Source organism: Chiloscyllium punctatum, chromosome 48 (assembly GCF_047496795.1).
Source record: "Chiloscyllium punctatum isolate Juve2018m chromosome 48, sChiPun1.3, whole genome shotgun sequence".
Classification (NCBI taxonomy): Eukaryota; Metazoa; Chordata; class Chondrichthyes; order Orectolobiformes; family Hemiscylliidae; genus Chiloscyllium; species Chiloscyllium punctatum.
In genome coordinates this window covers 30,796,647-30,857,594 of record NC_092786.1, presented here as the reverse complement: position 1 = coordinate 30,857,594, position 60,948 = coordinate 30,796,647, and the positions used below count along the sequence as shown (strand labels likewise).

At 46.5% G+C, this 60,948-nt stretch overlaps 2 protein-coding genes and 1 pseudogene across 2 annotated transcripts; 2 read left to right on the top strand and 1 right to left on the bottom strand.

Moving 5' to 3' along the window:
• Window positions 1-889: 889 nt before the first annotated feature.
• LOC140468813 (zona pellucida sperm-binding protein 3-like) lies at window positions 890-47,644 on the bottom strand (annotated as a pseudogene).
• Window positions 15,569-17,516, top strand: LOC140468790 (zona pellucida sperm-binding protein 3-like). The gene is made up of 4 exons (XM_072564812.1): window positions 15,569-15,793; window positions 16,837-16,952; window positions 17,042-17,145; window positions 17,237-17,516. The coding sequence occupies exons 1-4, from the start codon at window positions 15,569-15,571 to the stop codon at window positions 17,416-17,418; spliced, it is 627 nt and encodes a 208-aa protein (XP_072420913.1). The 3' UTR covers window positions 17,419-17,516.
• LOC140468789 (zona pellucida sperm-binding protein 3-like) lies at window positions 30,771-39,627 on the top strand. Its single transcript, XM_072564811.1, has 10 exons — window positions 30,771-30,995; window positions 32,045-32,160; window positions 32,250-32,353; window positions 32,445-32,622; window positions 32,706-32,832; window positions 32,914-33,002; window positions 33,087-33,208; window positions 33,293-33,421; window positions 39,294-39,428; window positions 39,506-39,627. The coding sequence occupies exons 1-10, from the start codon at window positions 30,771-30,773 to the stop codon at window positions 39,625-39,627; spliced, it is 1,347 nt and encodes a 448-aa protein (XP_072420912.1).
• Window positions 47,645-60,948: the final 13,304 nt, after the last annotated feature.

Genomic DNA, 60,948 nt, shown 5'->3' with positions numbered 1-60,948 from the left:
CAAGTGGGGAGTCCAAGATAATTCTTGAACACGTAATTCCCAGATACGGGATAATGGAATGCATAGATTCAGATCAGGGAATTCATTTTACTTCCTGGGTACTCCAGAGAGTACTGAAGGGTTATGTATCTCCTGGGAGTTCCACACCCCTTGGCACCCACCTTCATCAGGTAAGGTTGAGAGAATGAACCAGACACTGAAGTAGTTATCGAAATTAGTAGTAGAAACCAGACTCTCTTGGACTAAGTGTTTACCTATAGCCCTTTTGCGAGTGCGGACAGCCCCAAGGAAAGATATGGGGCTGTCCCCTTATGGGATATTGCTTGGCCTGTCCTATCTGGGAACGAAAGCGGAACTGCCAACCCTGGAGACTAAACATCTGTTCTTTAAAAACAGTTGGAGTTGCAGGAGACAATGCCTTGAGAGTTTGCCTTTCATCAAGGGGGTATTTATGGGAACTGACTGTTGGACCAGGCAGAGAGGGAGGACTGCAGATGTGGAGATCAGTCAAAATGTGGTGCTGGAAGAGCACAGCTGGTCAGGCAGCATCTGAGGAACAGGAGAGTCAACATTCCAAGCATAAGCTTGGCATCAGGAATGTGGTAGGGGTATCCAAGGGCAAGGGCTTGGACCAGGGTGAACAGTAGCTGGGAATACAGAAGTTGGAGGGGTGGTGTTACTGATACATCCAAGGTGGTCTAATCTGCACACTGGAAGCAGCAAATATCTGCCATAACCCAATTAATCATTCAGGAAACTCAGTTCATGGATTGGAGAGGCTAAACCTAGAGATTGTACCCAGGAATAGTTTAAAGTAAGGAAGGATGCAGAAACAAAACCAGCTCCAGACAGAAGACACCAGGAATCACTGCCTTAATGACTATTCCAATCACCAGTTGATTGGTGTTTGCTCGTGTCTCCTGTACAGGAACAAGGCCAGCAATGAAGCAGAGATCAGACAGACAGCTGCCACAGTCAGGACCACCATCACAACCAGCTCTGACTCCACACCTACAAAACAAGGAGAAACCAATGGTTACTGAGGGAAAACAGAGACAGAAAGGGAAACTAGCAGGCAGCCAACTCACCCCTGGGATACTTCTCCTGCATCCTTCTGTCACCCTCAGTCAGGGGCTGAGTTGCCACGTTGGTCAGCTCAGTATCCAGAATGATCAGGGGGCCAAGTGAGGCCTCCCCCTCCAATCCAGCTTCACTCTCTACAAGATCAAACATCACAGTCAAGGGAGGGGAACAAGATGGGGGTGAGGGGAGATCCCAGCATCTAGAGGGCAATATCCTACCAGCTTCAGGGCCAAGGTCTCTCCTTCCTCTGAAAGGGATCACGATCTCCCTTGTGCTCCCACAATTCCCCACATGGCAACAGGCACAAATGTCACTGTCTGACTCCTCCAATGGGGTCCAACTAAACAAGAGGAACAGCCCATCAACCACATGATGCATCACCTCTCCCAACAACATCCCTGAGGGACAGGGAGAGGGAACTTACATATTCTGCAGCTTCTGGAAAGTACAAGCTTTATTCCTGGGATCTCCCTGATCCACTGCAGCAACTCTCAGGTGACAGGTGATGAACACCTGAGGGACACAGTCAGAACAAGTCAGTGTTTAGTGACTCCCTCCCCATTGTGCAAGAGTACATCAGCAGCTTCCTCTTACCAAGGATCGCTCATCTCCATAGAAACAGAAGGCATCCAGATCAAACCGGAGCTTGTCCGGCTCCCGCCCGTCTATGGGCGACACAAAGGTCGAAAAGGAATCCTCAGCTTTGCTGTCCAGGAGGCAACTGCAGATGGACAAAGGGCCATGAAGTGAATGGAGTGAAGCCACTGAGATGGGAGCAGCTGGAGAAAGCAGAGAGCTCCTTACCCATTGTAGTCAATGATGCTGTATCTCGGGGTGGAGTCCTTGTCTGGGCTCAGTGTAGCTACACAGCGATCAATGTACAGCTTCAGGGGCACATGGTTGGCCAGTGAAACCGATGCCTCAATGTGAATGAGATCTCCCAGGGAGTAGACAGTGGAAGTGCGCTCTGTCAGCCAGTCACCTGAAGTACAGCAAGACAAGGGTTGGAGCCAATGGGTACAACTCCCACAGAGAGACACCAGGAGATCCCTCCCCAGCCACCCATCACATACCATTCATTAGACGCAGGGAGAATGACAGATGCCCTTCTCCAGACCTGGTGGAGCTGAATGGGATCGCTGCTCACATTGCCCTTCCTGGGGAAAGGAGACAGGGCAGCCATTTTAGGACAGTGTTAGACAACAGTAGCAGGGGATCATACTGACAATTGAGTAATGATTCTCACCTCAAATAACGACATTCAATGGGAACAACAGCACCATTGGTTCTCACAATGACAGATCCAGGATAGTTTGGGACGTGGGTCAGGTGGGTGGTGTAGACCAGGAAATCTTCAGTCATCTGAAAGACACCAGATTAAGGAATGGAGAGGCTGATCTGAAATGATAAGGATCTACACAGTGTTTACAATGACACCGTCCCATTGTGACAATTCTTTAGTGAGACCAACAGTCTCAGGGCCAGGAATCTGCTTTCCCACACCCTGAGCTGGAGAGACCAGTATTCAAGGGCAATAGTTCACAGGTCAGGGGTTAGTCATTTAGGATCAATTCAACAATGTAAGGCATCATTCCAAAGATCAGGATCAGAATTCCAAACCAAAACTTGGTTGAAAGGAGGTGGTGTGTTAGGTTCCCAGACTAAATTAGACATAGTATTGAGGGAACAGGGACGTGGTGATTGTTATCACAGGGAAGAGGCTGCAGGGATCTTTTGGCCATCATCTCCTTGTGTAATCATGAAACACAAGGAGTCATGTATTATGAGCAGAATTGGGAGATTAATCAGAAGGTTAGACAATAAAACAGTATTTAGGAGATGGGAAAGAACAGAAACTAATTGGCCATAATGAAATCGAACTAGTTTTACCAACAGGCCAAACGTGGAGCACAAGTACATGAGCAGTTAATTTATTCATAGACCAACACCCCCAGTGGGAGGGAGTCAAGACAATGTGCCTGATGGTGATGGAGTTACTTTCCATCCAACTAAACACAAGTCATGCTGCTAAGCGTTGTGCTCCTGTGACCTCACTATGGAGAAAGTAGTGATAATAGAAATCCACACTATAGTGGATCACTAAACCAAGTCAGGAGAACACTCAGCATCAAAACACCACCCACAAGTCAACACATGATACTTAATTCATACTGAAAACATTCTAACAGAGCAACCCCTGTAATCAGAAGCTTCTAAACCAATAAGAATGGGAGCACAAGGCTAGAGATGGAGAACAGTTCAGGCACACAGTCCAATCCAGGCGAGGAACTTAGTCTGATGATTTGAGAGACTGTAGGAGAGACAGTTCCGACATATTAACATCACATTTAGGGTTCTAGTCAGGAATCATCTACAGCCCAAACTTCCAGCAAGTGTAGACAACCCCCATTACCTGCAATCTGCTGCCACACTCATGCAGCCCATAGTCAAAGAGGACAGTCTGGTTCTCAGGGAAGACCCTGGTTGGCTGACAACCTGCTGTCCCCAGGGTCAGGTCAGCAGCTTTAATCAGGTGCCTGGTTCCAAATAAATCCAGCTGGGCCCTGACCAGTAGGTTGTGCTCTCCACACTGCACCATCACAGTCTGCAGTGGGGACACACTCCCAACATCAGACATTAGGAAACTGGAACCAATGGGATCCCCATGAGGAGGCACTCTCTCAGGAACAGGGCTGGCTCTCACTATTGTCCATGGAAACCTCTGGCTCAGAAACTGTTGCCATGTTTCAGAGCAATAAACAGCACCAACTAACACCAACAAAGGGAACAAACCCCTCACTACAAAATCACCCATGATCACAAACAACTCAACCATCCCCAACCAGCTCCTTTTATACACACAACCTGCTCTCACCTGACACCAATGTGACCAGAAGCAGCAACATTGAACCAATCAACCAGCCCCAATCTCTACAATTTCCACCAATGACTGAACTCATCGAGTTCTTACCAGGAGGGCCTATTTCATTTGGACCAATAGGAGTGGCTGTGAGCTGCTGTGCTGTCACCTGACTGAATTCAGCTCCACAAGGTCTCATGGTGAAGGCCCCATCGATACAATCATCAAACGTAGCTCATTGATCCAGGAGGATGTCTGCTGGGCCCTGTCCATCCTCACCTGAGGAGACTGACAGTGAGACACATGGAGAGATTGTCTGAGGATGAGGTTTGGGTACAACAAAGGGATTGACCTTATCCTACACCTCCCCCTTGAAGTGTTTGATGGAGTCAATATGGAAGAAGCTTTATTCTGTATCTAAACTTGTCATGTCCCTGTCTGGGGAGTGTTTGATCGGGACAATGCAGGGAGAGGTTACTTTCACTTTCCTTTGAATTTATAGACTTGAGGCAGTTTTACTCTGTATTTCACCGTGTGCTGTCTCTGTCCTGGGAGCCTTTGATGGGGACAGCTTTCCTTCCAGTTTTCAGGAAAAGAGGAAGATTTTGTTTCAGTCGGAAAGCGTAGAAATCTTTTACTCTATTTCTAACTTGGGGATGTCCCTGCATTGAAAGTGTTTGATGTCGACAGTGGACATTTAGTTTAAAAGTGTAGAGACAACTTTCTGTTCAGTGAAAATGAGCAGAGGAAGCTCATGTATCGCGTCCCACACTGACCTTGCTCGGGCGGGAGTTTGTTGGGGGTTGGTGTTGAGGGAGAAAGTGAGGAGTGCAGATTCTGGAGATCACAGTCAAAGTGTGTGGCCCTAGAAAAACACAGCAGGTCATGCAGCATCTGAGGAGCAGGAGAGTCGGTTTCGGGTATAAGCCCTTGATCAGGATTGTGGATTGGGAAAGGGGACTTCGAGATAAATTGAAGGTTAGGGGTGGGGACAAGGTAGCTCAGATTGCGAGAGATAGATGCCTTGGAGATGGGGGCAAGGCAGCTGGGTTGGTGAGAGTTAGATGCAGGTGCGTGGTATTCAGAGAATTTTACATTCATTCTAAAAGGGAAGATGGGGCAGCATGGTGGCACATTGGTTAGCACTACACCAGGGACATGGGTTCGATTACAGTCTCGGGCACCTATCTGTGTGGAGTATGCACACTCTCCTTGTGTCTGTGTAGGATTACTCTGGATGCTCTGGTCCGACCACTGCCTAAAGATGTGCGGTTCGGTGGATTGGCCATGCAAACTTTCCTCAGGGATGTGTAAGTTAGATGCATTAGTGAGGGGACATGTCGAGTAATATGGGAGTAGGGGAGGGGAATGAGTCTGGGTGGGTTATCTTTCGGAAGGTCAGTGTGGACTTGTTGGGCCAAATGGCCTGTTTCCATTCTGTAGGGATTGTATGATTCTAGATAAAGGTGGATAAATCCCTAGGAGTTAATCAGGTGTACCCTCGACCTTGGAGAAGCTAGGGAAATGATTGCTGGGCCCCTCACTGAGATATTTCTATCATTGATAGTTGCAGGTGAGGTCCCGGAAAATTGGAGGTTGGCTAACACGTTGTCAAGTTTGAAGAAAGTTGCGAAGGAAAAGCCAGGGAATATACACCAGTGAGCCTGACATCAGTGGTGAGCAAGTTGTTGGAGGGAATCCTGAGGGACAGGATTCACATGTATTTGGTAAGCCAAAGACTGATTCGGGATAGTTAGCACGGCTTTGTGCGCGGGAAATAATGTCTCATGTACTTGATTGAGTTTTTTGAAGAAGTAACAAAGAGGATTGATGAGGGCATGCAGTGGTTAGCATTGCTGCATGATCGCACCAGGGACCTGGGTTCGAATCCAGCATTAGCCAATGATCTGTGTGGGGTTCCTCCCATAATACAACAACTAACAGGAAGGCAGATGAACTCAGGGTGTGGTTCGGAACATGGGACTGGGATACCAAAGCAATTACAGAAGCATGGCTCAGTGATAGACTGGACTGGCAGCTTGAAGTTCCAGAATACGAATGTGACAGGAAGGGAGGCAAGAGAGGAGGGGGAGGGATGTTTTTGACGAGGGATATCATTGCAGCTGTACTGTGGGAGGATATTCTTGGAAATACATCCAGGGAAGTTGTTTGGGTTGAACTGAGAAATAAGAAAAGGATGATCACCTTATTGAGATTGTATTATCGACCCCCCAATAGACAGAGGGAAATTGAGAAACAAACTTGTAAGGAGATCTGAGTTATCTGTGAGAATAATAGGGTAGCTATGGTAGGGGATTTTAACTTGGCAAACATAGACTGAGACTGTCATAGTGTTAAGGGTTTAGATGGAGAGGAATTTGTGAAGTGTGTACAGGAAAATTTGTTGATTTATTATGTCGATGAACCTACTAGAGAAGTTGCAAAACTTGACGACCCTTGGGGAAAAAAGGCAGGGCAGGGGACTGATTAGATTAGATGAGATTACTTAGTGTGGAAACAGGCCCTTCGGCCCAACAAGTCCACACCGCCCCGCCGAAGCGCAACCCACCCATACCCCTACATCTACCCCTTACCTAACACTACGGGCAATTTAGCATGGCCAATTCACCTGACCTGCACATCTTTGGACTGTGGGAGGAAACCGGAGCACCCAGAGCAAACCCACGCAGACACGGGGAGAACGTGCAAACTCCACACAGTCAGTCGCCTGAGGCGGGAACTGAACCCGGGTCTCAGTGGGTGTCAGTGGGGGAGCATTTTGGGGCCAGCGACCATAATTCTATTAATTTTTTAATAGAGATGGAAAAGGATAGACCATATCTAAATGTTGAAGTTCTGAATTGGAGAAAGGCCAATTTTGACAGTATTAGGCAAGAACTGTCGAAAGCCGACTGGTGGCAGATGTTCGCAGGTAAAGGGACGGCTGGAAAATGGGAAGCCTTCAGAAATGAGATAACGAGAATCCAGAGAAAATATATTCCTGTCAGGGTGAAAGGGAAGGCTGGTAGATGTACGGAATGCTGGATGACTAAAGAAATTGAGGGTTTGGTTTAAAAAAATGAAGGAAGCATATGTCAGGAATAGACAGGATAGATCAATGAATCCATAGAAGAGTATTAAGGCAGTAGAAATATACTTAAGAGAGAAATCAGGAGGGCAAAAAGGGGACATGAGCTAGCTTTAGCAAATAGAATTAAGGAGAATCCAAAGGGTTTTTACAGAAAGGACAAAAGGGTAACTAGGGAGAGAACTGGGCCCCTCAAAGTACAGCAAGGCGATCTTTGTGTGGAGCCGCAGGAGATGGAGGAGATACTAAACAAATACTTTGCATCAGTATTTACTACGGAAAAGGACTTGGATGATATAGAATGTAGGGAATTAGATGGTGACATCTTGAAAATTATCCAAATTACAGAGGAAGAAGTGCTGGATGTCTTGAAATGGATAAATCACCAGGACCTGATCAGGTGTTCCCCAGAATTTTGTGGGAAGCTAGGGAAGTGATTGCTGGACACCTTGTAACCTCAATAGTCACAGGTGAGTTGCCAGAAGACTGGAGGTTGGCTAACGTGGTGCCAGTGTTTAAGATGGGTGGTAAGGACAAGCCAAGGAACTATAGAACAGTGAGCCTGACATTGGCCGTGGGCAAGTTGTTGGAGGGAATCCTAAAGGACAGGATGTACATGTATTTGGAAAGGCAAGGACTGATTAGATATAGTCAACATGGCTTTGTGCATGGGAAATCATGTCTCATCAACTTGATTGAGTTTTTTGAAGAAGTAACAAAGAGGATTGATGAGGGCAGAGCAGTAGATGTGATTGAGATGGACTTCAGTGAGGTGTTCGACAAGATTCCCCATGGGAGACTGGTTAGCAAAGTTAGATCTCATGGAATACAGGGAGAACTCGCCATTTGGATACAGAACTGGCTCAAAGATAGAAGACAGAGGGTGGTGGAGTGTTGTTTTTCAGACTGGAGGCCGGTGACCACTGGAGTGCCACAAGGATCAGTGGTGGGTCCTCTACTTTTTGTCATTTATATAAATGATAAAGATGTGAGCATACGAGGTATAGTTAGTAAGTTTGCAGATGACACCAAAATTGGAGGTGTAGTGGACAGCGAAGAAGGTTACCGCAGATTACAACAGGATCTTGATCAGATGGGCCAATGGGCTGAGAAGTGACAGATGGAATTTAATTTAATTTCGATAAACGTGAGGTGATGCATTTTGGCAAAGCAAATTTTAACAGGAATTAGACACTTAATGGTAAGGTCCGAGGGAGTGTTGCTGAACAGAGACCTTGGAGTGCAGGTTCATAGTCGCAGGTAGATAGGATAGTGAAGAAGGTGTTTGGTATGCTTTCCTTTATTGGTCAGAGTATTGAGTACAGGTGTTGGGAGGTCATGTTGCAGCTGTACAGGACATTGGTTAGGCCACTGTTGGAATATTGCGTGCAATTCTGGTCTCCTTCCTATCGCAAAGATGTTGTGAAACTTGAAAGGGTTCAGAAAAGATTTACAAGAACGTTGCCAGGTTTGGTGGATTTGAGTGATACGGAGTGGTTGAACCGGCTTGGGCTGTTTTCCCTGGAGCATCAAAGGCTGTGGGGCGACCTTATAGAGGTTTATAAAATCATGAGGGGCATGGATAGGGTAAATACACAAAGTCTTTTCCCTAGGGTGGGGGAATCCAGAACTAGAAGGCATAGGTTTAGGGTGAGATGGGAAAGATACAAAGGAGACCCTAGCGACAACGTTTCCACGCAGAGGGTGGTACATGTATGGAATGAGCAGCCAGAGGAAGTGGTGGAGACTGGTACAATTACAACATTTAAGAGGCATTTGGATGTGTATATGAATAGGAAGGGTTTGAACATAGAACATAGAACATAGAACAATACAGCACAGAACAGGCCCTTCAGCCCACGATGTTGTGCCGAACTTCTAACCTAGATTAAGCACCCATCCATGTACCCATCCAAATGCCGCTTAAAGGTCGCCAATGATGCTGACTCTACCACTCCCACGGGCAGTGCATTCCATGCCCCCACCACTCTCTGGGTAAAGAACCCACCCCTGACATCTCCCCTATACCTTCCACCCTTCACCTTAAATTTATGTCCCCTTGTAACACTCTGTTGTACCCGGGGAAAAAGTTTCTGACTGTCTACTCTATCTATTCCTCTGATCATCTTATAAACCTCTATCAAGTCACCCCTCATCCTTCGCCGTTCCAACGAGAAAAGGCCGAGAACTCTCAACCTATTCTCATACGACCTATTCTCCATTCCAGGCAACATCCTGGTAAACCTTCTCTGCACCCTCTCCAAAGCTTCCACATCTTTCCTAAAGTGAGGCGACCAGAACTGCACACAGTACTCCAACTGTGGCCTAACCAAAGTCCTGTACAGCTGCAACATCACTTCACGACTCTTGAATTCAATCCCTCTGCTAATGAACGATAATACTCCATAGGCCTTCTTACAAACTCTATCCACCTGAGTGGCAACCTTCAAAGATCTATGTACATAGACCCCAAGATCCCTCTGTTCCTCCACCTGACTAAGAACCCTACCATTAACCCTGTATTCCGCATTCTTATTTGTTCTTCCAAAATGGACAACCTCACACTTGGCAGGGTTGAACTCCAACTGCCACTCCTCAGCCCAGCTCTGCAACATATCTAAGTCCCTTTGCAAATGACAAATGCCCTCCTCACTGTCCACAACTCCACCTATCTTCGTATCATCTGCAAATTTACTGACCCACCCTTCGACTCCCTCATCCAAGTCATTAATAAAAATTACAAACAGCAGAGGACCCAGAACTGATCCCTGCGGAACTCCACTTGTAACCGGGCTCCAGGCTGAATATGTACCATCGACCACCACTCTCTGCCTTCGACCGGTTAGCCAGTTTTCTATCCAATTGGCCAAATTTCCCTCTATCCCATGCCTCCTGACTTTCCGCATAAGCCTACCATGGGGAACCTTATCAAATGCCTTCCTAAAATCCATGTACACTACATCCACTGCTCTACCCTCATCCACATGCTTGGTCACCTCCTCAAAGAATTCAATAAGACTTGTAAGGCAAGACCGACCCTTCACAAATCCATGCTGGCTGTCCCTAATCAAGCAGTGTCTTTCCAGATACTCATAAATCCTATCCGTCAGTACCCTTTCCATTACTTTGCCTACCACAGAAGTTAGACTAACTGGCCTGTAATTCCCGGGGTTATCCCTATTCCCTTTTTTGAACAGGGGCACAATATTCGCTACTCTCCAGTCCCCTGGTACCACCCCCGTTGCCAGTGAAGACGAGAAGATCACTCTCGTTCGTAAATACTGAAGCGAAGTACTTGTTCAAGACCTCTCCTATCTCTTCCGACTCAATACACAGTCTCCCACTACTGTCCGTGATCGGACCTACCCTCGTTCTCGTCATTCTCAGGTTTCTCACATACGCATAAAATGCCTTGGGGTTATCCTTGATCCTATCCGCCAAGGATTTTTCATGCCCTCTCTTAGCTCTCCTAATCCCTTTCTTCAGGTCCCTTCTGGCTATCCTGTATCCCTCCACTGCTCTGTCTGAACCCTGTTTCCTCAACCTTATGTAAGCATCCTTCTTCCTCTTTTCTAGACATTCAACCTCCCTCGTCAACCAAGGCTCCCTCACACGACCATTTCTTTCCTGCCTGATAGGTACATACATATCATGGACACGTCGCATCTGCTCCTTGAAGAAGTTCCACATTTCCACCACATCCTTCCCTGACAGCCTATGCTTGGAGGGATATGGCCTAGGTGCTGACAGGTGGGACTAGATTGGGTTGGGATATCTGGTCAGCATGGATGAGTTGGACGGAGTGGTCTGTTTCCATGCTGTACATGTCTATGATTCTATGTGCAGGTTAAGTTAACTGGCTATGCGAAATGGACCATTGTGTTCTGGGATGATTAGATTAGGTGCATTAGTCAGGGGTAAATGTAAAGGAAGGGGATGGGTCTGGGTGGCTTACTTTTCAGAGGGTCAGTATGGACTTGTTGGACTGAACGGCCTGTTTTCACACTGCAGGGATTCTATGTTATTTAAACTCCTGATTCCTTGACACTAATGCCTATCACTGAGCCATCTGTCTTTGGCTCAGGCTTCTGTCTACAGGTGGGTGGAACAAGTGGCATAATGGGAGTGTTACTGAGACAGGAATTCAGTGAGTCGGGTTAATCATCTGAGGCTGGGATCTCAAATCTCATTGTGGTCGCTGATGGATTTTTGTGTTCTATCTTTTTTGCAAATATCTAATCTTAGTAATAGTGACCGTCAGACTAATCTTTTATCGTTCACAATTCCCATTAGGGAAGGGAATCTACCATCTTGACCTGATCTGGCCTAAACGTGACTCCAGACCCACAGCGATGTCGCTGATTCTGAAATAGATGAACAAACCAATCAAATCAAGGGCAATTCGGGACAGGCAACAAATCCCAGCCGAGACACAGAAGCCACAGGATGTTAATAGTGAGGGATTGAGCAATGGGAATGTCATGGAGACTGTCATGGTGTGATAGTGAGATTTTCCCTTGTTGCAGACAGTCCTTGCCTGACAGTTGTGTGTTCTGAATGTGAATGTTGTTCAGGTCTTGCTGCATTTGAACAGGGACTGTTTCAGTATCTGTGACATTGTTAATGGGGCTGAACATTGGGCAATCATGAGCAAATATCCCCACTTCTGACATTCTGATGGAGGGAAGGTCTTTGATGGAGCAGTTGACATGGTTGTGTCTAAGAGTATCTTGAGGAACACTGGCAGAGATGTCCTGGGAATGTGGTGATTGAACATTGGTGACTGAAACCATCTTTCTTTGTGCTGGACATGACTCTAACCAGCAAAGAGGTTTTTCTAATCCCATTGAGTCCAATTTTCCTTGGGATTCTTTTGTAAATTGTTCAATCAAATTGTGCCTTGGTCTTAAAGCAGTCATCCTCACTTCCCCTCTTTAAGTTCGGCTCTGTACTTTAAGCTGTACTGAGATCAGGAGCTGAGTAACGCCGACAGAACACAGACTGAGCATCAGTGACCAGGTTAGTGTGGAGGACTTGTTCCTTGATAACAGTTTGCTTGTAATTGAGAGTGGATTGGTGGGGGAGTAATTGGCAAGGCTGGATTTGTCCCACTTTTTCTCAACAGGACACTCCTGGGCAATTTTCTCCATTTCCAGGTAGATGCTGGATTTGTAGCTGTACTGGAACAGAATAGATAGGGACACGACACGTTCAGGATCACAGCTCTTTCACCTTATTCCCACAATGTTAGTCAGGGTGCATTGGCTTCACAGTATCCAATGTCTGCAGCTGTTTCTCGATGTCACGTGGAGTCAATAGGACTGACTGAAGACAGGCATCGGTGATGCAGGGGACTACAATGGATTGTCCCTTTGGAGATTTCTGGCTGCAGGTTGTTGCAAATGCTTCAGCCTTATCTTTTTTTGCTTTAGACTCAAACCTTAACCTGGTGCCCTCTCGTCCCTGATTTCCCATCCCTGGGAAAACAACTGAGTACATTCACCTCATTCATGCCTCTCATGATCTTATACATTTCCATAAGAACCCCATCCCCCAAGACCCTGAGTCCTGGCAGTATCCTTGTCAATTTCTTCTGCATTCTATCCCGTTTAATAGCATCCTTCCTGGAACAAGGTGATGAAAACTGAATACAATACTCCACATACAGTCTCAGCAACATAACCTTCCAACATCTCGACACAATTCCCTGACTGATGAAGGACAGTGTGTCAAAAGCTGCCTTCACTGCCCTGTTTACCTGTAACTCCACGTTCAGAGAACCATCCACCTTAACTCCAAGGTCCCTCTGTTCCACTACACTCCTTAAGGCCCAACCATTCATCATGAAACTCCTACCTTGATGTGAAGTCCCAAACTGTAACACCTCATACTGATCTATATTGAACTCCATTTGCAATTTCTCGGTGCTCGTGCCCAGTTGGGAGACAGTGAGGACTGCGGCTACTGGAGATCAGAGTTGGAAAGTGTGATGCTATAAAAACACAGCCGGGTCAGGCAGCATCAGAGGAAGAAGAGAGATAACATTTCAAATACAAGCTCTTCATCAGGAACGAGAGGGATCCCCCAAGGGGGCTGAGAGATAAATGGGACGTGGATGGGGCTGGGAGGAGAGGAAATCAGGAAACTGGTGAAATCAACATGATCCAATCTCATGGGATCATGGTAACCTCCTTCACTGTCCACTACACCTCCAATTTTGGTGTCATGTGCAAACTTACTAACAATACCTTGTATGTCCACATCCAAATCATTTAAACAAATGACAAAAAGCAGTGGACCCAGCACCGATCCCTATGGCACACCACTGGTCACAGGACTCCACTGTGAAAAGCAATCCTTCACCACTACCTTGTGTCTTCTACCTTCCAGCAAGTTCTGTATCCCTGTATTCCATGAGATCTAACCAGGCCCCCATGAGGAACCTTGTTGAACGCCTTAATGAAGTTCATATAGATCACGTCCACTGCTCTGCCCTCATCAATCCTCTTTGTTACTTCTTCAAAAAACCCAATCAAGTTCATGAGACATGATTTCACATGCACAAAGCCATGTTGACTATCCCTAATCAGTCTTTGGCTTACCAAATTCATGTCAATTCTCACACTCTGGATTCTCTCCAACAACGTACCCACCACCGATGTCAGGCTCACCAGTCTATAGTTCCCTGGCTTTTCCTTACCACCTTTCTTAAACAGTAGCAACACATTCGCCAAACCCCAGTCTTCCAGCACCTCACCTGTGACTGTCGATGATACAAAATATCTCTGCAAGGGCCCAGCAATCACTTCCGGAGCTTCCCACAGAGTTCTCGGGCACACCTGATCAGGTTCGATGGATGTTTCCACCTTTATGTTGAATCATAGAATCCCTGCAGTGTGGAAACCAGCCATTTGGCCCCAAAAAGTCCACACTGACCCGCTGAACGGTAACCCACCCAGACCCATTCCCCTATCCTGTTACTCTACATTCCCTTGAATGATGAACCTAACCTACGCATCTGAGAACACTGTGGGTAAATTCCCATTGCCAGCCCACTGAACCTGCACATCTTTGAACAGTGGGAGGAGACCGGAAAACCCAGAGTAATCCCACACAGACATGGGGAGAATGTGCAAAGTCCACACAAAGAGTTACCTGAGACTGGAATCGAACCCATGTCCCTGTCGCTGTGAGGCAGCAGTGCTAACCACTGTGCCAACGTGCCAGTACATCTTCCCTTTCAAAATGAAATTTCAGTTCCCTCAAAACCCCACACCTACATCTACCTATCGCCATCCCAGCTAACTTGCCCCCACCCCTAACCTCCTGTTTATCTCTCAGCCCCCTTTCCCAATCCACAATCCTGATGAACAGCTCCTACTGGAAAAGTGGCCTCTCATACTCCTCGGATGCTGCATGACCTGTTGTCCTTTTCCACTGCCACACGTTCCGAACTCTGGTCTCCAGCTTCTGCACTCCTCACATTCTTCCACAACACCATCCTCATGAAACTCCACCAGAGCAAGGTCAGTGTGGGACTCGATACATGAGCCTCCTCAGCTCATTGTCACTGAACAGAAAGCGGTCTCTACACTTTTAAACTAATTGTACAACTACACTGTCTACATCAAACACTTTCAATCCAGGGGCATCACTGAGTTAGAAACAGAGTAAAAGATTCTATACTCTGCAACTGAAACCAAAACTTCCCCTCTTAAAAACTGGAAGGATAGCTGTCCCCGTCAAAGGCTCCCAGGACACAGACAGCACCTGGTGAAATACAGAGTAAAACTACCTCTACTCTGTGAATTAAAAATAAACAGAAAGTTGAACTCTCCCTGCATTGTCCTGATCAAACACTCCCCAGACAGGGACATGACAAGTTTAGGTACAGAATAAAGCTTCTTCCATATTGACTCCATCAAACACTTCAAGGGCGAGGTGTAGTATAAGGTCAATCCCTTTGTTGTACCCAAACCTCATCCTCAGACAATCTGTCCATGTGTCTCACCGTCAGTCTCCTCAGGTGAGGGTGGGCAGGACGCAGCAGACACCTTCCTGGATCAATGAGCTACGTTTGATGATTGTATTCATGGGGCCTTCACCATGAGACCTTGTGGAGCTGAATTCAGTCAGGTGACAGCACAGCAGCTCACAGCCACTCCTATTGGTCCAAATGAAATAGGCCCTCCTGGTAAGAACTCGATGAGTTCAGTCATTGGTGGAAATTGTAGAGATTGGGGCTGGTTGATTGGTTCAATGTTGCTGCTTCTGGTCACATTGGTGTCAGGTGAGAGCAGCTTGTGTGTATAAAAGGAGCTGGTTGGGGGTGTGTGGGGATGGTTGAGTTGTTTGTGATCATGGGTGATTTTGTAGTGAGGGGTTTGTTCCCTTTGTTGGTGTTAGTTGGTGCTGTTTATTGCTCTGAAACATGGCAACAGTTTCTGAGCCAGAGGTTTCCATGGACAATAGTGAGAGCCAGCCCTGTTCCTGAGAGAGTGCCTCCTCATGGGGATCCCATTGGTTCCAGTTTCCGAATGTCTGATGTTGGGAGTGTGTCCCCACTACAGACTGTGATGGTGCAGTGTGGAGAGCACAACTTGCTGGTCAGGGCCCAGCTGGATTTATTTGGAACCAGGCACCTGATTAAAGCTGCTGACCTGACCCTGGGGACAGCAGGTTGTCAGCCAACCAGGGTCTTCCCTGAGAACCAGACTGTGCTCTTTGACTATGGGCTGCATGAGTGTGGCAGCAGATTGCAGGTAATGGGGGTTGTCTACATTTGCTGGAAGTTTGGGCTGTAGATGATTCCTGACTAGAACCCTAAATGTGATGTTAATATGTCGGAACTGTCTCTCCTACAGTCTCTCAAATCATCAGACTAAGTTCCTCGCCTGGATTGGACTGTGTGCCTGAACTGTTCTCCATCTCTAGCCTTGTGCTCCCATTCTTATTGGTTTAGAAGCTTCTGATTACAGGGGTTGCTCTGTTAGAATGTTTTCAGTATGAATTAAGTATCATGTGTTGACTTGTGGGTGGTGTTTTGATGCTGAGTGTTCTCCTGACTTGGTTTAGTGATCCACTATAGTGTGGATTTCTATTATCACTACTTTCTCCATAGTGAGGTCACAGGAGCACAACGCTTAGCAGCATGACTTGTGTTTAGTTGGATGGAAAGTAGCTCCATCACCATCAGGCACATTGTCTTGACTCCCTCCCACTGGGGGTGTTGGTCTATGAATAAATTAACTGCTCATGTACTTGTGCTCCACGTTAGGCCTGTTGGTAAAATTAGTTTGATTTTATTATGGCTAATTAGTTTCTGTTCTTTCCCATCTCCTAAATACTGTTTTATTGCCTAACCTTCTGATTAATCTCCCAATTCTGCTCATAATACGAAGGTTTCATGATTACACAAGGAGATGATGGCCAAAAGATCCCTGCAGCCTCTTCCCTGTGATAACAATCACCACGTCCCTGTTCCCTCAATACTATGTCTAATTTAGTCTGGGAACCTAACACACCACCTCCTTTCGACCAAGTTTTGGTTTGGAATTCCAATCCTGATCTTTGGAATGATGCCTTACATTGTTGAATTGATCCTAAATGACTAACCCCTGACCTGTGAACTATTGCCCTTGAATACTGGTCTCTCCAGCTCAGGGTGTGGGAAAGCAGATTCCTGGCCCTGAGACTGTTGGTCTTACTAAAGAATTGTCACAATGGGACGGTGTCATTGTAAACACTGTGTAGATCCTTATCATTTCAGATCAGCCTCTCCATTCCTTAATCTGGTGTCTTTCAGATGACTGAAGATTTCCTGGTCTACACCACCCACCTGACCCACGTCCCAAACTATCCTGGATCTGTCATTGTGAGAACCAATGGTGCTGTTGTTCCCATTGAATGTCGTTATTTGAGGTGAGAATCATTACTCAATTGTCAGTATGATCCCCTGCTACTGTTGTCTAACACTGTCCTAAAATGGCTGCCCTGTCTCCTTTCCCCAGGAAGGGCAATGTGAGCAGCGATCCCATCAGGCCCACCTGGATCCCATTCAGCTCCACCAGGTCTGGAGAAGGGCATCTGTCATTCTCCCTGCGTCTAATGAATGGTATGTGATGGGTGGCTGGGGAGGGATCTCCTGGTGTCTCTCTGTGGGAGTTGTACCCATTGGCTCCAACCCTTGTCTTGCTGTACTTCAGGTGACTGGCTGACAGAGCGCACTTCCACTGTCTACTCCCTGGGAGATCTCATTCACATTGAGGCATCGGTTTCACTGGCCAACCATGTGCCCCTGAAGCTGTACATTGATCGCTGTGTAGCTACACTGAGCCCAGACAAGGACTCCACCCCGAGATACAGCATCATTGACTACAATGGGTAAGGAGCTCTCTGCTTTCTCCAGCTGCTCCCATCTCAGTGGCTTCACTCCATTCACTTCATGGCCCTTTGTCCATCTGCAGTTGCCTCCTGGACAGCAAAGCTGAGGATTCCTTTTCGACCTTTGTGTCGCCCATAGACGGGCGGGAGCCGGACAAGCTCCTGTTTGACCTGGATGCCTTCCGTTTCTATGGAGATGAGCGATCCTTGGTAAGAGGAAGCTGCTGATGTACTCTTGCACAATGGGGAGGGAGTCACTAAACACTGACTTGTTCTGACTGTGTCCCTCAGATGTTCATCACCTGTCACCTGAGAGTTGCTGCAGTGGATCAGGGAGATTCCAGGAATAAAGCTTGTACTTTCCAGAAGCTGCAGAATATGTAAGTTCCCTCTCCCTGTCCCTCAGGGATGTTGTTGGGAGAGGTGATGCATCATGTGGTTGATGGGCTGTTCCTCTTGTTTAGTTGGACCCCATTGGAGGAGTCAGACAGTGACATTTGTGCCTGTTGCCATGTGGGGAATTGTGGGAGCACAAGGGAGATCGTGATCCCTTTCAGAGGAAGGCGAGACCTTGGCCCTGAAGCTGGTAGGACATTGCCCTCTAGATGCTGGGATCTCCCCTCACCCCCATCTTGTTCCCCTCCCTTGACTGTGATGTTTGATCTTGTAGAGAATGAAGCTGGATTGGAGGGGGAGGCCTCACTTGGCCCCCTGATCATTCTGGATACTGAGCTGACCAACGTGGCAACTCCGCCCCTGACTGAGGGTGACAGAAGGATGCTGGAGAAGTATCCCAGGGGTGAGTTGGCTGCCTGCTAGTTTCCCTTTTCTGTCCCTGTTTTCCCTCGGTAACCATTGGTTTCTCCTTGTTTTGTAGGTGTGGAGTCAGAGCTGGTTGTGATGGTGGTCCTGACTGTGGCAGCTGTCTGTCTGATCTCTGCTTCATTGCTGGCCTTGTTCCTGTACAGGAGACACAAGCAAACACCCATCAACTGGTGATTGGGAGAGTCAATAAAGCAGTGATTCATGGTGTCTTCTGTCTAGACCTGGCTTGTTTCCGCATCCTTTCTTAGTTTAAACTATCCCTGGGTTAAGCTTCTCCAATCTATGAAGTGAGCTTCCTGAATGATTGGGTTATGGAAGATCTTGTTTGCTCCTTCCAGGGAGTACAGGGAATGATGACCACCTTGGAAAGGGGCTTTCCATTCTGATTAAATCACTGTTTGCAGAATGTGCTAGAGGAAAGACACTGCCACAGAGCCAGAGGGAGAAACAGTTGGTGTTTCTAGTCAGTTCAGAGTCTCTGGACAAGTGTCCAGGTGGATTCCTAATGTTACCATCTCCTTGGGCAACTTCTCTACGTGGAGTTCTCCCTGTCTGTGTGGGTTTCCTCCCACAATCCAAATAGGTGGCTAGTCTAAATTGACCATAGTTTTTTGCGATGTGGAGGTTAGATGGGTCGTCAGTGGTCAATGTAGGGTAAAGGTCAGGGTGGCTGACCTTTCAGAGGGTCAGTGTGGCCTTGTTGGGACTGAATGGCCTGTTTCCACACTGTGGAGATTCAATGTGAATTAAACTCAGGATTCTTTGACACTAATGGCTATCACTGAGCCATCTGTCTTTGGCTCAGGCTTCTGTCTACAGGTGGGTGGAACAAGTGGCATAATGGTAGTGTTACTGAGACAGGAATTCAGTGAGTTGGGTTAATCATCTGAGGCTGGGGGCTAAAATGTTATTGTCGTTGCTGATAAAACATGAAAAGCTATCTTCTGTTTGAAAATATCTACTCCTGGTAATTGTGACTGTGAAACTAATCTTTTCTAAGATCCCATGTCATTCATAATTCCCATTAGGGAAGGAAATCTACCATCTTGATCTGGTCTGGCCTAAATGTGACTCCACACCCACAGGAATGTCACTGATTCTGAAATAGCTGAGCAAATCAAGGGCAATTAGGGACAGGCAACAACTCCCAGCCGAGACACAGAAACCACAGGATGTTAATAGTGAGGGATTGAGCAATGGGACTGTCATGGTGTGATAGTGAGATTTTCCCTTGTTGCCGACAGTCATTGCCCTGACAGTTGTGTGTTCTGAATGTGAATGTTGTTCAGGTCTTGCTGCATTTGAACAGGGACTGTTTCCGTATCTGTGACGTTGTCAATGGGGCTGAACATTGGGCAATCATGAGCAAACATCCCCACTTTTCTGACCTTCTGGTGGAGGGAAGGTCTTTGATGGAGCAGTTGACATGGTTGTGTCTAAGAGACTACCTTGTGGAACTCTGGCAGAGATGTCCTGGGAATGTGGTGATTGAACATTGATAACTAGAACTATCTTTCTTTGTGCTGATCATGACACCAACCAGCAAAGAGGTTTTTCTAATCCCAATGAGTCCAACTTTCCTTGGGATTCTTTGGTAAATTGTTCAATAGAATTCTTAGGTCATAGGAAGTTGAACAATACAGCACAGAACAGGCCCTTCAGCCCACGCTGTTGTGCTGAACATTTGTTCTAGCTTGAGCACCTATCAATGTACCTATCCAGTTGCCGCTTAAAGGTTACCATTGATTCTGACTCTGCCACTCCCACCGGCAGCACATTCCATGCCTCCACCACTCACTGGGTAAAGAACCTACCTCTGACATTTATGTCCCCTTGTAACACTCTGTTGAACCTGGGGAAATAGTCTGACTATCTACTCTGTATTCCTCCGATCATCTTATAAACCTCTATCAAGTAACCCCTCATTCTTCGCCGTTCCAATGAGAAAGGGCCTAGCACTCTCAACCTATCCTCGTATGACCTATTCTCTATTCCAGGCAACATCCTGGTAACATTCCTCTGCACCCTCTCCAAAGCTTTCTCATCTTTCCAAAAATGAGGCGACCAGAACTGCACACAGTACTCCATATGTGGCCTAACCAAGGTCCTATAGAGCTGCAACATCACCTCACGACTCTTGAATTCAATCCCTCTGCTAATGAACGCTAATACACCATAGGCCGCCTTACAAGTTCTATCCACCTGAGTGGAAACTTTCAAAGAGCTATGAACATAGACCCCAAGATCCCTCTGCTCCTCCACCTTACTAAGAACCCTACCGTTAACCCTGTATTCCGCATTCTTATTTGTCCTTCCAAAATGGACAACCTCACACTTGACAGGGTTGAACTCCATCTGCCACTGCTCAGCCCAGCTCTGCATCATACCTAAGTCCCTTTGCAGCCGACAACAGCCCTCCTCACGATCCACAACTCCACCAATCTTTGTATCGTCCGCAAATTTACTGATCTATCCTTCAACTCCCCCTTCCAAGTCATTAATAAACACTACAAAACAGCAGAGGATCCAGAACTGATCCCTGTGAAACTCCACTTGTAACTGGGCTCCAGGCGGAATATTTACCATCTACCACCACTCTGACTTTGACCGGTTAGCCAGTTCTCTATCCAACTGGCCAAATTTCCCACTATCCCATGCCTCCTGACTTTCCGCATAAGCCTACCATGGGGAACCTTATCAAATGCCTTTCTAAAATCCATGGACGCTACATCCACTGCTCTACTCATCCACATGCTTGGTCACCTCAAAGAATTCAATAAGACTTGTAAGGCAAGACCTACCCCTCAAATCTGTGCTGGCTGTCCCTAATCAAGCAGTGTCTTTCCAGATACTCAAATCCTATCCCTCAGTACCCTTTCCATTACTTTGCCTACCACCGAAGTAAGTCTAACTGGCCTGTAAACCCTGGGGTTATCCCTATTCCCTTTTTTGAACAGAGGCACAACATTCGCCACTCTCCAGTCCCCTGCTACCACCCCCGTTGACAGTGAAGACGAAAAGATCATTGTTAACGGCTCTGCAATTTCCCCTCTCGCTTCCCACATAATTCTAGGATATATCCAGTGTGGCCCAGGGGACTTGTCTATCCTCAAGGTTCTCAAAATGCCCAACGCATCTTCCTTCCCACAAGTATCTCCTCTAGCTTACCAGTCTGTTTCACACACTCTTCTTCAACAATACGGTTGTCACCCTCATTTGTAAATACTGAAGAAAAGTACTCATTCATGACCTCTCCTATCTCTCCCGACTCAATACAGTCTCCCACTACTGTCCTTGATCAGACCCACCCTCGTTCTCGTCATTCTCAAGTTTCTCACGTACGCGTAAAAGGCCTTGGTTATCCTTGATCCTACCCGCCAAAGATTTTTCATGCCCTCTCTTAGCTCTCCTAATCCCTTTCTTCAGCTCCCTCCTGGCTTTCCTGTATCCCTCCAACGCTCTGACTGAACCTTGTTTCCTCAGCCTTATGTAAGCCACCTCCTTCCTCTTTACAAGACATTCAACCTCCCTCGTCAACCAAGATTCCCTCACATGACCATCTTTTTCCTGCCTGACAGGTACATACATATCAAGGACACGTCGCATCTGTTCCTTGAAAAAGTTCCACATTTCATCAACATCCTTTCCTGACAGCTTATGCTCCTCAGATTTTGTCTTGCAGCATCGTATTTACCCTTTCTCCCCTCCCTACCCCACCGCCCCATTGTAAAACCTACCCTGTTGCACGCACCTATCTCTCTCCATAACCAAGGTGAAAGTCACAGAATTGTGGTTACCATCACCAAAATGCTCACCCACTAACAAGCCCATCACTTGTCCCGGTTCATTACCAAGTACCAAATCCAATATGGCCTCCCCTCTAGTCGGACAATCTACAAACTGCGTTAGAAAAGCTTCCTGGACACACTGCACAAACACCGCCCCGTCCAATCTACTTGATCTAAAGAGCTTCCAATCAATATTTGGGAAGTTGAAATCGCCCATGACTACTACCCTGTGGCTTCTGCACCTTTCCAAAATCTGTTTCCCAATCTGTTTCTCCACATCTCTGCTGCTATTGGGGGGCCTATAGTAAACACCCAACAAGGTGACTGCTCCTTTCCTATTTCTGACTTCAGCCCATACTACCTCTAAAGGCAGATCCCCCTCAAACTGCCTTTCTGCAGCTGTTATACCATTTCTAATTAGCAACGCCACCCCTTCCTTTTTTACCAGCCTCCCTAATCTTACTGAAACATCTGTAACCAGGAACCTCCAACAACCAGCAAGGCAAGGGACAGCCTTGCAGGTGTAAGCTGCAGTGAAGGGGTCTGTGGCTCTGAGACTCAGAAGGGAAAGGGGGAGAGGAGGAGAGCGCTAGTTATAGCGGACTTTCTAGTTAGAGGGACGGACAGGCGGTTCTGTGGACATGGGCGAGACTCTCGGATGGTTTGTTGCCTCCCGGGTGCTAGGGTCCGAGACGTCTCGGACCGTGTCTTCAGAATCCTTAAGGGGGAGGGTGTGCAGCCAGAAGTCATGGTACACATTGGCACCAACGACATAGGGAGGAAGAGGGTTGGGGAGGTCATTCAAGAGCTCAAGGAGTTAGGCTGGAAGCTAAAAGCTAGGACAGACAGAGTCGTCATCTCTGGGTTGTTGCCGGAGCCACGTGACAGTGAGGCAAAGAATAGGGAGAGAGTGCAGTTGAACACGTGGCTGCAAGGATGGTGTAGGAGGGAGTGCTTCAGATATTTGGACAATTGGACTGCATTCTGGGGAAGGTGGGACCTGTACAAACAGGACGGGTTGCACCTGAACCAGAAGGGCACCAATATCCTGGGGGGTAGGTTTGCTAGCACTCTTCGGGGGGGGTTTAAACTAATTTGGCAGGGGGATGGGATCCAGACTTGTAGTCCAGCAAGAAAGCTAGCTGTGTGTCAGGATGCCCAAGACTGTAGGGAGGCTGTGGAGAAGGTAGCACTGACAGGGACTACTTGCGGACACAGAGATAGGCTCAAGTGTGTATACTTCAACGCAAGGAGTATCAGAAATAAGGTGGGTGAACTTAAGGCGTGGATCGGTACCTGGGACTACGATGTTGTGGCCATCACGGAAATATGGATAGATGAGGGACAGGAATGGCTGTTGGAGGTTCCTGGTTACAGATGTTTCAGTAAGATTAGGGAGGCTGGTAAAAAAGGAGGGGGGGTGGCATTGCTAATTAGAAATGGTATAACGGCTGCAGAAAGGAAGTTTGAGGGGGATCTGCCTCTGGAGGTAGTATGGGCTGAAGTCAGAAATAGGAAAGGTGCAGTCACCTTATTGGGTGTTTACTATAGGCCCCCCAGTAGCAGCAGAGATGTGGAGAAACAGATTGGGAAACAGATTTTGGAAAGGTGCAGAAGCCACAGGGTCGTAGTCATGGGCGACTTCAACTTCCCAAATATTGATTGGAAGCTCTTTAGATCAAGTAGATTGGATGGGGCGGTGTTTGTGCAGTGTGTCCAGGAAGCTTTTCTAACGCAGTATGTAGATTGTCCAACCAGAGGGGAGGCCATATTGGATTTGGTACTCGGTAATGAACCGGGACAAGTGGTGGGCTTGTTAGTGGGTGAACATTTTGGTGATGGCGACCACAATTCTGTGACTTTCACCTTGGTTATGGAGAGAGATAGGTGCGCACAACAAGGTAGATTTTATAATTGGGGGAAGGGAAATTACGATGCTGTAAGACAGGATTTGAGGAGCATACGTTGGGAGCATAGGCTGTCAGGGAAGGATGTGGTGGAAATGTGGAACTTTTTCAAAGAGCAGATACGACGTGTCCATGATATGTATGTACCTATCAGGCAGGAAAGAAATGGTCGTGTGAGGGAGCCTTGGTTGACCAGGGAGGTTGAATGTCTAGTAAAGAGGAAGAAGGAGGCTTACATAAGGTTGAGGAAACAGGGTTCAGACAGAGCAGTGAAGGGATACAGGATAGCCAGAAGGGACCTGAAGAAAGGGATTAGGAGAGCTAAGAGAGGGCATGAAAAATCCTTGGCGGATAGGATCAAGGATAACCCCAAGGCATTTTATGCGTATGTGAGAAACCTGAGAATGACGAGAACAAGGGTAGGTCCGATCAAGGACAGTAGTGGGAGACTGTGTATTGAGTCGGAAGAGATAGGAGAGGTCTTGAACAAGTACTTCGCTTCAGTATTTACGAATGAGAGGGACCGTATTGTTGAAGAGGAGAGTGTGAAACGGACTGTTAAGTTCGAAGAGATACCTGTTAGGAAGGAAGATGTGTTGGACGTTTTGAACAACTTGAGGATAGACAAGTCCCCCGGGCCTGACGGGATATATCCTAGGATTATGTGGGAAGCAAGAGAGGAAATTGCAGTACCGTTGGCAGTGATCTTCTCGTCTTCACTGGCAACGGGGGTGGTACCAGGGGACTGGAGAGTAGCGAATATTGTGCCCCTGTTCAAAAAAGGGAATAGGGATAACCCCGGGAATTACAGGCCAGTTAGTCTTACTTCTGTGGTAGGCAAAGTAATGGAAAGGGTACTGAGGGATAGGATTTACGAGTATTTGGAAAGACACTGCTTGATTAGGGACAGCCAGCACGGATTTGTGAAGGCTAGGTCTTGCCTTACAAGTCTTATTGAATTCTTCGAGGAGGTGACCAAGGATGTGGATGAGGGTAGAGCAGTGGATGTAGTGTACATGGATTTTAGGAAGGCATTTGATAAGGTTCCCCACGGTAGGCTTATGCGGAAAGTCAGGAGGCATGGGATAGAGGGAAATTTGGCCAATTGGATAGAAAACTGGCTAACCGGTCGAAGGCAGAGAGTGGTGGTCGATGGTACATATTCAGCCTGGAGCCCGGTTACAAGTGGAGTTCCGCAGGGATCAGTTCTGGGTCCTCTGCTGTTTGTAATTTTTATTAATGACTTAGATGAGGGAGTCGAAGGGTGGGTCAGTAAATTTGCAGATGATACGAAGATAGGTGGAGTTGTGGACAGTGAGGAGGGCTGTTGTTGGCTGCAGAGGGACTTAGATATGATGCAGAGCTGGGCTGAGGAGTGGCAGATGGAGTTCAACCCTGATAAGTGTGAGGTTGTCCATTTTGGAAGAACAAATAAGAATGCGGAATACAGGGTTAATGGTAGGGTTCTTAGTCAGGTGGAGGAACAGAGGGATCTTGGGGTCTATGTACACAGATCTTTGAAGGTTGCCAATCAGGTGGATAGAGTTTGTAAGAAGGCCTATGGAGTATTATCGTTCATTAGCAGAGGGATTGAATTCAAGAGTCATGAAGTGATGTTGCAGCTGTACAGGACTTTGGTTAGGCCATAGTTGGAGTACTGTGTGCAGTTCTGGTCGCCTCACTTTAGGAAAGATGTGGAAGATTTGGAGAGGGTGCAGAGAAGGTTTACCAGGATGTTGCCTGGAATGGAGAGTAGGTCGTACGAGGATAGGTTGAGAGTTCTCGGCCTTTTCTCGTTGGAACGGCGAAGGATGAGGGGTGACTTGATAGAGGTTTATAAGATGATCAGAGGAATAGATAGAGTAGACAGTCAGAAACTTTTTCCCCGGGTACAACAGAGTGTTACAAGGGGACATAAATTTAAGGTGAAGGGTGGAAGGTATAGGGGAGATGTCAGGGGTGGGTTCTTTACCCAGAAAGTGGTGGGGGCATGGAATGCGCTGCCCATGGGAGTGGTAGAGTCAGAATCATTGGCGACCTTTAAGCGGCATTTGGATAGGTACATGGATGGGTGCTTAATCTAGGTTAGAAGTTCGGCACAACATCGTGGGCCGAAGGGCCTGTTCTGTGCTGTATTGTTCTTTGTTCTATGTTCTAACCATTCCTGTCCCTCTTCTGTCCACGTTTCCGTGATGGCCACAACATCGTAGTCCCAAGTACCGATCCACGCCTTAAGTTCACTCACCTTATTTCTGATACTCCTTGCATTGAAGTATACACACTTTGAACCCATCTGTGTCCACAAGTATTCCCAGTCAATGCTACCTTCTCCACAGCCAACCTACGTTCTTGGACATCCTGAAAAACAGCTAACCTACCTGCTGTACTACAAGTCCGGATCCCATCCCCCTGCCAAATTAGTTTAAAACCTCCCGAAGAGTGCTAGCAAACCTACCTCCCAGGATATTGGTGCCCTTCTGGTTCAGGTACAACCCATCCTGCTTCCCCAGATTGCAGTCCAATTGACCAAATACCTGAAGCCCTCCCTCCTACACCATCCTTGCAGCCATGTGTTCAACTGCACTCTCTCCCGATTCCTTGCCTCACTGTCACGTGGCACCGGCAACAACCCAGAGATGACGACTCTGTCCGTCCTAGCTTTTAGCTTCCAGCCTAACTCCCTGAGCTCCTCCCCACCCCTCTTCCTCCCTATGTCGTTGGTGCCAATGTGCACCACGACTTCTGGCTGCACACCCTCCCCCTTAAGGATTCTGAAGGCACAGTCCGAGACGTCTCGGACCCAGGACGCAACAAACCATCTGAGAGTCTCGCCCATGTCCACAGAACCGCCTGTCTGTCCCTGTAACTATAGAGTCTTCTATAACTTAAAGCAGTCACCCTCACTTCCCCTCTTTAAGTTCAGATCTTTTAGTCATACTTGGACCAAGCTGGACTGAGATCAGGAGCTGAGCAATCCTGCTGGAACACAGACTGAGCATCAGTGAACAGGTTAGTGTGGAGGACATGTGCCTTGATAACACTGTTGACAAAACCTTCCATCACTTCACTTGTGATTGAGAGTGGATTGGTGGGGGAGGAATTGGCAAGGTTGGATTTATCCCAGTTTTTAGCAACAGGATGCTACTGGAAAATTATCTCCATTTCCAGGTAGATGCTGCAGTTGTAGCTGTACTGGAACAGAATAGACAGGGACACGGCACGTTCAGGATCACAGCTCTTTCACCTTATTCCCACAGTATTCGTCAGAGTGCATTGGCTTCACAGTATCCAATATCTGCAGCTGTTTCTCTATTTCACTTGTAGTCAATAGTACTGACTGAAGACAGGTATCGGTGATGCTGGGGACTACAATGGATTGTCCCTTTGGATCTTTCTGGCTGCAGGTTGTTGTAAATGCTTCAGCCTTATCCTTTGTGTTGGTTGCCCCATTATTGAGAGTGGGGAAATTTGTGGAGCCGCCTCCTCTTGGCAATTTTTAAATTCAGACTCCTACAGCACACAGAGGCCCTTTAGCCCAAACTGGTCTGGGCTGACCACAATGTCCATCCACACTAACCCCATTTCCCTGTACTGGGCCCACAGCCTTCTAATCCTTTCCTATCCATGTTTTTCTCTGAATGCATTTTTGAACGTTGTTTACGTACCGGCCTTAAACACTTCTGCTGGCTTCTTATTCCATATGCGTACTCCCAAACTGCGTGAAATCATTGCCCCTCCGGTTCCCTTTCATTCTTTTCCCCTCCAACCTTAAACGAATGTTCTCTAGTCCTTGACTCCTCCATACTGGGAAAAAGTCTGAGTACTTTCACCCCATCCATGCCTTTCATGATCTGATAAACTCCCATAAGAATTCACCGCCTCCCCCGCAGAAACAAGTCCGAGCTTGTGCAATCTCTCCCTCCAACTCAGACCCCGAGTCCTGGCAACATCCTTGTAAATTCCTTCTGCACTCTATCCTGTTTAATAACATCTTTCCGAGATCAACGTGACCAAAACTGAACACAATACTCCAAATGCAGGCCTCGTCACCATTCTGTATAACTGCAACATAACTTCCCAACATCTCTACTCAAGGCCCTGACTGATGAAGTCCAGTCTGCCAAAAGCCACCTTCACTGCCCTGTCTACCTGTGACTCCACTTTCAGAGAACCATACACCTGAACTCTAAGGTCCCTCTGTTCCACTACACTCCTTAAGGTCCAACCATTCATCATGAAACTCCTACCTTGATGTGAAGTCCCGAACTGTAACACATCATACAGATCTACATTGAACTCCATTTGCAATTTCTCAGTGCTCGTGCCCAGGTGGGACAAAGTGAGGACTGCAGTTGCTGGAGATCAGAGTCGGAAAGTGTGTTGCTGGAAAAGCACAGCCGCTCAGGCACCATCTGAGGAACAAGAGAGACGACGCTTCAAGCACAAGCTCTTCATCAGGAATGAGGGGATGCCCTCAAGATGCCTCAGTGATAAATGGGATGCGGTGGGGCTGGGAGGAGGGGAAATAAGGAAACTGGTGAAATCGACATGGTCCAATCATATGGAATCATGGTAACCTCCTTCACTGTCCACTTCATCTCCAAGTTAGGTTTCATCTGCAAACTTACTAACAATACCTTGTATGTTCACATCCAAATCATTTATACAAATGACAAAAAACACCGATCTTTATGGCACACCACTCCTCACAGCCCTCCACTCTCAAAAGCAATCCTCTACTACTATCCTATGTCTTCTACCTTCCAGCCAGTTCTGTACCCACATCCCGGTATTCCACGAGACCTAACCTTGCTAACCAGTCACCCATGAGGAACTTTGTTGAATGCCTTGCTGAAGTCCATACAGATCACGTCCACCACATTGCTCTCATCAATCCTCTGTGTTACTTCTTCAACAAATTTAATCAATTTTATGAGAAATGATCTCTCACACACAAAGCTATGCTGACTATCCCTAATCAGTCTTTGGCTTACCAAATACATGTAAATCCTGTCCCTCAGGAATCCCTCCAACAACTTGCCCACCACCGATGCCAAACTCACTAGTCTGGAGTTCCCTGGCTTTTCCTTACCACCTTTCCTAAATAGTGACAACACATTAGCCAAACTCCAGTCTTCTGGTACCTCACCTGCAAATGTTGATGATACAAATTTCTCAGCAAGAGGCCCAGCCATCACTCCCCAAGCTTCCCACAGAGTTCCAGGGTACACCTGATCAGGCTGTAGGGATTTATACACATTTATGTTGAATCATAGAATCCCTACAGTGTGGAAACAGGCCATTTGGCCCAACAAGTCCACATTGACGCTTTGAAGAGTAACCCAGCCAAACCCATTCCCTTACCCTATTACTCTACATGTTCCCTGACTAATGCACCTACCTACACATCCCTGAACACGAACGGTAATTTACCACGGCGCATCCACCTAACCTGCACATCTTTGGATAGTGGGAGGAAACCAGAGCTCCCAGAATAATCCCACACAGACACAAGGAGAACGTGCAAACTCCACACAGAGAGTTGCCCGAGACTGGAATCAAACCCATGTCCCAGGTGCTGTGAGGCAGCAGTGCTAACCACTGTGCCACCATGCTGCCCCATCTTCCCTTTTAGAATGAATGTAAAATTCTCTCAACACCCCACACGTGCATCTACCTATCGCCATCCGAGCTCCCTTGCCCCCATTCCTAATCTCCGATTTATCTCTCAGCCCCCTTTCCCAATCCACAATCCTGATGAAGGGCTTATACCCGAAACCAACTCTCCTGCTCCCCAGATGCTGTGCTTTTCCTCGGCCACACACTTTGACTGTGATCTCCAGAATCTGGACTCCTCACTTTCTCCCTCAACACCATCCCCCAACAAACTCCGCCAGAGCAAGGTCAGTGTGGGACGCGATACATGAGCTTCCTCTGCTCATTTTCACTGAACAGAAAGTTGTCTCTATACTTTTAAACTAAATGTACAGCTACACTGTGTATATCAAACACTTTTAATCCAGGGACCTCACTGAGTTAGAAACAGAATAAAAGATTGTACTCTTTCCAACTGAAACTAGAGCTTCTATTCTTGAAAACTGGAAGGAAAGCTGTCCCCATCAAAGGTTCCCCAGAGACAGAGACAGAGACAGCACGTGGTGAAATACAGAGTAAAACTGCTTCTACTCTATAAATTAAAAATAAACTGAAAATAAAGCTCTCCCTGCATTCCAGAGAGAGGGGCATGATAAGTTTACAAGAATAAAGCTTCTTGCACATTGCCTACATCAAACACTTCCATGGGTCTCACTATCAGTCTCCTCAGGTGAGGGTGGGCAGGACCCAGCAGACACCCTCCTGGATCAATGAGCTACGTTTGATGATTGTATCCATGGGGCCTTCACCATGAGACCTTGTGGAGCTGAATTCAGTCAGGTGACAGCACAGCAGCTCACAGCCGCTCCTATTGGTCCAAATGAAATAGGCCCTCCTGGTATGAACTCGATACGTTCAGTCATTGGTGAAAATTGTAGAGATTGGGGCTGGTTGATTGGTTCAATGTTGCTGCTTCTGGTCACATTGGTGTCAGGTGAGAGCAGGTTGTGTGTATAAAAGGAGCTGGTTGAGAGTGTGTGGGGATGGTTGAGTTGTTTGTGATCATGGGTGGTTTTGTAGTGAGGGGTTTGTTCCCTTTGTTGGTGTTAGTTGGTGCTGTTTATTGCTCTGAAACATGGCAACAGTTTATGAGCCAGAGGTTTCCATGGACAATAGTGAGAGCCAGCCCTGTTCCTGAGAGAGTGCCTCCTCATGGGGATCCGATTGGTTCCAGTTTCCGAATGTCTGATGTTGGGAGTGTGTCCCCACTACAGACTGTGATGGTGCAGTGTGGAGAGCACAACCTGCTGGTCAGGGCCCAGCTGGATTTATTTGGAACCAGGCACCTGATTAAAGCTGCTGACCTGACCCTGGGGACAGCAGGTTGTCAGCCAACCAGGGTCTTCCCTGAGAACCAGACTGTCCTCTTTGACTACGGGCTGCATGAGTGTGGCAGCAGATTGCAGGTAATGGGGGTTGTCTACACTTGATGGAAGTTTGGGCTGTAGGTGATTCCTGACTAGAACCCTAAATGTGATGTTAATATGTAGGAACTGTCTCTCCTACATTCTCAAATCATCAGACTAAGCTCCTCGCCTGGATTGGACTGTGTGCCTGAACTGTTCTCCATCTCTAGCCTTGTGCTCCCATTCTTATTGGTTTAGAAGCTTCTGAATACAGGGGTTGCTCTGTTAGAATGTTTTCAGTATGAATTAAGTATCATGTGTTGACTTGTGGGTGGTGTTTTGATGCTGAGTGTTCTCCTGACTTGGTTTAGTGATCCACTATAGTGTGGATTTCTATTATCACTACTTTCTCCATAGTGAGGTCACAGGAGCACAACTCTTAGCAGCATGACTTGTGTTTAGTTGGATGGAAAGTAGCTCCATCACCATCAGGCACATTGTCTTGACTCCCTCCCACTGGGGGTGTTGGTCTATGAATAAATTAACTGCTCATGTACTTGAGCTCCACGTTTGGCCTGTTGGTAAAACTAGTTCGATTTCATTATGGCCAATTAGTTTCTGTTCTTTCCCATCTCCTAAATACTGTTTTATTGCCTAACCTTCTGATTAATCTCCCAATTCTGCTCATAATACATGACTCCTTGTGTTTCATGATTACACAAGGAGATGATGGCCAAAAGATCCCTGCAGCCTCTTCCCTGTGATAACAATCACCACGTCCCTGTTCCCTCAATACTATGTCTAATTTAGTCTGGGAACCTAACACACAACATCCTTTCGACCAAGTTTTGGTTTGGAATTCCGATCCTGATCTCTGGAATGATGCCTTACGTTGTTGAATTGATCCTAAATGACTAACCCCTGACCTGTGAACTATCGCCCTTGAATACTGGTCTCTCCAGCTCAGGGTGTGGGAAAGCAGATTCCTGGCCCTGAGACTGTTGGTCTCACTAAAGAATTGTCACAATGGGACGGTGTCATTGTAAACACTGTGGAGAACCTTATCATTTCAGATCAGCCTCTCCATTCCTTAATCTGGTGTCTTTCAGATGACTGAAGATTTCCTGGTCTACACCACCCACCTGACCCACGTCCCAAACTATCCTGGATCTGTCATTGTGAGAACCAATGGTGCTGTTGTTCCCATTGAATGTCGTTATTTGAGGTGAGAATCATTACTCAATTGTCAGTATGATCCCCTGCTGCTGTTGTCTAACACTGTCCTAAAATGGCTGCCCTGTCTCCTTTCCCCAGGAAGGGCAATGTGAGCAGCGATCTCATCAGGCCCACCTGGTTCCCATTCAGCTCCACCAGGTCTGGAGAAGGGCATCTGTCATTCTCCCTGCGTCTAATGAATGGTATGTGATGGGTGGCTGGGGAGGGATCTCCTGGTGTCTGTCTGTGGGAGTTGTACCCATTGGCTCCAACCCTTGTCTTGCTGTACTTCAGGTGACTGGCTGACAGAGCGCACTTCCACTGTCTACTCCCTGGGAGATCTCATTCACATTGAGGCATCGGTTTCACTGGCCAACCATGTGCCCCTGAAGCTGTACATTGATCGCTGTGTAGCTACACTGAGCCCAGACAAGGACTCCACCCCGAGATACAGCATCATTGACTACAATGGGTAAGGAGCTCTCTGCTTTCTCCAGCTGCTCCCATCTCAGTGGCTTCACTCCATTCACTTCATGGCCCTTTGTCCATCTGCAGTTGCCTCCTGGACAGCAAAGCTGAGGACTCCTTTTCAACCTTTGTGTCGCCCAGAGACGGGCGGGAGCCGGACAAGCTCCGGTTTGACCTGGATGCCTTCCGTTTCTATGGAGATGAGCGATCCTTGGTAAGAGGAAGCTGCTGATGTACTCTTGCACAATGGGGAGGGAGTCACTAAACACTGACTTGTTCTGCCTGTGTCCCTCAGATGTTCATCACCTGTCACCTGAGAGTTGCTGCAGTGGATCAGGGAGATCCCAGGAATAAAGCTTGTACTTTCCAGAAGCTGCAGAATATGTAAGTTCCCTCTCCCTGTCCCTCAGGGATGTTGTTGGGAGAGGTGATGCATCATGTGGTTGATGGGCTGTTCCTCTTGTTTAGTTGGACCCCATTGGAGGAGTCAGACAGTGACATTTGTGCCTGTTGCCATGTGGAGAATTGTGGGAGCACAAGGGAGATCGTGATCCCTTTCAGAGGAAGGAGAGACCTTGGCCCTGAAGCTGGTAGGACATTGCCCTCTAGATGCTGGGATCTCCCCTCACCCCCATCTTGTTCCCCTCCCTTGACTGTGATGTTTGATCTTGTAGAGAGTGAAGCTGGATTGGAGGGGGAGGCCTCACTTGGCCCCCTGATCATTCTGGATACTGAGCTGACCAACGTGGCAACTCAGCCCCTGACTGAGGGTGACAGAAGGATGCTGGAGAAGTATCCCAGGGGTGAGTTGGCTGCCTGCTAGTTTCCCTTTTCTGTCCCTGTTTTCCCTCGGTAACCATTGGTTTCTCCTTGTTTTGTAGGTGTGGAGTCAGAGCTGGTTGTGATGGTGGTCCTGACTGTGGCAGCTGTCTGTCTGATCTCTGCTTCATTGCTGGCCTTGTTCCTGTACAGGAGACACAAGCAAACACCCATCAACTGGTGATTGGGAGAGTCAATAAAGCAGTGATTCATGGTGTCTTCTGTCGAGACCTGGCTTGTTTCCGCATCCTTTCCTAGTTTAAACTATCCCTGGGTTAAGCTTCTCCAATCCATGAAGTGAGCTTCCTGAATGATTGGGTTATGGAAGATCTTGTTTGCTCCTTCCAGGGAGTACAGGGAATGATGACCACCTTGGAAAGAGGCTTTCCATTCTGATTAAATCACTGTTTGCAGAATGTGCTAGAGGAAAGACACTGCCACAGAGCCAGAGGGAGAAACAGTTGGTGTTTCTAGTCAGTTCAGTCTCTGGACAAGTGTCCAGGTGGATTCCTAATGTTACCATCCCCTTGGGCAACTTCTCTACGTGGAGTTCTCCCTGTCTGTGTGGGTTTCCTCCCACAATCCAAATAGGTGGCTATGCTAAATTGACCATAGTTTTCTGCGATGTGGAGGTTAGATGGGTCGTCAGTGGTCAATGTAGGGTAAAGGTCAGGGTGGCTGACCTTTCAGAGGGTCAGTGTGGCCTTGTTGGGACTGAATGGCCTGTTTCCACACTGCAGAGATTCAATGTGAATTAAACTCAGGATTCTTTGACACTAATGGCTATCACTGAGCCATCTGTCTTTGGCTCAGGCTTCTGTCTACAGGTGGGTGGAACAAGTGGCATAATGGTAGTGTTACTGAGACAGGAATTCAGTGAGTCGGGTTAATCATCTGAGGCTGGGGGCTCAAATGTTATTGTCGTTGCTGATAAAACATGAAAATCTATCTTTTTTGTTTGAAAATATCTACTCCTGGTAATTGTGACTGTGAAACTAATCTTTTCTAAGATCCCATGTCATTCATAATTCCCATTAGGGAAGGAAATCTACCATCTTGGTCTGGCCTAAATGTGACTCCACACCCACAGCAATGTCACTGATTCTGAAATAGCTGAGCAAATCAAGGGCAATTAGGGACAGGCAACAACTCCCAGCCGAGACACAGAAACCACAGGATGTTAATAGTGAGGGATTGAGCATTGGGACTGTCATGGTGTGATAGTGAGATTTTCCCTTGTTGCCGACAGTCATTGCCCTGACAGTTGTGTGTTCTGAATGTGAATGTTGTTCAGGTCTTGCTGCATTTGAACAGGGACTGTTTCTGTATCTGTGACGTTGTCAATGGGGCTGAACACTGGGCAATCATGAGCAAACATCCCCACTTTTCTGACATTCTGGTGGAGGGAAGGTCTTTGATGGAGCAGTTGACATGGTTGTGTCTAAGAGAGTACCTTGTGGAACTCTGGCAGAGATGTCCTGGGAATGTGGTGATTGAACATTGATAACTAGAACTATCTTTCTTTGTACTGGATTAGTGGTGCTGGAAGAGCACAGCAGTTCAGGCAGCATCCAACGAGCAGCGAAATGCCCAAAACGTTGATTTCGCTGCTCGTTGGATGCTGCCTGAACTGCTGTGCTCCTCCAGCACCACTAATCCAGTATTTGATTTTCAGCATCTGCAGTCATAGGTTAAAAACAATCTTTCTTTGTGCTGATCATGACACCAACCAGCAAAGAGGTTTTTCTAATCCCATTGAGTCCAACTTTCCTTGGGATTCTTTGGTAAATTGTTCAATCAAATTGTGCCTTGGTCTTAAAGCAGTCATCCTCACTTCCCCTCTTTAAGTTCGGCTCTTTTAGTCATACTTGGACCAAGCTGTACTGAGATCAGGAGCTGAGTAACCCTGACAGAACAGACTGAGCATCAGTGACCAGGTTAGTGTGGAGGACATGTGCCTTGATAACAGTTTGCTTGTGATTGAGTGGATTGGTGGGGGAGTAATTGGCAAGGCTGGATTTGTCCCACTTTTTCTCAACAGGACACTACTGGGCAATTTTCTCCATTTCCAGGTAGATGCTGGAGTTGTAGCTGGACTGGAACAGAATGGATAGCGACACGACACGTTCAGGATCACAGCTCTTTCACTGTTATTCCCACAATGTTAGTCAGGGTGCATTGGCTTCACAGTATCCAATGTCTGCAGCTGTTTCTCGATGTCACCTGGAGTCAATAGGACTGACTGAAGACAGGCATCGGTGATGCAGGGGACTACAATGGATTGTCCCTTTGCAGCTTTCTGGCTGCAGGTTGTTGCAAATGCTTCAGCCTTATCTTTTTTTTTCTTTACCCTCAAGCCTTAACCTGGTGCCCTCTCATCCCTGATTTCCCAACCCTGGGAAAACAACTGAGTACGTTCACCTTATTCATGCCTCTCATGATCTTATGGAAATGTATAAGAACCCCATTTCCCCCAAGACCCTGAGTTCAGGCAGTATCCTTGTCAATTTCTTCTGCATTCTATCCCATTTAATAGCATCGTTCCTGGTACAAGGTGACCAAAACTGAATACAATACTCCACATACAGTTTCAGCAACATTACTTCCCAATATCTCTACTCAATTCCCTGACTGATGAAGGACAGTGTGTCAAAAGCCACCTTCACTGCCCTGTTTTCCTGTGACTCCACTTTCAGAGAACCATCCACCTGAACTCCAAGGTCCCTCTGTTCCACTACACTCCTTAAGGCCCAACCATTAATCATGAAACTCCTACCTTGATGTGAAGTCCCAAACTGTAACACCTCATACTGATCTACATTGAACTCCATTTGCAATTTCTCGGTGCTCGTGCCCAGTTGGGAGACAGTGAGGACTGCGGATACTGGAGATCAGAGTTGGAAAGTGTGATGCTATAAAAAACACAGCCGGGTCAGGCAGCATCTGGGGAACAAGAGAGAGAACATTTCAAATACAAGCTCTTCATCAGGAACGAGAGGGATCCCCCAAGGGGGCTGAGAGATAAATGGGACGTGGATGGGGCTGGGAGGAGAGGAAATCAGGAAACTGGTGAAATCAACATGGTCCAATCTCATGGGATCATGGTAACCTTCTTCACTGTCCACTACACATCCAATTTTGGTGTCATGTGCAAACTTACTAACAATACCTTGTATGTCCACATCCAAATCATTTAAACAAATGACAAAAAGCAGTGGACCCAGCACTGATCCCTATGGCACACCACTGGTCACAGGCCTCCACTGTGAAAAGCAATCCTTCACCACTACCCTGTGTCTTCTACCTTCCAGCGAGTTCTGTATCCCTGTATTCCATGAGATCTAATCTTGCTAACCAGGCCCCCATGAGGAACCTTGTTGAACGCCTTTATGAAGTTCATATAGATCACGTCCACATCTCTGCCCTCATCAATCCTCTTTGTTACTTCTTCAAAAAACCCAATCAAGTTCATGAGACATGATTTCACATGCACAAAGCCATGATGACTATCCCTAATCAGTCTTTGGCTTACCAAATTCATGTCAATTCTCACACTCTGGATTCTCTCCAACAACGTACCCACCACCGATGTCAGGCTCACCAGTCCATAGTTCCCTGGCTTTTCCTTACCACCTTTCTTAAACAGTAGCAACACATTCGCCAAACCCCAGTCTTCCAGCACCTCACCTGTGACTGTCGATGATACAAAATATCTCTGCAAGGGCCCAGCAATCACTTCCGGAGCTTCCCACAGAGTTCTCGGGTACACCTGATCAGATCCGATGGATGTTTCCACCTTTATGTTGAATCATAGAATCCCTGCAGTGTGGAAACCAGCCATTTGGCCCCAAAATGTCCACACTGACCCGCTGAACGGTAACCCACCCAGACCCATTCCCCTACCCTGTTACTCTACATTCCCTTGAATGATGAACCTAACCTACACATCCTTGAACACTGTGGGTAAATTCCCATTGCCAGCCCACTGAACCTGAAAACCCAGACTCATCCCACACAGACACGGGGAGAATGTGCAAAGTCCACACAAAGAGTTACCTGAGACTGGAATCGAACCCATGTCCCTGGTGCTGTGAGGCAGCAGTGCTAACCACTGTGCCAATGTGCCAGTACATCTTCCCTTTCAAAATGAAATTTCAGTTCCCTCAAAACCCCACACCTGCCTCTACCTATCGCCATATCAGCTAACTTGCCCCCACCCCTAACCTCCTGTTTATCTCTCAGCCCCCTTTCCCAATCCACAATCCAGAGGAACAGCTCCTACTGGAAAAGTGGCCTCTCATACTCCTCGGATGCTGCATGACCTGTTGTGCTTTTCCACTGCCACACGTTCCGAACTCTGGTCTCCAGCTTCTGCACTCCTCACTTTCTTCCACAACACCATCCTCATGAAACTCCACCAGAGCAAGGTCAGTGTGGGACTCGATACATGAGCCTCCTCAGCTCATTGTCACTGAACAGAAAGCGGTCTCTACACTTTTAAACTAATTGTACAGCTACACTGTCTACATCAAACACTTTCAATTCAGGCGCATCACTGAGTTAGAAACAGAGTAAAAGATTCTATTCTCTGCAACTGAAACCAAAACTTCCCCTCTTAAAAACTGGAAGGAAAGCTGTCCCCGTCAAAGGCTCTCAGGACACAGACAGCACGTGGTGAAATACAGAGTAAAACTACCTCTACTCTGTGAATTAAAAATAAACAGAAAGTTGAACTCTCCCTGCATTGTCCCGATCAAACACTCCCCAGACAGGGACATAACATGTTTAGGTACAGAATAAAGCTTCTTCCACGTTGCCTGCATCAAACACTTCCATGGGTCTCACTGTCAGTCTCCTCAGGTGAGGGTGGGCCTCGGTTTGTGTTGCCGAGAGACAGGTGTGAGCCGGACAAGCTTCGGTTTGATCTGGACGCCTTGCGTTTCGATGGCGATGAGCGATCCTTGGTAAGAGGAAACTGCTGATGTGCTCCTCCACAATGGGGAGGGAGTCACTAAACACTGACTTTTGTGACTGTGTCCCTGACTGTCCCTCAGATGTTCATCACCTGTCACCTGAGAGTTGTTGCAGTGGATCAGGGAGATTCCAGGAAGAAAGCTTGTGGTTCTGTTTGCCAAGCTGGGAATTTGTGTTGCAAACGTTTCGTCCCCTGTCTAGGTGACATCCTCAGTGCAAGGGAGACTCCTGTGATCTTCCTCCAGCATTTGTAGTGGTTTGAATCTGCCGCTTCCAGTTGTCAGTTCCAGCTGCCCGCTGCAGTGGTTGATATATTGGGTCAAGGTCAACCTGTGCTCATCCACAGATTCAATCAACAAACACATTGACCTGGACCCAATATACCGACCACTGCAGCGGACAACTGGAAGCGGCAGATTCAAACCACTACAAATGCTGGAGGAAGATCACAGAAGCGCTTCACAGGAGGCTCACTAGCACTGCGGATGTCACCTAGACAGGGGACGAAATGTCTGCAACACAAATTCCCAGCTTGGCAAACAGAACCACAACGAGTACCCGAGCTACAAATCTTCTCAGACGTTGAAAGCTTGTACTTTCCAGAAGCTGCAGAATATGTAAGTTCCCTCTCCCTGTCCCTCAGGAATGTTGTTGTTGGGAGAGATGATGCACCATGTGGTTGATGGGCTGTTTCTGTTTGCTGGACCCAATTGGAAGACATTTGTGCCTGTGGGGGATTGTGGGAGCACAAGGGAGATCCTGTCTCCCTCCAGAGGAAGGAGAGGCCTTGGCACTGAAGCTGGTAGGATGTTGACCCTCGAGATGTTGGGGCTCTCTCGTCACTCCCACTCCCCCTCCCTGACTGGGATGTTGATCTTGTAGAGTGTGAAGCTGGATTGAAGTGGGAAGGAGAGGCCTCACTTGGCCCCCTGATCATTCTGGATACTGCGCTGACCAACCTGGCAACTCAGTCCCTGACTGAGGGTGACGGAAGGATGCAGGAGAGGTCTCCAAGCGGTGAGTTGGCTGCCTGCTAGTTTCCCTTTCTGTCCCTGTTTTCCCTCAGTAACCATTGGTTTCTCCTTGTTTTGTAGGTGTGGAGTCAGAGCTGGTTGTAATGGTGGTCCTGTCTGTGACAGCTGTCTGTCTGATCTCTGCTTCATTGCTGGCCTTGTTCCTGTACAGGAGACACAATAAAACACCCATCAACTGGTGATTGGAATAGTCATTAAGGCAGTGATTCCTGGTGTCTTCTGTCTGGAGCTGGTTTTGTTTCTGCATCCTTCCTTAATTTAAACTATTCCTGGGTACAATCTCTAGGTTTCACCTCTCCAATCCATGAACTGAGTTTCCTGAATGATTAATTGGGTTATGGCAGATATTTGCTGCTTCCAGTGTGCAGATTAGACCACCTTGGATGTATCAGTAACACCACCCCTCCAACTTCTGTATTCCCAGCTACTGTTCACCCTGGTCCAAGCCCTTGCCCTTGGATACCCCTACCACATTCCTGATGCCAAGCTTATGCTTGTAATGTTGACTCTCCTGTTCCTCAGATGCTGCCTGACCAGCTGTGCTCTTCCAGCACCACATTTTGACTGATCTCCACATCTGCAGTCCTCCCTCTCTGCCTGGTCCAACAGTCAGTTCCCATAAATACCCCCTTGATGAAAGGCAAACTCTCAAGGCATTGTCGCCTGCAACTCCAACTGTTTTTAAAGAACACATGTTTAGTCTCCAGGGTTGGCAGTTCCGCTTTCGTTCCCAGATAGGACAGGCCAAGCAATATCCCATAAGGGGACAGCCCCATATCTTTCCTTGGGGCTGTCAGCACTCGCAAAAGGGCTATAGGTAAACACTTAGTCCAAGAGAGTCTGGTTTCTACTACTAATTTCGATAACTACTTCTTGAGTGTCTGGTTCATTCTCTCAACCTTACCTGATGAAGGTGGGTGCCAAGGGGTGTGGAACTCCCAGGAGATACATAACCCTTCAGTACTCTCTGGAGTACCCTGGAAGTAAAATGAATTCCCTGATCTGAATCTATGCATTCCATTATCCCGTCTCTGGGAATTATGTGTTCAAGTATTATCTTGGACTCCCCACTTGCAGTGGCAGTGGCTAAAGGGTACGCCTCCACCCATCCAGATCAGTGATCAACCACTACCAGCATATACCTTAGTCTTCCAACTCGGGGGAATTCGGTATAATCTACTTGAATGCTCTGAAATGCTCAGAGCCCAGGTTCTCTCCCTCCTGGGACTTGTTTCCTCAATAACTTCTTGTTGACCTTCTTGCATGTTTTACATCCCTCACATATCTGTTTGGCTATCGTATAGATCCCTTTGCATCCATATTTCCTTAAGACCAAATCACACATTGCTTGCACTCCCTGGTGTAAGACAGCAATAATTTCTTGCATCATCATTGTATTTAGCATCTCCCGGCAATCGGGTAGCATCCAGCGCCCTTCTACTGCCTGCGTAGCTCCCAGCTCTTCTAACTCTCTCTTTTCCTTCGCGCTTAATATCGGTCTCCCCACCCCCCCACCCAGAGTCCTGCACCATCGGTACCAAAATCTATATTGTAGCAGGTTGAGGGTTCAGAGCTGCCTCCTTAGCGACTTCATCCACCAATCTATTTCCCTTTGCTACGGGATCATTTCCCTGCTGCTGTCCATTTATGTGGACCATTGCTATTTCCTTTGGCAATTAAAGGGATTCCAATACTTGCTTTACCAATTCCTTGAGCTAGTTCTTTACCCTACTGTTTATCAGTCCCCTCTCCTGCCACATCTTCCCAAATGTGTGTGCCACCCCGAACGCAACAAGTGGCTAAAACTTTTTAGAAACTGTAATTGCGCAGTTCTGTTTGTTTACCAGTCACTTGTGACTTCTCGTTCTGTTTCTGTAATTGTTTTGCTCGAGCGCATTCATTTTTAAAAACCTCAACAGATTCCATCGCACCATTTGCAGTTAAATCAATCCCCAATTTGGTGGCAGTATCTTGTCATGAGCTCAAAACTGATTCTTCGTGCCTCTCATCACAAAACTGTCGCAATAGTCCAACTTCGTTCCCACTCCCATGGTACGTTGCCAGATCAATTGCTGAGCCAATTTAACCAATTGAACAGCTTTCGGGCCACCTAATGACCATTCTTCATCACCCAATGTTTTGTTTAAACCTTTATTTTTGTTTTAAGAAATATTGCAATATTTCTTGCTCCCTATAGCTTCAAATACCAATTTATCAATTTATGCTTGTCTAACTTTAAAGCCTGTTCCTAACTATACATTTTGGAATCTTACTTGTAAATATATATTTATATATTATAAATTCATTTATTCAGTATTTAATATTTAAAATGCAAAATGCATACAGTTCCGAACTTTGAAATCCACTATTATTACCCGGTTTTAGTCCTTTAATTTAAATACAAAATTAGGTTTCTAAAGTAGTCCTGACCAGTCATTGCTCAATTACAATGCCAAAGGTCGTGAAATAACCAAAGCTGTCTTAAAAGGATTTGTCTATTCCAGTTTAAAAAAACTTATAATGCATGAATAATGGCCGAATCCAAGGTCACAGATTTTAACCATAGGATTGATTTATTACAGTCTAATGTTGAACTGAAACTTCAACTGTTGATGAGGGAGGGAACTTTCTGAATAAAGCAACGGCTTAAAATTAAGTGAAAACAAATGAGTCTGACACACAAAAAAAGGTGATCACGTTGTTTCCCTCCGTATTAAGCTGATTTGAAATCCCTTTTATGTAAGGATAAAAGAGATTAGTTAGAAACTGATAGTAAGGCAATCATGACCTGTAAAAAGAACAGGAGTTAACATTTTATTTCATAATCACTGTAAAATCCTTAACCTAAAAAGAAATCAGATTCAAAACAGTCCCGGATCTCAAGCTCCAGGGAACAAAGCACAAACATTCAATCACCAACAAACAAATGTGCATTCAAACCAAATCACAAAGGGTTAAACTTTCGATGAGCTGTACAGCTCTTTTCACTCACTCACTCACTCACACACACACACAACCTGCTCTGACACCAATGCCTAAACTCATCGAGTTCTTACCAGGAGGGCCTATTTCATTTGGACCAATAGGAGTGGCTGTGAGCTGCTGTGCTGTCACCTGACTGAATTCAGCTCCACAAGGTCTCATGGTGAAGGTCCCATGAATACAATCATCAAACGTAGCTCATTGATCCAGGAGGGTGTCTGCTGGGTCCTGCCCACCCTCACCTGAGGAGACTGACGGTGAGACCCATGGAGAGATTGTCTGAGGATGAGGTTTGGATAGAACAAAGGGATTGACCTTATACTACACCTCGCCCTTGGAGTGTTTGATGGCGTCAATATGGAAGAAGCTTTATTCTGTATCTAAACTTGTCATGTCCCTGTCTGGGGAGTGTTTGATCAGGACAATGCAGGGAGAGTTCAACTTTCTGTTTATTTTTAATTCACAGAGGAGAGGGAGTTTTACTCTGCATTTCACCGCGTGCTGTCTGTGTCTTGGGAGCTTTTGACGGGGACAGCTTTTCTTCCAGTTTTCAAGAAGAGGGGAAGCTTTAGTTTCAGTTGCAGAGAGTAGAATCTTTTACTCTGTTTCTAACTCAGTGATGCCCCTGGATTGAAAGTGTTTGATGTAGACAGTGTAGCTGTACAATTAGTTTAAAAGTGTAGAGGCAGCTTTCTGTTCAGTGACAATGAGCTGAGGAGGCTCATGTATCGAGTCCCACACTGACCTTGCTCTGGTGGAGTTTCATGAGGATGGTGTTGTGGAAGAAAGTGAGGAGTGCAGATGCTGGAGACCAGAGTTCGGAACATGTGGCAGTGGAAAAGCACAACAGGTCATGCAGCATCCGAGGAGTATGAGAGGCCACTTTTCCAGTAGGAGCTGTTCATCAGGATTGTGGATTGGGAAAGGGGGCTGAGAGATAAACAGGAGGTTAGGGGTGGGGGCAAGTTAGCTGGGATGGCGATAGGTAGATGCAGGTGTGGGGTTTTGAGGGAACTGAAATTTCATTTTGAAAGGGAAGATGTACTGGCACGTTGGCACAGTGGTTAGCACTGCTGACTCACAGCGACAGGGACATGGGTTCGATTCCAATCTCGGGTGACTCTTTGTGTGGACATTGCAAATTCTCCCCGTGTCTGTGTGGGATTACTCTGAGTTTTCCGGTCTCCTCCCACTGTTCAAAGATGTGCAGGTTCAGTGGGCTGGCAATGGGAATTTACCCACAGTGTTCTAGGATGTGGATGGTTATGTTCATCATTCAAGGGAATGTAGAGTAACAGGGTAGGGGAATAGGTCTGGGTGGGTTACCGTTCAGCGGGTCAGTGTGGACTTTTCGGGCCCAAATGGCCAGTTTCCACACTGCAGGGATTCTATGATTCAACATAAAGATGGAAACATCCATCGGACCTGATCAGGTGTGCCCGAGAACTCTGTGGGAAGCTCCGGAAGTGATTGCTGGGCCCTTGCAGAGATATTTTGTATCATCGAAAGTCACAGGTGAGGTGCTGGAAGACTGGGGTTTGGCGAATGTGTTGCTACTGTTTAAGAAAGGTGGTAAGGAAAAGTCAGGGAACTATAGACTGGTGAGCCTGACATCGGTGGTGGGTACGTTGTTGGAGAGAATCCAGAGTGTGAGAATTGACATGAATTTGGTAAGCCAAAGACTGATTAGGGATAGTCAACATGGCTTTGTGCATGTGAAATCATGTCTCATGAACTTGATTGGGTTTTTTGAAGAAGTAACAAAGAGGATTGATGAGGGCAGAGCAGTGGACGTGATCTATATGAACTTCATTAAGGCGTTCAACAAGGTTCCTCATGGGGGCCTGGTTAGCAAGGTTAGATCTCATGGAATACAAGGATACAGAACTTGCTGGAAGGTAGAAGACACAGGGTAGTGGTGAAGGATTGCTTTTCACAGTGGAGTCCTGTAACCAGTGGTGTGCCATAGGGATCGGTGCTGGGTCCACTGCTTTTTGTCATTTGTTTAAATGATTTGAATGTGGACATACAAGGTATTGTTAGTTAGATTTGCAGATGACACCAAAATTGGAGGTGTAGTGCACAGTGAAGGAGGTTACCATGATCCCATGAGATTGGATCATGTTCATTTCGCCAGTTTCCTGATTTCCTCTCCTCCCAGCCCCATCCACGTCCCATTTCTCTCTGAGCCCCCTTGGAGGAACCCCCTCATTCCTGATGAAGAGCTTGTATTTGAAATGTTATCTCTCTTGTTCCTCTGATGCTGCCTGACCCGGCTGTGTTTTTACAGCATCACACTTTCCAACTCTGATCTCCAGCATCCGCAGTCCTCACTTTCTCCCAACTGGGCACGAGCACCGAGAAATTGCAAATGGAGTTCAATGTAGATCAGTATGAGGTGTTACAGTTTGGAAAGTCACACCAAGGTTGGAGTTTCATGATGAATGGTTGGGCCTTATGGAGTGTACTGGAACAGAGGGACCTTGGAGTTCAGGTGGATGGTTCTCTGATAGTGGAGTCACAGGTAAACAGGGCAGTGAAGGTGGCTTTTGACACACTGTCCTTCATCAGTCAGGGAATTGAGTATAGATGTTGGGAAGTTATGTTGCTGAGACTGTATGTGAAGTATTGTATTCAGTTTTGGTCACCTTGTTCCAGGAAGGATGCTATTAATTGGGATAGAATGCAGAAGAAATTTACAAGGATACTGCCAGGACTCAGGGTCTTGGGGGATGGGGTTATTATGGAAATGTATAAGATCATGAGAGGCATGGATGAGGTGAACGTACTCAGTTGTTTTCCCAGGGTTGGGAAATCAGGGACGAGAGGGCACCAGGTTAAGGTTTGAGGGTAAAGAAAAAAAGATAAGGTTGAAGCATTTGCAACAACTTGCAGCCAGAAATCTCCAAAAGGACAATCCATTGTAGTCCCCAGTATCACTGATGCCTGTCTTCATTCAGTACTATTGACTCCACGTGATATCGAGAAACAGCTGCAGATATTGCATACTGTGAAGCCAATGCACCCTGACTAACATTGTGGGAATAAGGTGAAAGAGCTGTGATCCTGAACGTGTCGTGTCCCTATCTATTCTGTTCCAGTACAGCTACAAATCCAGCATCTACCTGGAAATGGAGAAAATTGCCCAGTAGTGTCCTGTTGAGAAAAAGTGGGACAAATCCAACCTTGCCAATTACTCCCCCACCAATCCACTCTCAATCACAAGCAAACTGTTATCAAGGCACATGTCCTCCACACTAACCTGGTCACTGATGCTCAGTCTGTGTTCTGTCGGGGTTACTCAGCTCCTGATCTCAGTACAGCTTGGTCCAAGTATGACTAAAATAGCTGAACTTTGTCTGGGCTCAGTGTAGCTACACAGCGATCAATGTCCAGCTTCAGGAGCACATGGTTGGCCATGGAATCAGATGTCTCAACGTGAATGAGACCTCCCAGGAAGTAGACAGTGGAAGTGCGCTCTGTCAGCCAGTCACCTGAAGTACAGCAAGTCAAGGGTTGGAGCAAATGGGTTCAACTCCCAGAGAGAGACACCAGGAGATCGCTCCCCAGCCACCCATCACATACCATTCATTAGACGCAGGGAGAATGACAGATGCCCTTCTCCAGACCTGGTGGAGCTGAATGGGATCTAGGTGGGCTTGATGGGATTGCTGCTCACATTGCCCTTCCTGGGGGAAGGAGACAGGGCAGCCATTTTCGGACAGTGTCAGACAACAGCAGCAGGGGATCATACTGGCAATCAAGTAATGATTCTCACCTCAAATAACGACATTCAATGGGAACAACAGCCCCGTTTGTTCTCACACTGATCGATCCAGGATAGTTTGGGATGTGGGTCAGGTGGGTGGTGTAGATCAGGAAATCTCCAGTCATCTGAAAGACACAGGTTAAAGAATGAAGGGCTGATCTGTAATGAGAAGGTTCTACACAGGGTTCACAATGACACCATCACATTGGGACAATTCTTTCAGGGTGTGATAGGCTCAGGAGGCTGCTTCTACCAACATCCACCCACCCTCCACCCCCCCCATTCCCAAAGCTGGAGATACCACTCTTAAAGAGTAATGGGTCACAGGTCAAGGATTAGTCATTTAGGATCAGTTTAACAATGTATGACATCATTCCAAAGATCAGATTAGAATTCCTGATGCAAAAGTTGGTTAAAGGGAGATTGTTTTGGACTCCCAGACAGAATCAGAGATAAATATTGAGGGAACAGGAACCTGGTGATTGTTATAAAAGGAAAGAGGTTGCCAGGATCTTTTAGCCATCTAATTCCCAGTGTAATCAGGAAACCTCCAGGTTTGAGAAGAGATTACTAATAATGCCTAGAGATTAAACAGCAAGCCAAGGCAATAAAGGCAGTGTCTAAGAGTTGAGAAATATAGAGAAAACAATAGTTCACCAGAATGAAATCAAAGTCCATTTGCCTGATGGGAATGGAGCTACTTTCCCTTAAACTAACCACAGGTCATGTGGCTGTATCATGCTGCTGTTCTGAGGAAGGGTTTTTGCCCAAAACATTGATGTTCCTGCTCCTCAGATGCTGACTAACCTGCTGTGCTTTTCCAGCACCACTCTAATCCATGCTGCTAAATCAGTTGCATTCCTATAACATCTCGATTGAAAAACTGCACAACAGAATGCTGCACTGTGGAAGGTCACTAAATCAATTCAGGAAAAAGTTCACAGTATCCAAACAAAATCCACAAATCACCACATGATACCCAATTCATACTGACAAAACATAATTGTAACAGAACAACGTATACAAACAAAAGCTTCCAAACCAGTGAAAATGAGAGCACAAGACTAGAGAAGGAGAACAGTTAAGGCAGAATCCATCCAGGATAGAAACCATGTCTGAGTATTTGAGAAAGCAGGAGAATGGTCCTTCTCAATATCAATAAGATCTCAGTCAGGAGACATCTACAGCCCAAACTTCCAGCAAGTGTAAACAATCCCCATTACCTGCAATCTGCTGCCACACTCATGCAACCCATAGTCAAAGAGGACAGTCTGGTTCTCAGGGAACACTCTGGTTGGCCGACAACCTGCTGTCCCCAGGGTCAGGTCAGCAGCTTTAATCAGGTGCCTGGTTCCAAATAAATCCAGCTGGGCCCTGACCAGCAGGTTGTGCTCTCCACACTGCACCATCACAGTCTGTAGTGGGGACACGCTCCCAAACTCAGACATTCGGAAACTGGAACCAATGGGATCCCCATGAGGAGGCACTCTCTCAGGAACAGGGCTGGCTCTCACTATTATCCATGGAAACCTCTGGCTCAGAAACTGTTGCCATGTTTCAGAGCAATAAACAGCACCAACTAACACCAACAAAGGGAACAAACCCCTCACTACAAAGTTTAAAAGTGTAGAGGCAGCTTTCTGTTCAGTGACAATGAGCAGAGGAAGCTCATGTATCGAGTCCCACACTGACCTTGCTCTGGTGGAGTTTCATGAGGATGGTGTTGTGGAAGAAAGTGAGGAGTGCAGATGCTGGAGACCAGAGTTCGGAACGTGTGGCAGTGGAAAAGGACAACAGGTCATGCAGCATCCGAGGAGTATGAGAGGCCACTTTTCCAGTAGGAGCTGTTCATCAGGATTGTGGATTGGGAAAGGGGGCTGAGAGATAAACGAGAGGTTAGGGTTGGGGGCAAGTTAGCTGCGATGGCGATAGGTACATGGAGGTGTGGGCTTTAGAGGGAACTGAAATTTCATTTTGAAAGGGAAGATGGGGTGTCACGCTGGCATAGTGGTTAGCACTTCTGCCTCACAGCACCAGGGACATGGGTTCGATTCCAGTCTCGGGTGACCCCCTGTGCACATTCTCCCCGTGTCTGTGTGGGATTACTCTGGGTTTTCCAGTCTCCTCCCACTGTTCAAAGATGTGCAGGTTCAGTGGGCTGGCAATGGGAATTGACCTGTAGTGTTCCAGAATGTGTAGATTAGCTTCATCGTTCAAGGGAATGTAGAGTAATAGGGTCGGGGAATGGGTCTGGGTGGGTTAATGTTCAGCGGGTCAGTGTGGATTTTTTGTTGCCAAATGGCCGGTTTCCACACTGCAGGGATTCTATGATTCAACATAAAGGTGGAAACATCCATCGGATCTGATCAGGTGTACCCTAGAACTCTGTGGGAAGCTCCGGAAGTGATTCCTGGGCCCCTTGCTGAGATATTTTGTATCATCGCCAGTCACAGGTGAGGTGCTGAAAGACTGGGGTTTGGCGAATGTGTTGCGACTGTTTAAGAAAGGTGGTAAGGAAAAGCCAGGGAACTATAGACTGGTGAGCCTGACATCGGTGGTGGGCAAGTTGTTGAAGATAATCCTAAGTGAGAGGATTTACATGAATTTGGTAAGCCAAAGACTGATTAGGGATAGTCAACATGGCTTTGTGCATGTGAAATCATGTCTCATGCACTTGATTGGGTTTTTTGAAGAAGTAACAAAGAGGATTAATGAGGGCAGAGCAGTGGACGTGATCTATACGAACTTCATTAAGGCGTTCAACAAGGTTCCTCGTGGGTGACAGGTTAGCAAGGTTAGATCTCATGGAATAAAGGAATTTGGATATAGAACTGGCTCAAAGATGGAAGACACAGGGTTGTGGTGGAGGGTTTCTTTTCACAGTGGAGGCCTGTGACCAGTGGTGTGCCATAAGGATCGGTGCTGGGTGCAATGCTTTTTGTCATTTGTATAAATGATTTGGATGTGGACATACAAGGTATCGTTAGTAAGTTTGCAGATGACACCAAACTTGAAAGTGTAGTTTACAATGAAGGAGGTTACCATGACCCCATGAGATTGGACCATGTTGATTTCACCAGTTTCTTTATTTCCTCTCCTCCCAGCCCCATTCATGTCCCATTTATCTCTCAGCCCGCTTGGGGGAACCCCCTCGTTCCTGATGAAGAGCTTGTGCTTGAAACGACGTCTCTCTTGTTCCTCAGATGCCCCCTGACCGACTGTGCTTTTCCAGCACCACACTTTTCGACTCTGATCTCCAGCATCTGCAGTCCTCACTTTCTCCCAACAGAGCACATGCACCAAGAAATTGCAAATGGAATTCAATGTAGATTAGTATGAGGTGTTACAGTTTGGAAAGTCACATCAAGGTAGGAGTTTCACGATGAATGGTTGGGCCTTCAGGAGTGTAGTGGAACAGAAGGACTTTGAAGTTCAGGTGTATGGCTCTTTGAAAGTGGAGACCCAGGTAGACAGGGCAGTGAAGCAGGCTATGGGCAGACTGGCCTTCATCAGTCAGGGCATTGTGTACAGAAGTTGGGAAGTTATGTCGCTGAGGCTGTTCGTGGAGGACTATGGTCAGTTTTGGTCACCTTGTTACAGGAAGGATGGTATTAAACAGGATAGAGTACAGAAGAAATTTACAAGGATACTGCCAGGACTCAGGGTCTCGGGAGTGGGGAGGGGTGGTTCTTATGGAAGTGTATAAGAACATGAGAGGCATGGATGGGGTGAAAGTATTCAGTTGTTTTCCCAGGGTTGTGGAATCAGGGACTAGAGTGCACCAGTTTAAGGTTTGAGGGAAAAAAATAAAAGAAAAGGCTGAAGCATTTGCAACAACCTGCAGCCAGAAAGCTGCAAAGGGACAATCCATTGTAGTTCCCAGCATCACCGATACCTGTCTTCAGTCAGTACTATTGACTCCACGTGACATCGAGAAGCAGCTGCAGACATTGGATACTGTGAAGCCAATGCACCCTGACTAACATTGTGGGAATAAGGTGAAAGAGCTGTGATCCTGAACGTGTCGTGTCCCTATCCATTCTGTTCCAGTACATCTACAACTGCAGCATCTACCTGGAAATGGAGAAAATTGCCCTGTAGTGTCCTGTTGCTAAAAACTGGGATAAATCCAACCTTGCTAATTCCTCCCCCACCAATCCACTCTCAATCACAAGTGAAGTGTTGGCAGGTTTTGTCAACAGTGTTATCAAGGCACATGTCCTCCACACTAACCTGGTCACTGATGCTCAGTCTGTGTTCCACCAGGGCGACCCAGCTCCTGATCTCAGTACAGCTTGGTCCAAGTATGAGTAAAAGAGCTGAACTCAAAGAGGGGAAGTGAGGGTGACTGCTTTAAGACCAAGGCAGAATTTGACTGAGCAATTTACCAAGGGGTCAGAGGAAAATTGGACTCAGTGTGATTAGAAAAACCTCTTTGCTGGTTGGTGTCATGCCCAGCACAAAGAAAGATGGTTCTAGTTATCAATGTTCAATCACCACATTCCCAGGACATCTCTGCCAGAGTTCCTCAAGGTACTCTCTTAGACACAACCATGTCAACTACTCCATCAAAGACCTTCCCTCCATCAGAATGAAAGAAGTGGGGATGTTTGCTCATGATTGCCCAATGTTCAGCCCCATCGACAATGTCACAGATACTGAAACAGTCCCTGTTCAAATGCAGCAAGACCTGAACAATATTCACATTCAGAACACACAACTGTCAGGGCAATGACTGTCTGCAACAAGGGGAAATCTCACTATCACACCATGACAGTCTCCATGACATTCCCATTGCTCAATCCCTCACTATTAACATCCTTGGCCTCTCTGTCTCGGCTGGGATTTGTTGCCTGTCCCTAATTGCCCTTGATTTGATTGGTTTGCTCAGCTATTTCAGAATCAGCAACCTTGCTGTGGGTCTGGAGACACATTTAGGCCGGACCAGGTCACGATGGTAGATTTCCTTCCCTCATGGGAATTGTGAATGAGATGGGATTGTATAAAAGATTAGTTTCACAGTCACAATTACTGAGTAGATATTTTCAAAAAAAGACAGAACACAAAAATCCATCAGCGACAACAATCGCATTTGAGCCCCGAGCCTCAGATGTTTACCTGACTCACTGAATTCCTGTCTCAGTAACATACCATTATGCCACTTGTTCCACCCACCTGTAGACAGAAGCCTGAACGTCAGACAGATAGCTCAGTGATAGGCATTATTGTCAAGGAATCAGGAGATTAATTCATAGAGAATTCCTGCAGTGCAGAAACAGGCCATTCCAGTCCCACAAGTCCACATTCACCTCTGAAAATTAAGCCATCCAGACCCACCTCCATTACTCTACATTTACCCCTGACTAATGCACCGAACCTACACACTCTTATACAATAAGAGTACAGCCAGTTCACCTAACCTGCATATCCTTAGATTATGGGAGAAAACCCACAGAGACAGGGAGAACTCGACACAACCGCCCAAGTCACCCAAGGCTGGAATCAAAACCATCACTAACCATTGTGCCACCATGCTGCCAGAGAGAATGTGGGAAGAAATCTTAGAGGCAGTGGAAACCCAGTTCATATTTTATGTTGATTGTGACTCTTGAAACGTTAGCAGTGTCTGTCCACAGATACTGCTTGACCACCTGAGTTTTCCCAGCATTCTGTGGTTTCAGATTTCCAGCCTGGGCAGTATTTTGCTTTTAGTCTTGAGTGTAAGTTCCTTCCAGAGTCTTCAGCATGTGCCAATGCTATGGTTTTAAGAATTATATTTTGTCCTGGTTGGTTGGAGAGAATCTTTGAGGCAAAGGCAGGGAGCTACCTGTGGAAAACCAGTAAACACCTTTCAGCAGTTGCTGCTTAGGCCTTGAAGTGGCAACTATTTTCTCCACATTGCCCCCACCCAACCCCCCGCCACATCCCCCCCAGTCACAAAATCCAGGGTGGGGTGGGTGGGGGGTGCGAAAGATACTGTAAGGTATAGGGTTCAAATTGTGCAGAATAAGGGAACAGGTGTTGCTTCTGCAAAAGCTTACATTATAAAATTAGGCTGCACATGCAAATACTAAACAGTGAGAAGCGAAAACAGGTAGAATTATCTCTGACTAATAGGGCAGAGCGACCGTGTACCAGGATGTGCCAGTAACAGGAGAATAGTGTGCCAGTCTCAGGAGGGATGTGGCCAACGGATGGAATTTAGTTTGACAGGATGAACGCACAAAGACAGTAAACTATGTCAGGATAGTCACATATAAGGAACGAGATAAATAAGAGTAAGAGGGGACAGGCTTCGAGTAATGGGAGAAGGAAACAGAGGCGGAGAGAAACTAGACAAAGGTGGAGTGAAGCTAGAGCTTGTGATAGGCTACGCGCTACAGTAAAAGTAACCAACGGGTTGAAAGGGGAGGACCGAGAGACGCAGCTGAACAGCATAAATCAGAATGTAACCCCCAGATCGGGGTGCTTACTCATTAGGCAGCTGTCCTTTCAAGTACGTATCAATAAAATTTGACTCTGCTTCAGAATTTGACTCTGATTGAAATTTATTAATTTGTGAGTTTTGTTTCTCACAATTTGGGGGCTCGTGTCCGGGATAACCATCATCACCAGCAGGGGTGGGCACCGTCGACGGTTGGGAAGACACGTCCCGTTCCTTTTAGAACGGTCCCGTGTTCCTCGGCGGTGGGTTGCACCTTCTGGTTGACTGATTGAGATCCGATGAGAGTCTATCTGAACCAGGTGAAAGTGAGTAGGCACAGGGAGCCAGGCAACTCCGTGCATGGACCAAGGTAGGCAATTGACTTTTAAGTACTGCCTTGGTGGCTGGGATTGAGTCTAGTAGTTAATAAGTGTCTAAAGAAAGAACTCAATATGGGCTGTGCCGAGGGTAAAGTATAAGCCTCCGAAAAATAAATGGAAATGGAGGCGGGGTCCCTGACAACATACCTCCAGAAAGTCCGTTGGGCAGGCTGTTGTGGAATTGGAAAAATAATACTTGCACAAGGGGAAGAGATAGCAAAAAGATGATTAAATATTGTTGCTTTTTATGAACTAAGGAATCCATTCTTTGTCCTGCCATCTACTGGCCAAAGTATGGGTTGGATGAAGACTAAGTATGTAAATATTTGAATTTATATCTCAACAGAAAACAGCCTTTCAGTCAGGAGGGATCAGATTATGCTTAGTGTTGGAAGGGCTAATAGCTGAAGGGCCACTGAGGGTACACTTTGTAACTAAATCTTGGCCAGACATCAAAAAATAAACTCTGAAAATAGATGGGTGGAGTGAGAAATCACTTGAATTGTTAAGAGATGCACAGAAAGTGTTTGTAAAGAGAGAGGATGAGAAGAAAAAGCAGAAGGCAAAAATGATGGTAGCCACAGTTGACGAAGTAGTCCAGAAAAGAATCGAATCAGTGACGAGCAACCGGAATGGAGGTGGCAGCACGTAGAACATAGAGGAAGGAGTAGAGGATGAGGAGGACCTTCCGTAGGGTCCAGTCAACAGGGACAAGGTCAGAGGTGGAGACCACAACAAGCAGGGTGTTACATCCAGAAAAAAATTCAAAAGACAGAGGGGTGGAGCGAGAAGCCTCTCGAGTTATTGTTGCGGGAAGCTCAAAAAGGGTCTGTGAGATACGGTGTCTGTGTCTGTGTCTGTGTCTGTGTGTGTGAGAGAGAGAAAAGAGCTGTCCAGCTAAGAGAAAGTTTAACCCTTTGTGATTCGGTTTGAATGCACATTTGTTTATTGGTGATTGAATGGTTGTGCTTTGTTCCCTGGAGCTTGAGATCCAGGACTGTTTTGAATCTGATTCCTATTATGGAAATTTAACATGATTTCTTTTAAGGTTAAGGATTTTACAGTGATTATGAAATAAAATGTTAACTCCTGTTCTTTTTACAGGTCAAGATTGCCTTACTATCAGTTTCTAACTAATCTCTTTCATCCTTACATAAAAGGGATTTCAAATCAGCTTAATACGGAGGAAAACAACATGATCACCTTTTTTTTGTGCGTCAGACTCATTTGTTTTCACTTAATTTTAAGCCGTAGCTTTATTCAGAAAGTTCCCTCCCTCATCGACAGTTGTAGTTTCAGTTCAACATTAGATTGTAATAAATCAATCCTATGGTTAATATCTGTGACCTTGGATTCGGCCATTATTCATACATTATAAGTTTTTTTTAACTTGAATAGACAAATCCTTTTAAGACAGCTCTGGTTATTTCACGACCTTTGGCATGATGATTAGGGGGTTAGATAGGGTTGACAGTGAGAACCTTTTTCCACGTATGGAGTCAGCTATTACAAGGGGGCATAGCTTTAAATTAAGGGGGGGTAGATATAGGACTGATGTTAGGGGTAGGTTCTTCACTCAGCAAGTCGTAAGTTCATGGAATGCCCTGCCAGTAGCAGTAGTGGACTCTCCCTCTTTATGGGTATTTAAGCAGGCATTGGATACGTATATGGAGGATAGTGGGTTAGTGTAGGTTAGGTGGGCTTTGATCGGCGCAACATAGAGGGCCGAAGGGCCTGTACTGCGCTGTAATCTTCTATGTTCTATGTTCTATATTGTAATTGAGCAATGACTGGTCAGGACTACTTAAGAAACCTAATTTTGTATTTAAATTAAGGGACTAAAACCGGGTAATAATAGTGGATTTCAAAGTTCGGAACTGTATGCATTTTGCATTTTAAATATTAAATACTCAATAAATGAATTTATAATAATTAAATATATATTTAAAAGTAAGATTCCAAAATGTATAGTTAGGAACAGGCTTTAAAGTGAGACAAGCATAAATTGATAAATTGGTATTTGAAGCTATAGGGAGCAAGAAATATTGCAATATTTCTTAAAACAAAAATAAAGGTATAAACAAAACATTGGGTGATGAAGATTAGTCATTAGGTGGCCCGAAAGCTGTTCAATTGGTTAAATTGGCTCAGCAATTGATCTGGCAACGTATCATGGGGAGTGGGAACGAAGTTGGACTATGGCGACAGTTTTGTGATGAGAGGCACGAAGAATCAGTTTTGAGCTCATGACAAGATACTGCCACCAAATTGGGGATTCAATTAACTGCAAATGGTGCGATGGAATCTGTTGAGGTTTTTAAAAATGAATGCGCTCGAGCAAAACAATTACAGAAACCGAACAAGAAGTCACAAGTGACTGGTAAACAAACAGAACTGCGCAATTACAGTTTCTAAAATGTTTTAGCCACTTGTTGCGTTTCCACCCTGAATTACAGATAATGATTATTTTATTTATATTATATAGATATAATTAATAATTAATATTTATAATATATCAATTGTATGAGCCTGAATCAATATTAATTAACAGGATTCCTTCACACACTCTCAGTGACCTGTCATGTTGATTCATAGATAATTTAAAACATGACAGCATTAATTCATTGTTAATTAAAGATTGGAAAGTTACATTACTGGCCAGAGCGTGTGCAGGCAGTGGCAGCAACAACCTTATTGGTAGAGGAGAGTCGGAAACTTACTTTTGGGGGAGCCTTAAAAGTCAGCACCCCACATCAGGTACAGACCATATTAAATCAGAAAGCGGGTTACGGACTCTAGAATTCTAAAATATGAAGCAATTTTAATAGAGAGGGATGACCTTATATTGATCACAGACACTTGTCTGAATCCAGCTACCTTTCTCTGGAAAGGGGAGGATAACGCTCCCTCAGACCCACAACATGACTGCCTCGGCATTATAGAATATCAGACTAAAGTAAGAATGAACCTCAGTGATATCCCTCTACATGAAGGGGCCAGGCTGTTCATTGATAGGTCCTCCAGAGTGATTGAAGGTAAAAGACATAATGGATATGCAGTAGTGGATGGAATAGAGGGGAGTGTTATTGAGGCGAGTTGACTACCCAATGATTGGCCGGCACAGACTTGTGAACTTTATGCACTAGGAAGGGCCCTTAAGATCTTGGAAGGCAAAGAAGGAACTGTGTCCACAAATTCTAAGTATGCCTTCGGGGTGGCACACACATTTGGGAAGATGTGGCAGGAGAGGGGACTAATAAACAGTAGGGTAAAGAACTAGCTCGAGGAATTGGTAAAGCAAGTATTGGAATCCCTTTAATTGCCAAAGGAAATAGCAATGGTCCACATAAATGGACAGCAGCAGGGAAATGATCCCATAGCAAAGGGAAATAGATTGGTGGATGAAGTCGCTAAGGAGGCAGCTCTGAACCCTCAATCTGCTACAATATAGATTTTGGTACCGATGGTGCAGGAACCTGGGGGGGAAAGACCGATATTTAGCGCTAAGGAAAAGAGAGAGTTAGAAGAGCTGGGAGCTACGCAGACAGTAGAAGGGCGCTGGATGCTACCCGATGGCCGGGAGATGCTAAATACAATGATGATGCAAGAAATTATGGCTGTCTTACACCAGGGAGTGCAAGCAATGTGTGATTTGGTCTTAAGGAAATATGGAGGCAAAGGGATCTATACGATAGCCAAACAGATATGTGAGGGATGTATAACATGCAAGAAAGTCAACAAGAAGTTATTGAGGAAACAAGTCCCAGGAGGGAGAGAACCTGGGCTCTGAGCATTTCAGAGCATTCAAGTAGATTATACCGAATTACCCCGAGTAGGAAGACTGAGGTATATGCTGGTAGTGGGTGATCACCGATCTGGATGGGTGGAGGCGTACCCTTTAGCCACTGCCACTGCAAGTGGGGAGTCCAAGATAATACTTGAACACATAATTCCCAGAGACGGGATAATGGAATGCATAGATTCAGATCAGGGAATTCATTTTACTTCCAGGGTACTCCAGAGAGTACTGAAGGGTTATGTATCTCCTGGGAGTTCCACACCCCTTGGCACCCACCTTCATCAGGTAAGGTTGAGAGAATGAACCAGACACTCAAGAAGTAGTTATCGAAATTAGTAGTAGAAACCAGACTCTCTTGGACTAAGTGTTTACCTATAGCCCTTTTGCGAGTGCTGACAGCCCCAAGGAAAGATATGGGGCTGTCCCCTTATGGGATATTGCTTGGCCTGTCCTATCTGGGAACGAAAGCGGAACTGCCAACCCTGGAGACTAAACATGTGTTCTTTAAAAACAGTTGGAGTTGCAGGCAACAATGCCTTGAGAGTTTGCCTTTCATCAAGGGGGTATTTATGGGAACTGACTGTTGGACCAGGCAGAGAGGGAGGACTGCAGATGTGGAGATCAGTCAAAATGTGGTGCTGGAAGAGCACAGCTGGTCAGGCAGCATCTGAGGAACAGGAGAGTCAACATTACAAGCATAAGCTTGGCATCAGGAATGTGGTAGGGGTATCCAAGTGCAATGGCTTGGACCAGGGTGAACAGTAGCTGGGAATACAGAAGTTGGAGGGGTGGTGTTACTGATACATCCAAGGTGGTCTAATCTGCACACTGGAAGCAGCAAATATCTGCCATAACCCAATTAATCATTCAGGAAACTCAGTTCATGGATTGGAGAGGCGAAACCTAGAGATTGTACCCAGGAATAGTTTAAATTAAGGAAGGATGCAGAAACAAAACCAGCTCCAGACAGAAGACACCAGGAATCACTGCCTTAATGACTATTCCAATCACCAGTTGATGGGTGTTTTCTTGTGTCTCCTGTACAGGAACAAGGCCAGCAATGAAGCAGAAATCAGACAGACAGCTGTCACAGACAGGACCACCATCACAACCAGCTCTGACTCCACACCTACAAAACAAGGAGAAACCAATGGTTACTGAGGGAAAACAGGGACAGAAAGGGAAACTAGCAGGCAGCCAACTCACCGCTTGGAGACCTCTCCTGCATCCTTCCGTCACCCTCAGTCAGGGACTGAGTTGCCAGGTTGGTCAGCGCAGTATCCAGAATGATCAGGGGGCCAAGTGAGGCCTCTCCTTCCCACTTCAATCTAGCTTCACACTCCACAAGATCAACATCCCAGTCAGGGAGGGGGAGTGGGAGTGACGAGAGAGCCCCAACATCGAGAGGGTCAACATCCTACCAGCTTCAGTGCCAAGGCCTCTCCTTCCTCTGGAGGGAGACAGGATCTCCCTTGTGCTCCCACAATTCCCCACAGGCACAAATGTCCTCCAATGGGGTCCAGCTAAACAGAAACAGCCCATCAACCACATGGTGCATCATCTCTCCCAACAACAACATCCCTGAGGGACAGGGAGAGGGAACTTACATATTCTGCAGCTTCTGGAAAGTACAAGCTTTCAAAGTCTGAGAAGATTTGTAGCTCGGGTACTCGTTGTGGTTCTGTTTGCCAAGCTGGGAATTTGTATTGCAGACATTTCGTCCCCTGTCTAGGTGACATCCGCAGTGCTAGGGAGCCTCCTGTGAAGCGCTTCTGTGATCTTCCTCCAGCATTTGTCGTGGTTTGAATCTGCCGCTTCCAGTTGTCAGTTCCAGCTGTCCGCTGCAGTGGTCGGTATATTGGGTCCAGGTCAATGTGTATGTTGATTGAATCTGTGGATGAGCAAAGGTTGACCTGGACCCAATATACCGACCACTGCAGCGGACAGCTGGAACTGACAACTGGAAGCGGCACATTCAAACCACTACAAATGCTGGAGGAAGATCACAGGAGGCTCCCTAGCACTGAGGATGTCACCTAGACAGGGGACGAAACGTTTGCAACACAAATTCCCAGCTTGGCAAACAGAACCACAACAGGACAAAGTTTGTTCCTGGAATCTCCCTGATCCACTGCAACAACTCTCAGGTGACAGGTGATGAACATCTGAGGGACAGTCAGGGACACAGTCACAAAAGTCAGTGTTTAGTGTCTCCCTCCCCATTGTGGAGCACATCAGCAGTTTCCTCTTACCAAGGATCGCTCATCGCCATAGAAACGGAAGGTGACCAGATCAAACCGAAGCTTGTCCGGCTCACACCCGTCTCTCGGCAACACAAACCGAGGCCCACCCTCACCTGAGGAGACTGACAGTGAGACCCATGGAAGTGTTTGATGCAGGCAACGTGGAAGAAGCTTTATTCTGTACCTAAACATGTTATGTCCCTGTCTGGGGAGTGTTTGATCGGGACAATGCAGGGAGAGTTCAACTTTCTGTTTATTTTTAGTTTACAGAGTAGAGGTACTTTTACTCTGTATTTCACCACGTGCTGTCTGTGTCCTGGGAGCCTTTGACGGGGACAGCTTTCCTTCCAGTTTTTAAGAGGGGAAGTTTTGGTTTCAGTTGCAGAGAATAGAATCTTTTACTCTGTTTCTAACTCAGTGATGCCCCTGAATTGAGAGTGTTTGATGTAGACAGTGTAGCTGTACAATTAGTTTAAAAGTGTCGAGACCGCTTTCTGTTCAGTGACAATGAGCTGAGGAAGCTCATGTATCGAGTCCCACACTGACCTTGCTCTGGTGGAGTTTCATGAGGATGGTGTTGTGGAAGAAAGTGAGGAGTGCAGATGCTGGAGACCAGAGTTCGGAATGTGTGGCAGTGGAAAAGCACAACAGGTCATGCAGCATCCGAGGAGTATGAGAGGCCACTTTTCCAGTAGGAGCTGTTCATCAGGATTGTGGATTGGGAAAGTGGGCTGAGAGATAAACGGGAGGTTAGGGGTGGGGGCAAGTTAGCTGAGATGGCGATAGGTAGGTGCAGGTGTGGGGTTTTGAGGGAACTGAAATTTCATTTTGAAAGGGAAGATGTCCTGGCACGTTGGCATAGTGGTTAGCACTGCTGCCTCACAGCGACAGGGACATGGGTTCGATTCCAGTCTCGGGTGACTCTTTGTGTGGACATTGCACATTCTCCCCGTGTCTGTGTCGGATTACTGTGGGTTTTCCAGTCTCCTGCCACTGTTCAAAGATGTGCAGGTTCAGTGGGCTGGCAATGGGAATTTACCCACAGTGTTCTAGGATGTGTAGGTTAGGTTCATCATTCAATGTAGAGTAACAGGTTAGGGGAATGGGTCTGGGTGGGTTACCGTTCAGCGGGTCAGTGTGGACCTTTTGGGGCCAAATGGCTGGTTTCCACACTGCAGGGATTCTATGATTCAACATAAAGGTGGAAACATCCATCGAACCTGATCAGGTGTACCCGAGAACCCTGTGGGAAGCTCCGGAAGTGATTGCTGGGCCCTTGCAGAGATATTTTGTATCATCGACAGTCACAGGTGAGGTGCTGGAAGACTGGGGTTTGGCGAATGTGTTGCTACTGTTTAAGAAAGGTGGTAAGGAAAAGCCAGGGAACTATAGACTGGTGAGCCTGACATCGGTGGTGGGTACGTTGTTGGAGAGAATCCAGAGTATGAGAATTTACATGAATTTGGTAAGCCAAAGACTGATTAGGGATTGTCAACATGGCTTTGTGCATGTGAAATCATGTCTCATGAACTTGATTGGGTTTTTTGAAGAAGTAACAAAGAGGATTGATGAGGGCAGAGCAGTGGACGTGATCTATATGAACTTCATTAAGGCGTTCAACAAGGTTCCTCATGGGGGCCTGGTTAGCAAGGTTAGATCTCATGGAATACAGGGATACAGAACTTGCTGGAAGGTAGAAGACACAGGGTAGTGGTGAAGGATTGCTTTTCACAGTGGAGTCCTGTGACCAGTGGTGTGCCATTGGGATCGGTGCTGCGTCCACTGCTTTTTGGTCATTTGTTTAAATGACTTGGATGTGGACATACAAGGTATTGTTAGTAAGTTTGCACATGACACCAAAATTGGAGGTGTAGTGGACAGTGAAGGAGGTTACCATGATCCCATG

Coding starts and splice junctions, on each gene's coding strand:
- LOC140468790 (XM_072564812.1), top strand. CDS start 15,569: ATGTCTGATGTTGGGAGTGTGTCCCCACTACAGACTGTGATGGTGCAG. Junction 16,953..17,041: donor ATTGAATGTCGTTATTTGAG/GTGAGAATCATT, acceptor TCCTTTCCCCAG/GAAGGGCAATGTGAGCAGCG. Junction 17,146..17,236: donor CTCCCTGCGTCTAATGAATG/GTATGTGATGGG, acceptor GCTGTACTTCAG/GTGACTGGCTGACAGAGCGC.
- LOC140468789 (XM_072564811.1), top strand. CDS start 30,771: ATGTCTGATGTTGGGAGTGTGTCCCCACTACAGACTGTGATGGTGCAG. Junction 32,354..32,444: donor CTCCCTGCGTCTAATGAATG/GTATGTGATGGG, acceptor GCTGTACTTCAG/GTGACTGGCTGACAGAGCGC. Junction 33,209..33,292: donor AGACCTTGGCCCTGAAGCTG/GTAGGACATTGC, acceptor TTGATCTTGTAG/AGAGTGAAGCTGGATTGGAG.